The sequence below is a fragment of the Ixodes scapularis genome, unplaced genomic scaffold, assembly GCF_016920785.2.
Source record: "Ixodes scapularis isolate PalLabHiFi unplaced genomic scaffold, ASM1692078v2 PGA_scaffold2__306_contigs__length_199485367, whole genome shotgun sequence".
NCBI lineage: Eukaryota > Metazoa > Arthropoda > Arachnida > Ixodida > Ixodidae > Ixodes > Ixodes scapularis.
Window position 1 is genome coordinate 134611651 of NW_024609857.1, and position 57035 is coordinate 134668685.

The 57035-nt window shown below is 45.9% G+C and overlaps 1 protein-coding gene and 3 pseudogenes across 1 annotated transcript; 3 read left to right on the plus strand and 1 right to left on the minus strand.

Moving 5' to 3' along the window:
• The first annotated feature begins 20080 nt into the window (after window positions 1-20080).
• Window positions 20081-22529, plus strand: LOC120836984. Its single transcript, XM_040206138.1, has 3 exons — window positions 20081-20137; window positions 20295-20384; window positions 22248-22529. The coding sequence occupies exons 1-3, from the start codon at window positions 20081-20083 to the stop codon at window positions 22527-22529; spliced, it is 429 nt and encodes a 142-aa protein (XP_040062072.1).
• Window positions 22530-23550: 1021 nt separating this feature from the next.
• On the minus strand, window positions 23551-27198 carry LOC115318984 (annotated as a pseudogene).
• A 3991-nt stretch (window positions 27199-31189) lies between these two features.
• LOC120836982 lies at window positions 31190-31908 on the plus strand (annotated as a pseudogene).
• A 76-nt stretch (window positions 31909-31984) lies between these two features.
• On the plus strand, window positions 31985-35019 carry LOC120836983 (annotated as a pseudogene).
• The last annotated feature ends 22016 nt before the right edge of the window (window positions 35020-57035 follow it).

Below are 57035 nucleotides of genomic sequence, written 5' to 3' on the forward strand. Positions count from 1 at the left end.
AGAGGAAGATATTGTCACGGGCGTAGAACGGCTTGAGTCGAACTAACCTTTTTTTAAACCTTTATTTTCAGTTCAATTTTCGCCTTCTACGCCGCTAACGCACCTCACGAAAGGTGCCGCTGTAGCACACGTCGAGGAACTCCAGGCCGACGCCCAAATCGCCGTGATCTCCGATGAGCCCTCGCCATGTCAGCCGTACAGTACACCGCCGCCACAGCTCGACGTTAACACCAAGCTCAGCGCCACGGAACGACGACAGCTCGGAGACCTCCTCGCCGATTTCGGCGACTGCTTTGCGACGACGTTGAGGGTGCGCCAGGCACCAGTTGCTAAACACCGCATCATTACCAACGAGGACGCGCTCCCTGTGCATCGGCCGCCGTACCGGGTTTCCCCAAAGGGACGAGAGGCCATTCATAAACAAGTAAAAGAGCTCCTGAACGACGACATCACTCAGCCTTCGAGCAGCCCGTGGGCCTCTCCAGTCGTACTCGTGAAGAAGAAGGACGGAACACTTCGCATCTGCGTTGACTACGACGGCTCAACGCGGTCACCAAGAAAGACGTGTATCCGCTCCCCCGCATCGACGACACGCTGGACCGGCTGCGCCACTCCCGATACTTTTCGTCGATGGACCTTAGGAGTGGCTACTGGCAGATCGAAGTAGACGAAAGGGACCGAGAAAAGACTGCCCGTCACGCCCGACGGACTGTATGAGTTCAAGGTGATGCCCTTCGGACTGTGCACTGCGCCGGCAACGTTCCAACGCGTCATGGACACCGTACTGGCAGGCCTCAAGTGGCGGAGTTGTCTCGTTTACCTCGACGACGTCGTGGTATTCTCGGCCAACTTCGACGAGCATTTGCGACGCCTTCGGGCCGCTTTTGAGGCAATCAAGACCGCAGGACTCAACTCTCAAGCCGACGAAGTGCCGGTTTACCTACGGGGAACTGAAGTTCCTGGGCCACGTTGTGAGCAACGAAGGTGTAAGTCCTGACCCTGAGAAAACTCGCACCGTAGCGGTCTTTCCACCGCCCACCGTCAAAAAGGCCGTCCGAAGATTCCTTGGACTTTGCGCATACTACCGGCGATTCGTTCAGGATTTCGCCAAGCTTTCTACCCCGCACCTCCACCAATATGTGACGGGTGGTGATCAAAAACAATAGATAAACAGGAAGAAATGAACGTTTAATGTGGCGAACTTGTGCCAAAAATAAAAGAGTACAAAAGATAATAACAGAGCGTCGCGGGCGTCGAAGTCGGCGAAACCGCAGGATCGAGCGCTGGGGCGAGACTGGGACTGACTCGACAAGGTCGCGGGCAGCTGCTTATCTACCGTGCGTCACTATCTCGAAAGTTCGGCAAAGAAGGTTCGAGCGTCGCGCGCTCGGGGCGAGGATGAACTGGTACTTTCGAGAATAACAAAGCAGAGGGAAAGATACGTCTGCTGCTGGAACGACCGGGAATCTTCTAGAAGACCGCGACCAAGCGTTGCCTTCTCGGCTCTGCGGGCGGCAATATAAGGGTAGCTGGTGCTGAGAGAGTGAGAGTTCAGAAGGAAGCGGGGGGGGGGGGGGGGGGGGGGGGTGTCGACTAAGGGATTCGAGAGGAGATGCAGCGAGAGTGATGCAGGAGGATTGGAACGGAGTGGGAGTTTAGAGAGAGATGCGCACGAGTTGAGATCATAGACCAATCGAGGGCAATGCGGAGGAATTGAGTGGAGAAAGAGCAGAAATGTCATTGATAAGGTAAAACGACAGAGGTCATCGAGTTTTGAGAACGAGCGAACTTTGAACTATGTTATAGTTTTCGTGTATATTAAACGAAGTTATAAATCTTAAAAGTCCACGATCCCGGCATCACTTAAACGCGAGAGAAGGGACTCTTGGCAGAAGATCGGCGACGACAACGTCAGCACAGGCCCCGAACAAAACGAGTGGCTTCCCGTCATGAGACAACAAGTGACTTCATGTCAAGTGACAACAAGACGTAAACTTTACACGACTAAACTGAAAACAATTCTTGCAGGCTAAAAACGTCGAAAATATTTAATAGCTCCAAAAACCCGTGAATGTATTTCGGGGGAACCTAGTTCAGATGGCTTAGTTTTCATCCTCCAGTGTGGTGGTTGAATTCCCCCCGTGACAACACCACTTAATCACTATTATTTGCGTCTTGGCTACAGCTCTAGTGACTGTCCAGTCCTCACAAGAGAACAAGCAAAACCAATTAGGTTGAATATAGGTGTTCTACACAAAGAACACTGGAGAAAAATAAGGAACTTTTATATGTACATCTATGCACGAGTAAACACGTAATATATCCTCTACATGTAAAAAAGCAAGTAGTATGCCAAAGAAAAAATATGGTAACACCAAAACCAACTCTAAGAGTTTTTCTTTTTTTTTTACATTACGCTTGCGATATATCAGACTCAGATATTTGTTACTCCTTATTAATTCAAACAATTTTTAAAATTTGGTAGTCCCGCGATATATTTAATATGTGCATAAGTCCCTTCACTTTCGCGGCGTTTTCATGCATTTTATACTTTGTTCTCGAGGCCCCGTTGAGTGCGCCTCTTTTCGAATACCGATGCACTGCAGAGAGGCAACGGCTGCGAAGTTTACTTCCGTGGGTGTTGTTTTTCCGCAATGCACCGTACTTGGTGAGAAGCGCACTCAATGGTGCTGGAGGGGGCACGCATTAGGTATAAAAACGGGCACCACTTAAATATTTCCATTGCAACTTGCACAGACGCTCCGACATGGCGGCATGGCATAGTTCCACGTCACAGCGTCCGCGCAAGCTGCTATGAAAACTGCTGCGTGGTGCCTGTTCTCATCGTTCCTGTGTCCCCCGCTTAATAGTCCGCATGAGACAACCTCTTGGCCTGATGAACAAACTTCTTTTTGATTCAGTTGTCATTTGCTGTCTAAAGCGTCCATGATAAACCACATTTTTGAGAGCTTACGTCATGCATTTAAGAAATGTTTCATGTGTGGCATACCTGACTAAGATCAGGAGGCCCACGTAGAGGAAATCAATTAACTGCTTTATATGTGTAGCCATTCCTATTACAAATTATAATTTTACCTTAAATGTATTTTTTATAATTCAAACAAAATTTGTGGCTTTCTGGAGTCTACTGTACTACTTTTGAGACAGGCATCATTCAACTTGGTTATCATTACGGCCTATTATACTACAACATCCGGGATAATAGTCTCATGCCTCGACCAAACATTAGTCTTTGCTTTTATAGCTCGCATAATGACAACTGCTCCCGCAAGTGCTAATGTTCAATTTTAGTTGGACATTTCGTGGTCAATTTATGATTGCACTTTCCACTTTGAGCTGAAGTTGTAAAGGACTATGACGAAGGTATAAATGTTTCAATGAACTGTACATCAGCCGCAATAAACATTCAATTCCTTAGCTACGTCTGGGTTTCTATTATACTGTGGATTATTTTTAAATTACAAAAACACAGCACCCCTTTTAATAGGCCCATGTAAGAGGCCCTTTTAAAAGGCATTGTTACAGTTTTTGCCCTGTAGCTATTACCTATTTTTTCCATCTTGAATGTGCTTGATGTGCAAGAAGATATATTTTATACTCACTCTGCTGGTTTAACAACTCATGCGCTCCAGGCCATATTGGAAGACTGGTTGAAGCTCTCTAGCAGACAGGATCCTTTGATTTTTGAACCCCATTCATATGCTACATCCATATAAACGCTTTGTATAACCATTTAATGGTAGTCACATTCAATATGGCTGCACTACCCTGCTCAGCCATAGCAGGCACAGCACTTGTGTAGGGTGATGCATCTCCAGTGCATTTTTAAAATTACTCGCATATTATTTGAAACAGGGCTGCTTTTAATCTACTGTTAGAGAGATTCACATACGTTGATCATGCATAAGCTGCGTATTTCTCTGCTTTGATATTTATCTGGTTATTGGACACCGCAATTTGTTGTGAATCTATTCCCATTAATTGCTTTGCTGGGTAAGAAAATTAAAATGCTCAATAGTCCTGGTACTGCGATTGTTCATACATCTTTCAAATGTGTCCAACAGCACTGGTTCAAAATTTCGTTTAGTGATTTATTTACTTTCTAGATAGCGATCAAGATAATAGTTGACAAGCGGTGTAGGCCGACATTTCCAGCATTGCATTACAGGCCTAGCTTGTCATTCTGCTATATTTGCAGGGCTATTCTTAATCATGGCTTCATGTGTGGAAGTCTTTCGGGGGAAGATGCCAAAAATATTTACAGGAAATTTCCCATTCACAACACTTGTGTGGAAATCAATCAAAGAAAGCAATGAATTAACTACATGTTTTGCACGTACCGATCTCCACAAGCCAGGAAACGCTGAAGCATAAATTAGAAGTTTAATCATGTTAAAGGGTTCGTTTATAAATACACGCAGCTCTTCCTGTTCTGGTCGAAAGGTGCTCGTCCTGAAAAGTAAACAGAAATTATAATGTTTACAATAAGAGGCGAAAGAAGTGTCAAGAGAAAGGAAACCTACCTGGCTAATAATCAAGTGCGTCCCTAATCACGTCCGTGGCCACCTTTTGTGCGTTGAATAACCAGGAAGGCAGTCAGGCACAGGAGCTCCATGGCCTGCGTGCCCACACGTACCAGCTCGTTTCTGGCCTGTTTGAGGAAAACAAAAGCGTTGGCTTAACTTTAATAAATCATTCTGCAGAGTGCAATGTTTGATGGTTTTATTACCACCTTCATATACAGCTTTTCTTCACTGCATAATATTGTTGTCTTTGTAACATGTGCAGCGGGCCCAAAGACTTTTCTTCATTCAACCGTCGAACTTCATCCTTCTCAGTTCACACGCGCAATTCCACTATCCTCCCTATCAAAAATATTGCCCTCTGAATTTAATTTATCACCCGCGAGCTGTAGGGCACCGCGCAAATCAGAGTCCCGTGGTTATAATTCATAGCGTGATACTGTTTGTTGTGTGAGGCCCACAATGAAGCCGGGCGGTTCCGTTGGTATAACGTGGTTTGGGGGCAGAAGGGCGGTGACTGCAGCTTGAGTTTTGTCTGGTAGGTTGCTGTCGATTGCGGGTGTTGTATTGTTCCGGCTACCATTGCTATTTGCTTCCTCCAGGTTGTCGAGAGGAATGTCATTGTTGAAGTCTCCCACTTGTTGTAGGCTCTGGACTGCATCGATCGGGAGCGAATGTTCAGCTGCGTCAACTGGTGGCAGGGTTTTGTCTGCGTCGACATACTCATCGTCGACGTGCTCATCATCCACGTATTCAGCATTTAAATACTCGTACTTTTTCCGAAGTTGCAGGGTCGGCAGCAAGCACCTTGCAACGCAACTTGGGTCAAACACCTTGTTTTTTAGTACATGTTTACAAAGAAATGCATCATGTATCAATAAGTATCACTCACATTACTGTATATCTCAGGGTGAGACAAATGTAGAAATGTTTATTTCCAGCAAAATGCACGCAGCACCATCACATCTAATGCGAAATCTGTATAAATCTATTGCTTCCCTTTTGTTTGCCACTATTGCGAATGGCTAACTTGTCAGCTAAACAGCTGCACATGTAATTGAGAACTATGTCCTGCTTGTCACTGCCACTTTGACAGCTTATCACAACTATCTTGATTGCCGCTTTGCGGTAATAGGATCATAAACAAGAATGTGTCGGAGCTTGACATTTAATTTACCTGTGACAAAACCAGGTACTCATAGGACCAGGTTAATGAAACCAAAGAGTAAGCTTGCCTAAGTTGAAGGATATCTGTCCGATAAAATAAGTGATTAGAGTCAGCTATCTTATAGAAAGGAGATGAGTTTGATATATCCACCGCAAGGGTTTACTCAATTTTTGTACTACGTGGTTTGCAATTGATCACAAATATAACCAACCTATTGCACTGGATGCGTAATGTGGAAAATAGTCACTAAATGTTTACTCTTTATGGTTGTCCACTGCTTCCATTTCTTTCAGGCCATGAATTCACAAGTGTAATTCCTATATTATGGACTGCCTCTGCACTTTATAAAGATGTGGGTCCAATGGTGCATGCTCTTGATTCTTGAATGAACTCGCTGCGTGCATCTTACACGTTTCTGATTTACTGAATGCATTTGCTTTGTGACAATTTCGACCTGCATGGTGAACCGCTTGAACGAGCCGTGTGACCTGGTGGCCATCCTCCCATGCCCCTCCCGTCCTCACTTAGGAAAACCTGCTTTGCCCTTTGGTACTCTAGCGTTCGCACTCCAAAACTGCTGCCACTCCGCCCGAGTCTTGTTCGCCGGCTCCAGGCTGTTTAGGCGCCGCACAAACTCGGCCGACCAGGGTTCACCGATCTCTGATAAACTCTGCGGTGAGCTCGGTGCATGCCCTTGCCAATTGTGCGTGGTCCTCCATAAAGCCAAACAGAATATTCAATTGTATGGAAGACACGCGCGGTTTTAATTTTCTAGATTTTAAAAGGGCCGGCGAAGCGGGCGGAGAAGGTGGCGATGCCATTTGCTTACGCGTCCGTCTGGCCGTTCCAACGATAGCAGACGACTTTTTGTCAATATAGACAATGATGGAATTACTGCCACATTTCGCGTCAAAGGGCAAGAGAAATATTCAGTCGACTTAAATTGAACTGAAATTATGGTCTGAAAAAAGGTTTACATGCCTGTGCCACCAAGGCGACGAACTCGAAAACGAAACTGAAGCCACTGAAACTCTCATCGAACCTGTCCCGCGTGGTGGGGCTTTGGTACTTGACGCTAGAGACAACAGGCTTTTCTCGAGATTTGGCAGTGTGGTGCTATTCAAGTTGTCATCGCGAAAATTGAGTGCAAAGAAACGATCAGCACTGGCACCACTGATCTCCATGTAGGCTGAATCGCGGATAGAGGCTTGTATTGCTGGGGTCGAGCGGTACCACCGGCCGTCATCGCTTGACATGAGCTAATTCATGCTATACAAAAAACGGGAAATCTCGATTTTATTACCTTAGTAAAGTTTTATCGACCATGAAACTTCTATCGTGTTTTCCGCAGATAACAGTTGAGTAACTTCAGATAAGATCGACCAAAGGTCGACATTTTTAAATCAACTGATATTTTTATATCATTTTGTCTAACGTATGCTATACACGAATCCAAGCTTAGCTTTGACCAGAAAAAGAAATTGGGGACAGGAAACATCGTAAGGCATGAAGAGGTCGACCGTTACATTGACGCGCACTGATGGACGGGGAAATTTTGAAGGTGAACAACTAAAACAATAAAATTAGGAGAATTTTAATACTTTTTAGAAACAAACTATGGGTATAGCTTGCTTGTAAAATATTGTAAGCATATTTATTTCTATTATAGTTCGTTTATAAAAATTGCCAAACATGCCTGCTCGAACAAATGCCAAAATTTGGAGGCCTGTATCTCATGAAATAATTTAATCATCATCACATACGTTTCAGAGAGTATTCTACTCTTATAGGGCTATTATTTAAGAAAGGTATATAAGGTATTTCAGTTATACGATAGTCGGGATATATTTAGGCAAACATTGAGAAAAAAATCAAACAACGAAAAATTCCGATGCAAAAAAAACAACAAAAAACACCACCTTCGTTTTATTTATTTGTGCCTTTGGGTACCCAGTCATACTCCATTTATGCATTCAATTCTATCGAAAACATGTTACATTGTTTGATTGAGAAAGAGTACGCAACTCACCAAAGTAGGGTCTTTTTTCAAAGCCTGTATACTTTGCAGTGGCCCGTACGAGAAGTGACACTGGGTTCCATTTTCATGAAACTAACTCACATCTTTTATATTTTATTATTTATATGAGGCCATTGATAACTATAGCAATTGTTCACACTGTAAAAGTGAGGAGAAACTACTGCGTACAAAGAGCTCTCATATCACGAACTAGGGATCCGAGAAGAGATCTTGCAGCCGTCGTCCACTGAGAACTATGTTTACTTTATTTTCCTTCGACACTATATGCTCCTCTCTCTTCCCCTCTATCTCCATCTCTCTCTTTCTTATATATATACCTGACTTATATCTGGAATAAAAACATATTCAACCATTTCCTCCCGGTGATCATGACTACGGTGCAATAGTTGACGGAAGTCGCAGACTACACGTGTCGCTAGTTCTAGCAAAGCAGCCGATACGTTCTTTTTTTCGAATTTCCCCGCTCGCTGTCAAGGATGAGATGGTTCGCTTCAACCACCAAACTATGGCCGCCGATTCCTGTTTACTGAGAAGTTGTGCCTGTCAGCATCCCACTCGCTGGCGTCACGGGTGATAATATTAGGCACAAAGAGGCACACCGAAAAAACAGCAGAACCCCCAAACACTTGAACACCGCCTAAATACAATATGGTGTAAACACTGTCATTATATTAACCTAGGAAAGGTTAACATGGCGACAGTGTTTACGCTATAGGTAGGGAAAAGCATGGCGTGTGGTATGAGCCGGATTCTTACACGAAGTGCGAGGTGACCCCTGAGAACGAGCTATAATAGTCGCGCCGCGGTCCCAACCAGAAGGACGTGATCTTTCTCATGCTTGACGGGGAGGAAACGTTCGTTCCAAAGCGCTTCCTGAAACGCTCAATTCGAGGGGCCTTTCTTGTATAGAAAGATAAGCATCCTAATTCCAGTGTTCGGCTAACGAAATTGTATTCTTTGCGCCCTAGATGGGTCAAATGTATTCCACACCAGGAAGTATGCGTTTGTGTGCGCTGCGCCAATTATTACCTTTGTATTGCCACTGTAGAGAACGTTGATATAAATTCAGAATTGCTGTGGGACCCACTAACAAGTCTGTGTCTTCAAGGCGACTGCGATCACTGCCCAAAAGGCCAGTGTCTTACACTCGAGGAACTTCATATCCCAGAGGATGAAGAGATTGTGCTTACAACATGCGAGTCTGGCGACCTTGTGAAAAAACAAAACAAAAAAACATTAGATCCTCAGGCTTTTCTAAAAGTCGTTCAAGTAACGGTTGCAAGTTGGATATTTCATAACCATATTCGACAAACGCAAGATAAAGCGATATACGATGAAAAGCAGTCCATGCAACGCGGGAGCATTGTCTTTCATTTTGACGTTGCTGAAAACTGGGCCATCGTGCTCCCTGACAAAATTCAAGCATACCACTGGAAAAAAAAAGTTATTTTATTTACCTGTGTATATACATTTACATGTGTATTTACAAGAAAATCTACAAACAGCTTTGCTATCATCAGTGAGGACCTGTGTGATAACGCCGCTCACACGTGCTTGACTCTAGAAAAAGTTAAAAAGTGGGTTGAAGACAACGTTGCGGTATACTCACACGTGACGTACGTAAGTGACGGGGCCGCCAGCCATTTTAACAATGGCTACCAGCTTCACCTGTTTGCACAGAACGATTGCCCACAAGCCCAGTGGTTATTTTCTGCATCTGGACATGGTAAAATGCATGTGACAAAGTTGGCGGACTCGTGAAGCACCAGGCCACGCTGAACAACCTGAGAGAACGTTCAATAAACGCAATTCAGACGGCCAGGGCAAGGGTGAAAATTCTATCCGAGAAACTGGGTCTATCTTGTGTATCTGGACGAAAATGACGTTGTTCGTTATCGTCAAAAAAAAAAAAAAGAAAAAAAGAAGGAGAGTGGCTGATGGTGCGCGCCTTTTCTGGAATTCATTCTTGGCACGCGTTGCGGCTGTGCAAGTCATCAACAGAAGGGACTTGTGATATATATGCAGCACAGACAGTCAGATCTGGTTAGAAGAAACTTAATTAAATGGGTACATCGAGGAAAGCCTAAGCGTAAAGTGCCAAATTTGATTCCGCAAGGACTGCTCATTTTGAATGCAGGGACATCTTATTTATCAGCTTTCTTCGCTGGGTATTTAAACTGCTGTCTTACTTGGTGATAGCTGATAATCTTTACCTGATCACTATACGAGAATCACGAAATGTTATCCTCGAGCAGGATAAAATATCTCGGCTTGCCACGATCCATTCGAACCCCGAGAGTATCGAAGCTCTTAAAGTCCGGCGCGGTGGCACCCCTCACTTAAAATGATTTGTCCCCGGAAATAGATAGCTAATCCAAACAATTTTAGCATTCTATCTTTATTTTTATGTGTGGACGTAAAGTTTTTTTTTTCTAAATATAAAATATACCGGAAAATAAAACTTCACACTGCATCATCTTTTCTCGAATCACTAGTCTAGCTAGTATGATACCTCTTCATACGCTGTATGTAAATGCTGTATATAGTTTCTCCTCAATTTCTATGTGCGACCGATTTCTATAGTTGTCATGGACCTCATCTGAATAAAAATATATGAAAGATGTGTGTTAGTTTCCTGAAACTGGAACTCCAGAGTCACTTCTCGTAGAGAACACTGCTAAGTGTAGGCTTTTAAAAAGAACCCTACTTAGGGGAGTTATGTCTTCTCTCTCAATCAAATAATTCAGTAGGTTTTAATAGAAATGAATGTCAAAATAGAGCATGACAGGGTACCCAAATTTTAAAAAAAAATCGAAGGTGGTGTTTTTTTGTTGTTTTTTCGCATCAGAATTTTTCGTTGTTCGATTTTTCCCCATGTTTGCCTAAATATATCACGGCTATCGTATCACCCAGGTACCTAATATATATTTAAAATAATTTCCATATATAAACTAAAGGACACTATCTGAGAAGTATATGATGGTGAATAAAGTATTTCATAAGATACAGGCCTCCAAAATTTGTGTTTTGTCGTTCGAGCAGGCAAGTTTGGCAGTTTTTAGAAAATAAATATAATTTAAATAAATAATATTACTTTATATTACAAGCGAACTGGACCCATAGTTAGTTTCTGAAGAGTATTTGAATTCGCCTTATTCTATCGTTTTAGTTATTCACATTCAATCCTGACCCCTCCATCAGTGCGCGTTAACGCAACTGTCCACCTATTCATGCCTTACAATTTTTCCTGTCCCTAATTTTTTTTTCTGGTCAAGACTAGGTGTGAATTCGTTTATACCAGACACTACACAATGGCATATAAAAGATCAGTTGATTTAAAAATGTCGACCTGCCACCCTTTGGTCGGTCTTATCTGAAATCACCCAGTTAATATTGTGGGCAAGAATATTAAGACGTTAGAATGCCAATCTTTTAAAAATAAATGTTGTGTGGTTGAGGGTCGTGGGCGACTTCGTTGGGCGTTAACTGTGATGTGTGTAATGCGACAAGGGTTACCGAGAGTTATTGTGGAGTCATATCTCGAAGTCCTCAGAACTTAGCAAACGATAAGTTACAAGGCCTTGACTGGGGACATTCCCATCGTTTTAACCGCTTGCACAAAATACTTCTGTTGAAAGCTTTTTCGTTGAACTGCTGTGAGGGCTTCCGTGACAAACTAAAACTCGTAGCGTGCCGTTCAGTCGCTGAACGTGTCATTTATTCAGCAACCAAAGCAAGAGACGTCGGTAGACTCGGTGGTGCTCCGGTCCATTTTTTTTTTTTAAATCGACGTTCAAACGCTTTACGAATGTCTATTTGATGTCCAAGCACCCTACATAATGATTGCAGCACATCACAAAATACACTCGAGCACCGCGTACGAGCTTCCTACTTTTGCGTGTTTCTTTGACTTGAGCGTATTGCCTGTTGTCAAGCAATGGCGCCGGTGATGCCAGCGACGGGTTCCCGATCCGCGATCCAGGCTTGCACTGTGAGTGTTCTAAAGCATTGCACCCGCGGAGTGCTGCATGGAGAACCGGCTCCGAACGAACTTGCCGAATGCACCGAGTGCAGTCTGATGCTGTCGCCATGGATGTTGTAGAAAAGTACCGACCTCAAACCGCAACTGGCGCCTTTCTGTTCAACGTGATGGTTGGGAATGCGAGAGGGCAGTCGCTGCCAACGTTTATCTATAAACGTTGGTTGCTGCAGCGTGTAACTTTTATTTGCGATGACTTCCAACTAAGCAACTCCGCTGTCAGAGATATTTACAGACAGCGTAAGTTTCCGAAACCAGTTAACTACAAAACAGCATACACTAGAAAAAATTGATGACACTGTACGCGTAGAAGCTTGCTACGTTTTAAGCATGGTATTATAAGTAAGCCACTGAAAGGATACGGCTTAAATGTAGTTTGTTGGAATAACGAGCAATACGTTTCGCAAAACTTTTTATTTCCCTGGTGTGGGCGTTGAGAACGAGAGCTTTCTCAAACAAAATGCGACGGGGCAAGATAGCTGACATTCAAATATGATTTTGCTCAAGTTTCGGGTAACGTCTCCATGTTTAGCTTTCCCGGACAAGTTTCTGCTGTGGGAGCTTTGTCGACAAATGTTCCACTTTTCACCCGCACACGGATGATGTGCGACCTCGCGGCCTCTGATATGTGTTTGTCCTGAGCCTTTCATTACACACTGGTAGGCTTCAGCGTCTGTACGGCAACATAGCGACTGAAGCTTTGCAAATAAAGCACGGGTTGTCACTTGTTCCCTTCATGAAATATCAGACGCTTACAATGTCAGCTCGCGTTAGAGTCTGTGAACCGCGGGACGCGATTTCTAGCAGAAAATCTACTTTTTCTTTCGGTTAGCTGAGCGAACGCCTCATCGTAGCAGACGAACTTCCGTCATCTGCTCTCGCTCCTCGCCTCAGCGAGGCATGACGGGATCGAATTTCGGCGCAACGGCGCTGCAGAGCCGAAAGACAACGCAGAGCGAGCGGCGTGAACGCTCGCCTCCCCACGCTGTCTTGTGCTCTTGTTTTTCGTCCCTCCAAGGTCAAAAGTGGCGAAGTTGACTGCGCGCAGGGAGGAGGAAACTTCGCGCCGTTCTTCCAGTCACTCCCCCCGCTACGTCAGAAAGCAAAGAATGTTTTGTTCCACGAGTTTAGCGGCCCTGGTGAATAACATTTTTGTAATAGTAAAGCTATACGCACTCCGGAGTGCACTTCGGACGGAATGGCTATACGCACTCCGCGGAGAGCTCATGCCGCTCGGGCCACCCTTTTCGAACGGCGCGTGTATCACTGGGGAGCTCGTTAACACAGCCCCCCGCCTGCGTTCACGCCGCTTCGCGGCGACAGTATGCGGCTGCTAATTACAAAACTTAACCAGTACACGCCGCTTCGCGGCGTCCACCCGGCAACCCAAGCTCCGCTGTCCCCGATCGCACCTCCGAAAAGGGAGTCCCATACCATTTAGTTCTGCGAAGTTTCGTCGACAACATTCGGTTTTTGTTGTGTTCATCGCAAAAAAGAAATGTCATAATTATCGCCAAATGCCACGACAAAACAAAATGTTCGAGAAAAAAAAAAAAGTAGGCCCACCGGGGATCGGACCTGCGTCCACTTGCGTATAAAGCGGACACCTTAACCGCTATCCTATGCCATCGCTCCGGAAACTCGTTGTGACCGTTTGTTTTATACGAGTTTAGCGGAGTTCGTATAGCCATTCCGTCCGAAGTGCACTCCGGAGTGCGTATAGCTTTACTCTTTTTGTAATAAGCCGCCGGAGACTCTCGCCGGCCAAGCAGCGCAATCAGGGGTGAACACTCGCCCCAGGTGTTATGTCTCGACGTCGGCTGATTACCAGTCGGTATAAATTGGGAGACATAAAGGAAGGACAGCAATGTTGAATGAACTGTGTCCCAGTCCAAGTCGCAAGTAGGGGGCACTGCCAGAAAACCACATAACATGCCGTCACACATGTATTAAATAATAATAAAATTAACACGCTATAGAAGAAACCTTGAAGGAACTTCGACAGTACCTTCTGAGCGTGTTGCTCGGTGTTGTGGCTCGCTTGGCAAAGGTCTCAAGGATGTTTCTTCTGAGTGACTTGCGCCAAGTGTGATGTCAACCGGATAGTAATCTTCTGCCGTCACCTGGGGTTTCCTTGAGCTGATTCTCGCTCGAATGTGGTGCCGGTTGCGTTTGTATGTCTGTCTGTTGGACGCAGTGACTGTGTTCCTCTGTGGTTCCGAGCCCCCCTGTATCACCGCAGCCTTTTCCCATCTCTTCCTTCGCGAGTACCGAACTGGTCGTTTCTTCTGCAAAAGAGGAAGTACTTCTGCATGTTGACCTCCATGCTTGTGCTGAACTTGCTGCCTTGCCTTTGACTTTCTGTGGAGGAACGTGTGCGGATAGTGAGGTAGGAGTGTGTTAAGATGGGCTGGAATGAGTGTTCTGATCCTTCTTCCCATGAGCATCGCTACCGGAGATGTGTCTTTCATCGGTGTTGCCTTGTAGTTCAGCAAACCCACCTACAGTTCTTTTCCTTCAAAGAGTGCTTTCGTGATTTTAGCCTTGATTGTCTAAGTGAACCTCTCTACCTGTCCATTCAACCGGAAAAAATAGTGGTGATGTCGGCTTGTGGACGACGTTCCACTTCTTGTTGAAGTCTCTAAACTCGGTCGAGTCGAATAGATGGCCCTGGTCACTGACAACTTCACTTGGTATGAGGTGGCGTGCATAGATGGCCTTAAGCACTGCTATAACAGCAGATGCGGTGGTTGTTGGCACTTCCTTCACCTCCGACCTTCGAGTACTACTGGACCAGTAGCAAGTACGTACACCCGTTGCAGTAGAAAAAGTCCATTGCCACTTTTCCCAAGGACGAGTTGGAATATCTCTGTAGAGAAGTGACTTTCGCATGGTTGGCTCGCTGATGGCGTTGGCAGATTTCACATCTGGGTATCATCTCCTTGATCTCTTTGTTTAGTCCGGGCCAGTACACACTCTGGCGAGCTGTGTTCTTGCAGGCGACCCCGCCACGATGAGTCATGTGGAGCCTTGAGAGCACGTCTTGTTGGCAAACCTGTGGCACGACCAGTCGTTCGCCATAGTAGACGAATTGACGAGTTGTGTAAAGTTCATCCCTGCTCAAGTACTAGTAGGGCTTAACAGATGAAGGGACGCCGCAAATCTGGTCAGGCCAGTCTTTCTGGATGTACGAGGCCAGACGCTGAAGTGTGTCATCCGCTGCAGTGCAGGCTCGCATTTCAGCTAGCTGGGGTGTAGACGCTTGAACCGAAGTGCAGACAAGAATGCCATCTTCTTGATGCGCAGTTTCGATGGACTTTGCCCGACCTGGGGCTCGAGACAGGGCGTCTCCGACAGTAATCTGTTTCCAAGATACGTGTACTACCTTGATGGTGAAACGCTGGAGACAAAGCAACGAACGCTGTAGTCCAGGGGAGATCTTGTGAGAGTACTCGCAGTGCAGACCGATGAGGGATATGCGATCAGTCTCGACGACAATGCTTCGAGAACAGATGTAGTAATAAAACTGCTCACATGCAAGGTTCATTTTTAAGCCCCGCATAACACTGTTGGGCCGTTCTGAGTGCTGCTGATGCATAGGCCACTGGATGACAGTTTTGATGGAGGACGCTGGCGATCCCATATGAGCTTGCGTCTGTTGATATGAAATTGGGCTGTTGTGGGTCGAAGTAATATAGCACTGGAGCAGTTTTCCGGTCATGTTTGATTTCTTTGAATGCCTCTGACACCATAGAGGTCCAGTGCCAGGTCACATCAGACCTGAGAAGCTCTCGCAGAGGTTATGTTTTTGCGGAGAAGTTTGGGAAAAATCTTATTAGGAACGTTGCCATCCGCAGTAATCGTAAAAGGTCCGCCTTGGTCACTGGCACTGGTATAACGTTGATCTCCTTCACCTTGTCGGGGTTAGGAGCGATACCCTGTTTGTTGAGTTGGTGACCAAGGTAGATGACGGACGGAAGTCCCAACCTGAGCTTGTCACAATTCATCTTGAGGTTGTCACGTTCTATCGTAACCACTTTTCGCAGATAGGCTACATAGTCACTTGGCGTTTTCGACGCAATAAAAATGTCATCGAAGTATGGCATTACAATGCCTTGACCATCAAAGATTGTTTTGATTGCCTGTTGAAACTGTCCAAAAGTAGTGCTAAGTCCAAATGGTACTTGCAGGAACCTATACCTTTACCACGGCTATGCGAATGTGCACATGAAGGAGCTCTGTTCTTCAAACGCTAGCTGCCAAAAGGTGCTCTTGGCATCCTGGACAGAGAACAGTGTGATCCTACTTAGACGTGCAGAGTTCTTCTGGAACAGGAATGTGATAATGCTGCCGTTTTACTCCTGCGTTCAAGTTTCTCGGATCCAGCCAGATTCTCACATTTCCACTTTCCTTTTTGATTATAACGATGGAGTGGACCCAGACTTTTAGCTCTGTCACTCTTTTGATATTGCAGTTCACTTGCATCCCCTCGAGTTCTGCTTTCACTGCGCGTTCGAGTGGACTTGGCACTCTTCGAGGGGCCGCTACAGTAGGTTTGCGTCGGGTTGGAGGTAGGTGGTCTATTCTCCAGGCAGTCTGCCAATTCCTTTGAACACACCGGGGAAGTCCTGGAGAACTGCTGCGAACTGTTGTGAATCTGGATGGTTGGCCTTCTCTGTCGCTTGGATGTTCTTCACTCTGTGCACCAGGTTTATTTTCGTGGATTCCTCTGCCATTAAGATGGGCTTGAGGTTTCCGTTATTCAGGAGAAACCTCAGGTTACTTGGTTATCCTTCACTGAGCCAGGCAGTTTACACTTATTTTCTATATACAGATACTCACCAAGATAGGTAGTTACTCTTGCGTTCGTTTTCTTGAGAGTTGGCTAGGGCGTTCATTTTGTTACAAGTCACTCAGGTAGGAAGTTCACATCGGAGCCTGTGTTAAGTTTGAAGTTCACGTTGTGGTCATTTACATTGTTGTTTTCAAGACAGTCATACGTGTGCCTTCTTCAATGTCGTTGGTCGTGAGGCTCCCCAGAGAGAATTCTTCAAAGCAGTCATCATCCTGGTCATTGTGCAACCTCCGCTCTTCTCTTGGGCCTTAGCGCTGTTTCTGTCAACAGACGCTGGCGATATGTCAGATCTTGCGGCAGGAATAACAGGTTGATCCATATAATGGGCATTGTTAAGGTTGGTGCATATCGCCAAACTTGCTGCATGCTGTTTTCTTGAGCGCTGTATCCCTGTTCTCGCAGTTTCGTGACTGCGAGAACAGGGATACAGCACTGTTCTCGCAGTCACGCGTGAACAGCGCTGGTGAAGGCTGACTTTTTGGGGTAGTGCTGTTTTCTCGACGAGTCTGTTTGCCTTACTGCGGCTCAAGTTCTCCCCAGTCGACGCACCTTATTGTCCATCCGACGCAGCCTCCAACAATGATACATGACGCTTTGATATTGCGGCCGCTCTGCACGTCGCGATAATTTTTTCGAGAGTCAAGTTTCTCTCCTGGAACGTCCTTTCGCGTAGAGCTGCGTCGCGAATGCCGATGGTGATTCTGTCGCCGAAAAGGCGGTCATGCTTGTCGTCCAAGTCACACTTGTTGGCTTTGTCCTGAAGTTAATTACGCCATGTAGCCATCAATCGGCTGACTCTCTTTCGGGTACATGCTGTTGAACATGGCTCTTGCTTGCGTTACATCCTTGTGAGGGAGATACTGTTCGTCAACTTTTTCGCGAAAATGGCTGCGACCTTGTCTCCGATTTGTTCAGCTTCGGCTGGAGAGGGGAAGTAGAAAGCCTGCAACATCTTCCGCGCGGTCGGACCATGAAAAAAACACCCAACTTATTAAGGTAGATTCATGTAAATAATTAGCAGTTATGCTTACAAGCGACGAGAGGTGGAACCACCACATAAACTATAATACCGAGAAAGCATTTACAGGGACTGTCCGGTCGAAACCGGAAGTACTTAAGTTTTTAGGCTCGTTATGTCGAGGGAGCCTTTATGTATACAAACGTCATTTTTATTTTGATATATGATCTCCCGTTATTAATTAAACCTTTCATGAGCTTATGTACGAGACTGCGCCCCGAATGTCGCAATTGTCAATGGCTGACATCCGTAACTGCTGCGTGACGTCACAAAACGCAAAGGTTTGTCGGATGGTCGGGATAACAAGCGTTGATTGATGGATGACTTGTATTTTGTTTCGAATTATATAGTCTTCTGTGCCCTACTGAAATGCGATTCTTCTAATGCAGTTTCCAAGCATGTGCAAAAAAAGACACGCCTTTTAGCAGGATATTACTCGAAAACAGCCATAAGCTTCGAGCAAACGTATGCCGTTTTGCGCAAACACCACTGCGACGGCTGCCGATCGAACTTGCTTTGAAAGCATCCTTTGCTTTCAAAGCAAAGGATGCAGATTTCGCCTCTGAAGCGGCAACTAGGTACAAGAAGCGGCATCTGGGTACGCATTTTTCCGGATCCACTGGATCGGTGATGAGCCTGCGGGTCGTTCCAGAGGCGATGTCCGCGAGTCGAAGGCAAACGGCGAATCGTTAAAATGCATGTCGTCACTTGACTTGGACGAGCTTGGTGAATCGTAGCCGCACTCTATTTCCACATGCGGGTCAAACAAAGTTTGGCTGCACACGTGCTAAATACAACTTCTGGTATCGTTTCCAGGTGGTCTACCTGTTGTTTTCGGTTTCCCTGAATAATCAAATTGATTGATCCCATTTGGGCGAGGAGTGGATGAACGTAGTTTAATATCGTTGGCACAGCATCACACCTCAGCTTACGAGTCTTCTGTCCGCTTAGAGCTCAGCTCGTAGCTCTCTTCTGAGATTATTTCTGCATAAGCGGGATCTTGACCTTGACGGGAACCAAGTCCCTATGCACGGCGACGGCCCATTTTGCTCGTCACTGCACGTCTCGCGGAAAAGTGCGGAACGTCATGTCTTGGCTCGCATGTGCTGCCCGGTGGTTGGCGCACAACAACAAAAACGAAGCACGTTGAGCCGTTCACTCGCAGGTAAACGACGTGACACAAGTGCTCGCTTTGTGTTGTGTGACGTCAGTGCTCCAATGTTGCCATCGAAAGGAGCGTTTACGCTAGAATTCGATTGGAGCAGTATAAATTCAATTACTCATGCAGAGGGGCATATAAAATTAAGATATTGCACGTACGATGGGTCTCGAGGCAATAACAATGATATTCAATAGGCGATATCCGAAATTGTCAGCGCCATCCAAAGAACGGGAGAGGAACCATGTTCGCCCTCTTGGAAGTGGCGACGAGCGGCCGGAACGGCCGGGAGGCTTTGCGCGCGGTCTCGTATGTGCGGCGTACCCTTGGTGTTCTGCAATTGTATGCATGCGTGTAGCCCGTGTAGCAGTAAATAGGGTTTTTCGACGCTGGCAAGATGACTGTGCATTGGTGCGTTCCACAGTGCAAGCAGCGCGGCGTCAGCGACAGCGACAGGAACAAGGAGGATCTCCTTTGACGGAGTGTTTTGATCTTTCAACTTGGAGCCGATTGCGTAGTATGTGGTTGGTGACGTGACCGCGAGCTAGCGCGACTATGTCTCTGCAGTAAAAGATAAAGCCAAGAGGTTTCGTCCTTGTCGCGATATATTGGCGAGACTTACCGTAACTGTCCGTACGATAGGGCGGCAGCGCGGACTCACGCGCTATAGTCGTGATTCTGTTCGACCGGAATCGTTCGGCGCAGGTAGCAACACCCGCTTGCTTTTGCCGTCTCATTTGCTACATTGTTTTCTGCTCGTTGCCATGTCAAAAAAAAAGTTTTGATGTGTTTGTTTGGTAATCCCCGTTTTGCTAGTGAGCACCAGTGAAATTATTTAAACGCGTGTTAAAAGCTGCGCGTGCCAACGGCGCTTCTAAATTGTTTATTCAGTGTTTTTTTTTCTTTTCTAAGTATCATTTTATCACTTTCCGAGAGATCCCATCCTCTACGAGAAATGGATTATCGCAATGAAAAGAGACGAAGGTGCTAACTTCCGCGTAAACATGAAATCGACGAAAGTGTGCTCCAAGCATTTCCGTACATGTGACTTTGTACCTGGCGTGGCTAGCGGGCACAACCTCCTTAGGGACACTGCAGTACCGTCAGTGTTCGCCTTCAAACCGCAAAGCAATGTTCGAAAGCCCCCAAAGCAACGTGAACCACCACTGCTAAAGAAAATGACCAGCCACTGCAGCCAGTGGCACCGACAGCTCAAGCAAGTGAAGACGTGCACCAAAACGCGGTGATGGGCAGCAGTTATGGAGTGTATGCCGCTGTTGCAAGCCCAGTGGAACCTGTTCACGACTGCTCTTCACGTGATGCAGAAGCCGAGCACCTTGCAAGTGTAGTTGACCAGCAGAGGAAAGAAATAGCACGGCTTCGTGATGAACGTGAACAGCTGAGACAGCAACTGGAAAACGCAAGGCAACGCTACGTGTGCTTCATGCAGAAAAAATCCGCCTCTAGTCCCAGGTTTTGCAAGAGCAGGGAAGATCAGCTTCCTTTTGCATTGAACGCTTCAAAAACTGTGATGAAGACTTCATGTTTTACACTGGTCTACCGGTATATCAACACTTCGCAGCATTGCTGCGTTTTCTGGACATTGGAAAAGATGGCTGCAATGTCTTGCGGACAGAAAGCAGCAGCTGGTAGAATTCTTTGAGGGGCCGTAAGCGAAAGCTAACCACAGCCCTTAGCAAAAAGAGGCCGTACTTCAAACGAAGTTGAAATATATTTAGTACGAATATTCATTTTGTATTTATTCTGTATTATTTTGGCCGCATTGGAAATACGCGCGTAAGGTATTCAAAATACATTATAAATATGAATCAAAAAATATTTTAGATATACCAAAAATATTATCCCTTCACACTCAAGATGCCATTTATGCACTAAAAACCGGTTACACAATATTTTTTTTTTCCTATTTTCGGTTTTGACAGCAAATGGTGTCCTGTGGTATTTGAAGGCACTACTAAATACATCTCACAAAGCTACATTAGTGACGAACACAAACACAAACACCATGACACACTGAACAGCTCATTCACAGTCCCGTTGACTGCTCTAGAGCCTTATATAGCCTACATATTGAAGGTAATCATTTTTTCGGTGACCACCTCTTCGCTTATTAAGGTTCCAAGTATTCGATCTTCTCCTCGGGAGTCTGTCAAAGGGGAAACAGTGTTTTGAAGTTCGTGGACGATATCTCTTACTAAAAGGAATTGGTACAACTAATAACAATTCGGCGCAGTCCCTAATACAATATCCACACAAACGGCTCATAAAATACATGTTATTGCTTCTCTGCGTAGCACCACTCAGGACGAAGCGAATCAAGGCAGTTTCTTCACTTTAAAATACTGTAAACGGCTTTATTTTCGTGAGGACCTAATTCTCGCAAAGTTCGCGAATCGCCTACAATTCCGAAAAATAGGTCCCGTGAACAATTCCGGCAAAATGTTAAAACATTAAAATCTATATTGCGATCCCAGCGCGTCGCGAAAATTAGAATTTGCGAATTATTCCAAAACTCCAACTTTGACCTAAATCGCGAAATATTGAGCCCGCGAAAAATAAATATTTTACAGTAGTTGTTTTGCCTTTCCTTTTTAGTAGTTGACTATTTAATATGGTAGTTAATGTCACTATATTAAAGTCACTATTCACATCACGTACAATGGTGAGTATACACGTTCAGTGAACTAACATTGTGCTAACAAAACCACGCCAAACGTATCTGTTTAAGCACCTACTGAAGCTTTCCAACATCAGCATATGTTGTGGTTGTAGTTCCCGAACCCCGTTTGTGATTGGTGTGCAAGGAACTGATCAGGTGTGTTCTTGATAGAAAAAAGGAAACAATAACATAAACTGGGCTGATTTATCAGTGCGATGCTGCGCAATTCAGTAGACAAACTAATCAAATGTTGTATTTAGGCGCTTCAGTGTACTCCATATCTGCTTGAAGTGAACTTCTAGAAGGGGAGCTTTTCAATATTTTGGTAGTTTAAGTCAAACTACCAAAGTATTGCAGTCAAAAGGTACTTAGAGTATAACACAACAGTATTTACGATATTCAGGTATTTTAAGAGTATTCTGCACGTATTTTTGATTGCTCCATTTTTTTAGGGTTGGAGTATATTTTGCATGAATTAAATAAATATTTCGAGAAATATATGTGAAAGGTATTTTGTGCCTATTAATCTAGTATTTACATATTTCAAAACGCATGAAGGGAACTTCAAATGTAGTCGAAGTAAAGGTATTTTAAAATGATTTTTAGAAGTATATTTTAGTACTAAGTAAAAAAAAAAGAAGTTTATATTTTCGGTCTATTTTTCGTGTACTTACAATTATGTACTGTACTTCAAATACACTCAAATTAGAATGTGGTATATTTAAAACGTATTAGTTTTCGCCAAGGGAGAGAATGAACTATTTTTACTTCTTGTGAGACTATGTCTTGGTCTCTTCGAAGCAGACTTGGCACACAGGTTTTCCATTGCGCAGTCCACAGTGTCAAGGATTGGCATGTCCTGGTTGAATTTCCTATATGCAAAGTTGAGCTCATTTCCCCTGTGGGCACTAAGGGAAACAACAGATGCAATGATGCCAGGCGATTTTGTTAAGAAAGACGCATCAACGAGGGTAATTCTGGATGCAACGGAGGTGCAGTGTGAAGTGCCGACCTCTCTGTCGCTTTAGTCAAGCACATACTCAATGTACAAATCTGCAAACACCTTTAAAGGGCTTGTCGGTGTAGTGCCTAATATTTTTCTGGCCTTCGTGTCCGAGCTTTACACAGGATCGACATCAGACAGAGAAACTGTCATAAGGAGCGGCTTTTTAGAGATGACATTTGAAGAGAATGATTCCGTGATGGCAGATAAGGGTTTCCTCATTGAGGATTTGCTTGAGAGAAAAGGTGTAAAGCTGAATCTACCGCCTTTCTTGAAAGGCCGCACATTCACAGATGGACAAGCGCAAGAAACAAAGGAAATCGCATCTCTAAGAATTCATGCGGAACGTAGAATACAAAGAATTAAGGCATATCATATCTTTGCTCGGCTGATACCACTGACCCTTGCCCCTGTAGCTAATCAAATTTGGATAGTGGCAGCTATACTCACGAATTGTCAGTCCCGTCTCATAAATCGCACAGGCAGCGCAGATATGATGGCAGGCTGAAGCCTAACGAACATAATTATGACCAGCACACGTAAACTTTGCCTTTCCCGTAAAATATTGATTATGTGCCCACTCGAAGTACAGACACAATCGGGAGAAAGGGGAACGGGCACTCCCTAGGTTTGGGTACGAAAAAGCAGGACAGACTTGCGAGGGACCTTGCTTAGTGTGTGTGCCTTTAAATAGGGGGTGGGTGCCCGTTTTCAACATGGGCACATGCTCTGTAGTTTCCCGATATGTTCACTTCATTTTATACTTTGTGTTTGTGTGTCGAAGCTTTGTGCGACTTGTATGTGTGCTGACCTTCACGAAAGAAACCTGTCATGAGTGTAGTGCTTGTATGGTCTTTTTTTGTTTCATGCTCGTTCGTGAGAGGAAGCATTTTGTTGAAAATGCAGAGATGGCTGCCGGCGTGATGGACCGTAAATGCTACTGTGCCGAGGGGAGGGGTGACGAACTTGATTGAAACACAACAGTTCACCCACCCAGAGACATCTTTATTCTTTATTTAGCCCTAGCTACTGCAGTTTGACCTAGTTTACTTGCGAGCAACATAAGGCGACATATGCCCAAAGTAAAAATCATCAAGCTTTCGACGCATTTCCATCAAGTCCTGAAATTTAAAGCGAATACGCTCAACGACTATCCACTTCTCTGAGCAGACAAAAGTCTCCCCAGCAATATCTAGTCAGAGCCATTTGGCCAAGCATCTGGGCATAATGGTCATGGTCCCGGTCAAGATGTGGCTTATCGTTTTCATTGAATTTTATGAAGAAGTTCTGCATCCTGGCATAATCTGGATCAGTGTCTTTGAGTGAATACGAATATTTTATTTCGAAGACTCCATACGAGAGCTCCTCTGGATCATATACCAGCCTGTCAAGTGTGGCACCAAGCCGCGGGAATCCAGGGTTTACTACTAAGCCGCAGTGTTGGAGCGACACATTGTGCTTGAAGTTAGACATAACAGCTGTATAGCGGTCCGCAGCCAGACTTTCATTTCTTAGCGCATACTGAACTGCACGAACATGCGAGATGTCTTTTGGCTCGACGAGGTTCCGCAAGCCCGTTTCTGTCCACTGTTCTCGCTTGGATCCACGACAAAAACTTGACATGGTTAATCGGTTGCGCCGCGTGTCTCGCCAGTGCGCACTCCGTCCTTGCTGTCTGGAGTTCAGTTCGAGCTCCCTGGCACTTTCCGGCGACACTTCGATCCCCTGCGACAAACGGTAAAAGTCGTTACAGCATATGAACACTACATATATGTAACAGCTCTCCGCCCGATTACTGCATTTTTCCTGGCCCACCAGCCTTGCTAAGAAGTGATTGTGCAAAGTTTTTCTTGTCCGCTGGACTGAAAATGATAATGCAGGATGTTATGCTTAATGCATAAACCTGCAGGGCAGTCAAGTTTTGCCTGACATGTGGCACAACCTAACCCCAAATATCTGCAACATCGAGGTAGCCCTTTCGCCATGTTCGTTGTTGTTAGAGTGCAGTACTGTGAAGTCTCTGCTTCCACTTCGTCGGTGCTGACTTAAGCAGTCTTTGTTTGCGTATGGTTACAGCAGTCGCAACCATATTGACTGTCCCGCGCATTTCCATATGACTTCACTGAAGGGCAGCCACTCGAAAGCACCGAAGGTGTGAAGGTTCGAATGCTTAGCAGGCGAGAAGCCAGATTACCATCGAGGCTGTGGGAGAAACAACACCGTTAGGGATTGACAATTTTCATAAGACATGGAATGCCTGTTTCACATGCAGCGACTGTACGAGTAAAACTGGTACAACAGCAGGCGCAGTGAGAGTCATCGCAACGGTTGGATTCACATGTTCTGGCCACCGTCGCAATGTCTGATGTAGCGCCACTTTTTTGTTTTTGCTTACAATACAATGTATACGCCTTCATATACATGAATATATCACGTTTACATGAACTAACCGACAAGTTCACATTTCTACATTGCTAATACAAGACGAGGCATTTCAGTTTTAGCCTTGCAACGTGCATGAAACGCTGTCTCTCATGGTCACGTGGCACACAGCAGACGCTGCCGACGCTGCAACAGGATTCCAGCTGGGTGGAACCCTGTCGAAGAGCTGCTGCGACAGTGCCACTGCAATTTTAATCGGATAAAGACAGGAATTGCAGCATGTGAAACGGGCTTACTGGCGGCATCTCGTACGCATAAACATAGGCGGCAACAGCGTCGCCAATGCGAGCCGCACTGGCGATCAATCGACGGTGGCGCACTCTGACCAATAGCCAGCGGGTATGCGTCAAATTTACCTTTATAAGGTGCGTGCAAATCTCTGAAATAAACAGTTGTGAGTCAGCGCTCGTCTTGTGTACTTCTTTGCTTGGTGGCCTAGTTTGCGCTATGCATTATGTCTTACGATCATACCAACCAGCCCAACAACGTATTGTACTGTCTGCCATGGTTGCCGTAAGCAGCACTTACCGTCAATATTTGCCATTCCTCCGCACTGAGCGTGCCAGAGAATGTGCGCTATGGAGTCCCATCGAAGAGGGAGAGCTCCGGTACTGAAGTTGCAAGGCCGATTCCTGCAGAAATGTTTGCCGAGGTCCACGTCTTGTAGCCGGAGTGTAGCATTGCCTGCTGATAAGACAGCGGTGAACCAGCAGGTGCAGGCCCCAGTTTTGTGTCCGTTAGCGGCCCTCGGGCAGCCAGTAGTACTGCGCCAAGGTTTTGGTTCCCAAGGCTCTGGAGAGTTCTGCCCAGTTCATGCAGCAACTCTAGCTGCCGTTGCTCGTCCTGCTTCTTGGCGCAGGCATCAAACAGCCGCACTGACATAGGTGTGGGCACGCCGCCTTCACGGGGACTCCTCCAATCCACGTCTTGGACACTCATTGGCCTAATGCCTTGTCGTCGAGGGCGCCGCCACTGTTGTGGGAGCTCAGTGCATGACAACTCTGGCGGTGTCTCCTTGTAGCCTTTTGTCTTAAACAAGATGATCAACCAAGAGTGGCGAGAATGTAGCTGCATGCACCGCTTGCTCCAGCAGGGCACTAGCAAGTTGCACCTGTCACTGCACCAGTGTCAAGCCTAAAGGCGACTTAAATTTTATATGGCACTCCAGTCTTCTTCTGGCTCCTGAAGCATGTAGCTTGTGCATAGATGACACCAAGCCTTTTGGGATAACAAGGAAGGATATGTGAGCTGCGCTAAATGCCTTGTTTTTTTGTTTTGTTTTTTTACTGGTAAGCACCTTAAGGGCAGCAAAGAAAAGGCACAGCTATTGACCAAAGAAGTCGCTCATAAAAAATGTGAGGTGGGAGCCGCATATGGAATCTTCTCTGGGCTAGTGCTCATATAGGAAAAAAATACGTACTGAACTAAGTTATATTGCTGCTATCTCCTGGTACATTCTCACTTGCTAAAGTTCTAGTGCAGGTGTTTTTACAGTTGATATGTTGTAGCATAGGCGTGCTACGTCACGGTAAGTTGGCATTGCGAACTAGATAAGAAGAAATACGTTGACCGCTTATACATTAGCACACTTGCGGGCTATATCATCAGGAAGCTACGCGCGCACTTTGTTGTTGTTAAATTCGTCTCTTTTCATTCAGTGATGTAAATACGTGCCGAAAGCCCATTTCATACGCAGCGTAGTCGGATCCCGCCGCGAGTCCAACAAGCTCGCTCCGTCATGGCATACTAAGTAAAGCCTCCCATCGGTAACAAAAGCAAGGCTGGCTCGTGAAAACCACATCGTTTAAGCAACGTTTCAGCATAACACCAAGCATTGAAAATCGTTGACTTTTCAAGAGTTCCACGCGAACGCAAGTGCGCCGCTTTGGAAGAACTGCTTTGCCCGCTTGCGTAGCAGATACGACTTCGGCGTTGTTACGACTAGAACAACAAAGGAACAACGTGAACAAGCGTAGCAAGTAAATTATTTTTTTGTTTCACAATGTTTACAAAGGAACGCAAGTTACGCAACGGTATTAACATACCTCGAGTCGCAAACGTTTTTTCATCACTGACGAAGGCAGGGTGTACGCTTCGGTGGCAAAGGCGTACGACTTACTCCGCTGCCGTGACGATGGCGTTTCCGAAGCGCACAAGGCTTCTAACGCGCCCCCAGGTACCCGTGGTAACTCTTCCAGGTTATTATGCCACATTACGTGATCAAATGACGGAAAACTCTGCCGTTCGCTCATTGCTTCGCACGCTTCGCTGCCGCCGGCTTGCCACAACGAACATGGCGACGCTCTCAGTGTTGTCAGATCACCAAGCAATTTCGCATAAGGTCTATTGTTTTCTCAAATAAAAAATTTGACCGCACAATCCCTTTAAGAAACTGAGATAGTTAAGGCGATTTCTCGGAGACTGCTTTACTGAAAAAATACTTTATAAAAGTTCATAGGGTGGTTGACCCGTACATTACATATGGTGTTATGGGATACGGGTTTCCCGTATGCTAGTGGGAAACCGTACCTGTACAGGTTGACCCATTCAAATACAGGAACCCATACCTGTATGGGTTGACCCATTCAGATACAGGAACCCGTACCTGTATGGGTTTACCCATTCAGATACAGGAACCCGTACTTGTACAAGTTAACCCATTTGAATATAGGAACCTGTACCTTACAGGTTGACCCATTTAGATATAGGAACCAATATTTATGCATGTTCACTTGTTCAAATAGAGAAACCATAATCTTTACGGGTTTACCCGTTTTGACGCAGTAATAGGAATCAACATGGTGTTAAACGTTTGCGTGCGGACGTATGGATTTTTTGCAGGTTTAACAATTTGCATGCATTTGTCATGCATAGAGTAACCATGAGCCAGGTCATTTCAGGTTATATGTGTACTTAGTGAATGAAAATTGGCATACTGCAGAACATCAAAAAGAAGCTTAGCCTCTAAGCAAGCTTCGAAGTCAAGCTTCTTGTTAATATCCTGCAGTAGGATAGTAACAAATTGGCATACTGCAGTAGGTTGACCCGAGCTGTCCTCTTCCCTGGAGAGGCCTCTGGAGGATGCCTCCGTATGTACTCGTGGAAGGCATCTGCAGGGGAAAAGAATACAACAATAAGTCATGTATATCTACCGTTTCTTGAAAAAATAAATATTGTTTTTTGTGCAATTATAAGCAAGCAATTTCCACTACAATTTATGCTTTGTTAATATCTTCTGATACCATGTAGTCTTCAAGAGCGACTTCTTACGATGATGCAGTCTCCTTAAAACAGCAGGTATGCATGAGTCGACAAGAAAGTTTTGAACCAGTTCAGACCGAGTTCGGAGCAGTGCAGAAGCAGTGCGCAAGTCGGGCTGCGGCTGCGTGAAGTTAAGCTGCAGCGTTACAAACGACCGTGTAATTGGCCTCCGAATGACCGAAGAGTTGTACATCTGTTACTGCATGAACGCTGAACTGACTTTGGCCAGCGCAAGATTCTGTGGAACTGAGGCTGAGCTTGTGCAGCACTGGTATAAATCGAACAGGCCAGTTCACCGTCCACGCAACTTCTCGTTGAATCTAATGCGTCAGTTTTTGCACTATTTGAACTAAATCGGCCTGTTCAGGCAAATCGAAAGAACCTAGTGTGACTTTTCACAACTATGCACTTAAAGCTTGCTTGCAACAGTGTGTTCCTTGCATTTCAGTGTTTATAATAATTATATACCCTGGAGTGGGGGGACAAAACGGAACGGAAAGGCACGAAGCTCCGGAACTTCGTGTCTGTCTGTCCCTTTTTGTCCCCACACTCCCGGGTTACCACGTCTATCCTTAATTAGCTCGCCCGCCGGTTAACTAAAATAAAAGTATGTTCTATGAATCCAAATATGTATTTTAAATTATGAAAATGTGCCTCCGATTCCCTAGAACCTCAAACATACTTCATGCCGAACATTGTCACCATGGGAGCGAGTGAAAGAAACACTGAAGACACAATTGCCTTAAAAGGTTAAAACAGCGCAAAAAACGACGGACAGGGTAAAGAAGGACAGGGACAGTCCGTGTCCTTCTTTACTCTGTCCGTCGTTTTTTGTTCTGTTTTAACCTTTTAAGTATGTCATACCAACTTTCCCACGCTTCAACTTTAGCAACACAATTGTCGGCCGGCGGTTTTTGTGCAAAAGAAAGATTTCGAGCCGCAACTGTTGTTCTCAGCATGTATATAATTCGCCCACACAGATTTCACATCAAGAATCATTTAACTAAATTAATATCCGTGTCATGACCCTTCAATGGTCCATTCATACGAGATAGTTCCCTGCTAAGAAAACTGAGCATGTCATAGACTAGAAAGAAGGAACACCCACGCTGAGAAGGCGGTTCGGAAAATATGGACAGTACTCAAAGGACAAAGCCAAACATAGTTGGGTTGCAGCAGTTCTAGTGAACATACAGACTCACTTTCAAAACTTTGCTGGTGCCAGCTTTTCGTTCAAAAGAAAAAAATAAGTGCCTCGCAGCTCTGCCGGGGAGCCAGCAGAAGGTCCTGCGAGCAGGCCACTGATACCATGGGCCTCCCCCAAAACTTGCAGGGATTAGCATATATTTGCGACGCGGAGCATGTTACTGTAAAACCTCCATAATGTGAAAACATCAAAAACCGCCAAGCGACCTTGATGACCATGACAAGATCAGTCTATTTTTCTTCATATATTAAAAACAAAGAAGGAGATAGGGCCTCTTCATTTCGGTTTTGCGCTCAGAGCTTCACGTTCCTAAAGCTTGAGCTAGTCGAATCATGACCCTTCAACAGCCTATAACACTGACAGTTCTGAAAGCCTTGGAATATCTTATCCCATTAATTTTAACGTAGCAGGTTGCAATTCTGGAAGCCATCAGGCTGAATGTCTTACCAAGTATCAGACATCTGTGAGAAGTGGGCACTTACTGCTGACTGCTGCCAACTTGACTGGAGTCAGGGCCCTCTTGGCCACGGCGCCCTTGAAGCGCCGTCATGGCACCCCAGTCACACTCCGCGCAGGCAGGTACCTTCCTGCCGAAGACCAACTTCGTGGCCTCTTTAACAAACATGGAGTCTCCCAGGGCTCCCATGACGTAGGGCAGTTTGTCCTTTTGCTCCAAGACACCATGGCCAAGGTGAAGCTAGAAATAGATCCGTGAATGGGTTAATTAGCATATACCACATAAATCTGATGCTATGATGGCCCTCTGAATGAAGGGACTAGATAAATCAGTTTCCTAACAGATTGATTGCGATGAATTTTAATGCACTTTTTCCCTATAGTTTGGATGCAAACACTTTACGACATAGGCCAGAGGTCTCCAAACCGATACGGCACGTGAAAGTCTTCCGACCGGCCCGCCGCTCACCGCGGTCTTTCAACTCAAGCCCGACTTGCGGCCCACTTCCAGCAGATCCGCTGCTAGCGGCACAGAAAGGGCGCGTAAAGAAATGACGGCGCTACGCACTCTAAATGCACAAACTAAGATACCATAAAGAATGAAAGAAACTGCATTGAAACAAGGGTCCTCTCACCGTATGATAATTTAACATTGTCATCACTAGCATTACCGTTCTTAGCCCCCGTTTCATGTCTGTGTAACTATATCAATATTCCATTGCATCATCATAGGCATTGTGCTTAGTGCCCTCTTTCATAACTATAGCATATTGAATTTATAATTCTCCTTAGTCTCTTGCAATGCGTGAATGTGCCAAAGTTCCCATGCGCTTTGATTTATGCCTGGTGAGTTTTCATAGTCACAACTGTTGTGTAATGTCAAATTAGGTAAATATTAAATGGTATTTTGATGTATACATTCTCATCAACCCTAGGGTTTTTTAACACTTACTATAACATTAAATGCTGTGTTTAAATATTTATCTACCCTAAAACACCAAGCATGCGCCCCACTCGTGGAAGCGCCCCCTCCCGTTTTACAAAAACGCCACCTAACAAAAACGTTTTTTTTTTTTTTTTTTTTTTATGGTAAGTTGATTTTTTTGGTCCTATTACATATTTCAGTGAAAAGTTATCCCCGAAACTTGAATGTAAACGATAATTGATGGTGGTATAATGGAGAATCCAATTCAAGCCAAGCCAAGCTGGAAAATGCGCGTGACATTGCGCGTCACATGGACGGGCGTGAGCGCACCCTGTCGCATTCGTTTGGATTGGATCGCGTTCGGATCATGCGGCCGTCTCGTCTTTGTTTAGCCATGCAATCCCACACGGTGCAAAAGAAGATCAAGGTCATGGAGTGGCATCGGAGAAATGGAAAGAACCTCCACTTAACCGCTCAACAATTTAAGCTCGACCGCAAGAGGATCCGCGAGTAGGAAAAAAACTGTGAAGTTCTGTTGCAACAGAACTTCGGCAAGTTGAAGCTCCGGCAAAAGCTGAGAAACGGAGCCCCAGTGTTCAGCAAAGAAGTCGACGATGCCCTCTTCAAGTTTCTGGAGCGTGAAAGGAGTGCGGGACGCGCTGTCGGCAACAAACGTTTATCCGAAGAAGCCCTCAGGAACGCAATCAAGCTGCAGCTCGGGAAGTTCGTACATATAAGACAGTATCTGAAGCGATGGAAGCAGCGCTTCAATGTTTTCATGCGGCAGGCGACCAATGATGGCCAGAAGGTGCCCGAGGAGTGTGCTGACGCGGCAAAAGCATTTCGCTCTCCGCTCGGCTGTCTGCGAAGTCGTCACGAATACACCTTGCGCAACATGGCCAACAAGGTCAGACGATGGTTCGGATTACCACGCCAGCCAATAGAACGAACAATCTTGCAAGCGCCAGCACAGTTCGGATTGCCAACACCGGATGTGCCCGGCAGGGCTTCACAGTTGCTTTGGGAGCTTGCGCCTCTGGCCACAAACTACCGGCGTTCGTCATATTGAAAGAGCAAGGTGGAAAAATTCCACCAAGAGCCTTCGTATACTAGATGAGATCAACTTTTCCTTCGTTTCTTTTTTTTTTTTTTATTTATTCATTTATTTTTTTTATTTCAAGCAAATGTTCCTGTCGCGGTTTCGAGGAACGACTGGACGACCTCGGAGAAATTCCTAGAGTGGCTAGGGAGAATATGGGGCCTTAAAGGGATACTTCAACGAAATTTAAAATATTACCGTCGTGTTCAAAAATAGGTTGAATATGATCCACAATACCCGTAAATGACAATCGCACAGTGTATTTAGAGCCTAGTGGCTGTATTTTTCGCTATAAACGGCCCACACTGGCAAGCGCTCGGAGAAGGCCCAGCGGAGACCACGTGACATCCAACGCAATCGTGACGTAGGTCGTCTCAGGACGAGCAAAGCTACGGCGAGGCTGACGTCGAGAGGATGGCCTAGTCGTTCCAGCCACCGAAGCGGCTGCTTTTGTACGAAATTTGAGTGACAGGTTAATCTTCTCTAATCTTTTAGGGGGACAATAGCAACTTCTGCGACACACAAAAAGCATTCTCGGGCAGAGGGGAGTTCCTCCTGCCCCTCTTCTCTCGTCGTGGCCGGAGGCGAGTCAACCTCCGTCACTAGCTGTCAAGGTTCCTAGACGGGCATTACAAGCGAGGCGTTAGCGACATCCACCAGGTGCTCTTTGCTAATCGTTTAAATCGTTTTAAAATTCCTTTTCGTGACTTTTTTAACAAGATATTGGTATGTTCGATGTGATGCTGCTCCTTTGAACGCATATAGACCAAAAAATGAGCGCCGAAATTTCGTTGTAGTATCCCTTTAAAGGGATACTACAACGAAATTTCGGCGCTCATTTTTTGGTCTATATGTGTTCAAAAGAGCAGTATCACATGGAACATACCAATGTCTTGTTAAAAAAGTCTCGAAAAGGAATTTTAAAACGAATTAAACGATTAGCAAAGAGCACCTGGTGGATGTCGCTAACGCCTCGTTTGTAATGCTCGTCTAGGAACCTTGACAGCTAGTGACGGAGGTTGTCTCGTCTCCGGCCACGACAAGAGAAGGGGGAAAGGAGGAACTCCCCTCTTCCCGAGAATCCCTTTTGTGTGTCGCCAGAAGTCGCTATTGTCCCCCTAGAAGATTATAGAAGATTAACCCGTCACTCAAAATTCGCACAAAAGCAGCCGCTTCGGTGGCTGGAACGACTAGGCCGTCCTGTCGACGTCAGCCTCGCCGTAGCTTTGCTCGTCTTGAGACGACCTACGTCACGATTGCGTTGGATGTCACGTGCTCTAAGCTGGGCCTTCTCCGAGCGCTTGCCAGAGTGGGCCGTTTATAACGAAAAATACAGCCACCAGGATCAAAATACAAACGCGCGATTGTCATTTACGGATATTGTGGATCATATTCAACCTATTTTTGAACACGACAGGAATATTTCAAATTTCGTTGAAGTATCCCTTTAAAGGGATACTACAACGAAATTTCGGCGCTCATTTTTTGGTCTATATGTGTTCAAAAAAGCACCATCAAATTGAACATACCAATATCTTGTTAAAAAAGTCACGAAGAGGAATTTTAAAACGAATTAAACGATTAGCAAAGAGCACCTGGTGGATGTCGCTAACGCCTCGCTTGTAATGCCCGTCTAGCAACCTCGGCAGCTAGTGGCGGAGGTTGTCTCGCCTCCGGCCACGACGAGAGAAGAGGGTCAGGAGGAACTCCCCTCTTCCCGAGAATGCCTTTTGTGTGTCACAGAAGTCGCTACTGTCCCCCTACAAGATTATAGAAGATTAACCCGTCACTGAAAATTCGTACAAAAGCAGCCGCTTCGGTGGCTGGAACGACTAGGCCATCCTCTCGACGTCAGCCTCGCCGCAGCTTTGCTCGTCTTGAGACGACCTACGTCACGATTGCGTTGGATGTCACGTGGTCTCTGCTGGGCCTTCTCCGTGCGCTTGCCAGAGTGGGCCGTTTATAACGAAAAAATACAGCCACCAGGCTCAAAATACAAACGTGCGATTGTCATTTTCGGATATTGTGGATCATATTCAACCTATTTTTGAACACGACGGGAATATTTCAAATTTCGTTGAAGTATCCCTTTAAAGGGTAACTGCAAAGAAAAAGAAGCGTATTTTTAAACAACCTAATTGGGACAAGCATGTCACAAAACAATTTTTCCGCCAAAAACAAATTTTTTTACAGCAATATTTATTGCGCGAGACTGATTTTAGTTTGCGGCTATTTCGTCCGTTTTAAATCGCGCGCCACAAAGTTGGTAATATACGTCACGTAGTGGCTGCTGTACGTCACGGGATGACGTATAACAGCCACTCCGCGCGCGTCGAAAGAGCGGGAGTTTCAAATGTGGAGAAATTGTGACTCCGACTAAATTACGTCCTGTGGCGTAAATATTCCTAGAAAAAATTTGTTTTTTCGTGGAATATTTGTTTTGTGACATGCTTGTCCCAATTAGGCTGTTTAAGAAAAAACACATTTTTTTCTTTGCAGTTCAAAGTTTTATGTGACACGGTCTTTGGCCCTTCGTCGGCCGTCCCCAAACTCTACGGTTGCGAAGCGGCACGCGGCATACGAAGGGTGCTCTAGATCGGCCACGACGACCACGTGATGAGCGGGCCGACCTGCATCGTGCATCCCATAACGTTGACGACGTACGACAGCTGTTGGTGTTGGATCAAGTGCCGATCCACAAAACACAAGCGGCAAAGGACGCCATCCAGGAACGCGACACCAATCTGCCAGCCGGCTGCACCAGTCTGCTCCAGCCCGCCAGAACAAGCCATTCAGGGCTAGTCTTCGAAAGACCTGAGAGGCTTTCATGTAAAAAAGAAGAAGAGACCGCCAAAGGAAACTTGCGAAAGCCTTCCCGGCAGGACGTGCTCGAGTTCGTCTCCAAGGCGTGGGCTTCTGTCCCAGAAGAAACCGTGGCACGTTCGTTCAGAGGCTGCGGCATCGCAAACGCGCTCGGCGGGTCCGAGGAGGGCGATCTCCACGAGCGGCTCGCTGACATCGACACCGTCGTCCCTAAGAACCCCGACGAACTGAGAAACAAGTGCGTCGACCTGATTTTCAGGCCAGATTCCGAGGAGTCGTTTGACGGGTTCGACAGCGACTAAAATGAATAGGGGTATACCTGGTTCCGCGTACGCATTTCATGGTGTGGACAATAATTGAAGCGTTTGAATAAAAACCTTTCATTTTGAACACTGGGCAGTGGACATCTTTTATCTGTTGGCCGCCATTTGTTGCCGCCATCTTGAATTTCGGCCCCGAATCCGATCAAGGACTCCCCCCCCCCCCCCCTATTATTTGCTGAATTATCTCCACATTTGGGGGGGGGGGGGGGGGCGCATGCTCGGGTTTTTACGGTAGATTTAGGCACCTAGATTTTCTTCGATTGTAGTTAGCACCTTTCTTTGGCCCTCGAGACTGCGACAGATTGCTAATCTGGCCCTTTAAAGGGTCCTTGAAATCATATTTAAGCGTCTACCTTTTCTTGCGGTTTCCACGTCCCTCGGGGCTCAAACAAGCCAGCGGGCACGGACAGAGTAGCTAAATAACAGTGCGTCGTATTTTAACCGAACGGCGCAGAAACCTCCTCCATCTACGGGGGCGACCCACAGTGCCGAAAGTGCGCGAAATGTGACGTCTTTGGTCCTGGGCTTACTACTGGTCAAAGCCGCTAAAAGCTTATTTTTAGTCGAAATACAAAATATAAGTGGCGTGAACCGTTTCAATTATTTATAAGAGTAGTTTTTGTTCAGTATTCTCGATCAGGAAAAGAAACAAATGCAGTTTAGAAAGTACGGAAACAAGAAATGACCCGTCGACATACCCGCCACCAAATGGTGGAAAAGGCTGCGCATACTAGAAAGGGGTAGTGGGATCAGGCGCTGACGTGGAAAGGTCCCGGATGTGCACGGCGGTGCTGCGGTCGTATCGACTGGAGGATCCGACCGGTTCCGAGCGTTCCCAAGGCCTTCGGCGAGTACACTCTAAGAAAAAGTGAGCACCCCCCCCCTCGTCATCGTGCGTTTTGACGGCTGTAACTACCCCACAGGCTTACTTAACTACCCACTGGGCTCGAGCCATTGAGAGTTAGCACCCTGTTGGCAGGTGACAAGCATGGGGTAGTAACGTTTTATAAACTCTTGAATTGAACATTCAAGTGCATGCAGTCGTTCAATAGTAAAAGTCACTTCAAAAATCTCAAAAAGTACTTGAAACTTGTTTTCTTTGTGCGTTGGTTATCATTTATTGAAATTTAAACCGGTCGAAACAAGCGTGTGGCTCAGTTCGCCTAAACTGGCAGAAAATAGACAAGTACAGGCAACCTTGGTAGGCACCTGCTAAAACCCGAGGCAGATAAAAAATATCGCGGTTGTCCTTTTTGGTTCCGTCGCGGGTTTTACCATGTACAGCAGTAAACAGCTGGCAGCTGGCGTCGTGCTCGAGGAATTTAACCAAATCTCTAGAAAAGCACAGGAAGCTACGCACAGGCGTGAGTTGACTTGAATGCTCGCCGGACGAGATACTCTCGTCGTCTTTTATTGTGCGGTTCAGTAAAGAGCGTGCTCTCAATAAAGGTGTGATCGGTCAGTTCTGCGTGCAGATCAGTTGCAACTGGCCTCCTTGGTTCCGCCGAACTTGCGCGCCTGTCGTACCCAATTTTTTTGCTTACAAGTGCAGTGAAGTATAAAGCATTGAACACCACGACTGAGGCCGGACAGGACGAACGTACAGAGATATCTGGGATCATGTCCGTGTATTTCACTATTTCTCTGTCTCGAGGTACAGGATTCGCCTTCTCTGGTTCATTTGGCACATTTCATCGAGCATACTCGATAAAAAAAATGCTTCAAACAAGGCCGGTTCAGACACTAGCGTTTGACAGCGTTGCGTCGAGAACCGAAAGCCACTCACCGGCACGTCTGTGCTTCGTATCAAGCGTGGAATCCAATTCAAGGAATCATCTTGGCACGCGATATAAGCAGCAGGGATGTCCTGATTTCTTGCTGCCGCAACGCAGTCAGACGCACGCAGTCAAACATTACTGTCTCAACCAGGATTTAGATAATTTAGCATATGTATTTCGCGTTCGTTGCAGGTGAAGGCACGGGCCCGAAAGCAGCAATTCTGCACTGTCCTCTTGGCGCGAGCGCGAGCGCATAGAACGGATATTTAGCGAAAAGAAGAAAACTGAAATAACGCTTTGGGGAGGACCGGCGGACGGGCTTCGCTAAAATCACCTGCGCGTGCTCAGTGTACTCAACGTGTACCCAACCGCCGCTAAAGTCAGTCTAGATATGTAAAAAGAGAAAAGAAAATGCATCAGTGTGTTCAGAAAGTTGTGATTGCAGAAATTGGTTTCGATAATTAATACAAGTAATTAAACAGGCTTCTGTATACTTGAAGTGTAGGCAAGCGAGAAAACGAAACTGTTCAAAATGTGACGTGTAGCAACTATTCAGATTTATTTATAACCTGCAGTTCACTTTTGCAATGGCCCTACATTAGAGATACGAGCGCTTTCCTAAGGGCAGTAGAGGAAAAGAATATATACGGCTAAATCTTGCACAGTCTTTTCGTATTTATGCAAAATATGACAGTGGTCACCATCCTAATCGGTCACATAAAATACAGCAGTATATAAGCTGGTGGTGTCGCCTACACGTGTGTATAGGAATGTAGAGTGTCAATATGTGATGTTGTATCTTGTGATGTTTCTGAACGCGTTAGTGTATAAAATGCTGTGATGTCTGTATGTCGCGTATGAGTGAAGTCTGGCGTGGGATATGTACATACGGCATTGTCTGGCGAGGCGCTGAAAGCAAAAATTGCTGGTTTCTTTTTTTCTTTAGTTTGAGCGCTGTCCGTTAGGTGGCGCGTGTCACCGCCCAATTCAAGGAGTCGCGCGTTTATGTGTCTACTTATTTGAGTGAAAAACATGGAGGCGTTCCATGGCTCCACGTCGCAGCCGTAGCAGCCACAAAGGGTTCGGTCTGGTTCGGTTCTCGGCCTCTCGTCCAAATGGGATCAGTCCCATAGCCAGTTGAATGGGTGTTCCGTGCGGTGAATAGCGCCAAGTGCGTGCACAGACGCGGTGAGGATTACCAGGGACTTGAAAGTGGATAACGAATGCTAACAGGTGAGCAGGAGCGTTGAACGATCGGAACCGACTGTCAACCGAAAATGCCGGATCACTTGCGGCGAGCACAGCAAGCAGATGCTCTGTTCAATAAAGACATCATTCCATTTGTCGCTATTTTGTTTCCTTCTTTGAATGTTTTCTGGCCGCGAAGTAAATGCAGCCGGCCTCGCGAAAGCAATCGCGGACAAACCTCCTGAAATGCGCCCCCCCCCCCCCCCCCTTCCCTCACATCGTCGCCCATACTCATACTAGGTGCGGTGCCGGTGCTTCGAGGCGCGTTTCGGAGTGCTTTGTGCGCACGGAAGGCAGCGAACGGGCGTACGCACTTGAGAATCGTATTTTAGCAAAAAGCAGTCCAGCTCGCTAGGCCTTACTCGTATTGCTCCACTGTCGCTTGCCAGCCGCCATGTTGCTTTTGGGGGTGCTCACTGTGAGCACCTGCTGATTGCGTGCCGTGTGACTGCCCATGGGGTTGTTAGTATAACGAAGGGGGGTAGCGATATCTGTGACGGCTTCTGACTACCCCAAGTGTAGTACCCTAGGACAACCCTTCTGTTGAGAGTGTACCTTCGGCGAGCACCTTCGGCTTGCGGTTGGCGATATGGCAGCGCGAAGTGGCTCCCGTTCTGCGGACAATGAAGTGTCATGCCGAATTATTATCTACTCCCGCAGCAAATACAATGCAAGCCGCCCTGGCTGCCCGCTGCATACAGCCTATCCAGAACATGCTTTAGTGGCACCTTCTCGAGCCGTCGACACGGAGTGCGGCAGCCGTTAGCGCTCTCTGGGCTTACTACCCCTCCGCTAGTTCACGGCCACTCAAGCAACCAAGGACATCATGAAGGAGGTTATTTTTTGCTTGTTTCTGCAATTTTAATTTGCCTATAACTTTTAAAATAAAGCGAAATTCGAGAAAAGAAAATTTGAATTAAGCTACTACGTTCAGAGCGCTCAGGTTCGGTGCAAATTAAAAACCAGTATAAAAGTCCTTGCAGGGCTCCCTTAACCTAAAAGGTTGGAGACCCCTGACGTAGACGAAAGGGAGAAAATGTCAGCCCATTGAGTTTCAACCTTAGGAAGAAAAACAAAAAGGGCGGACAAACAACTTTTTTGTGAATGTGTGATTCTCAGTCTTTTTCAATTCTCCTCGTCAAGTTTGATACTCGTTACAAACACGCTCGTCCTGTCCAACTGCATATCCTCTGCATCCCATACAATTTTACTCACAATAAATGCCACAATGATATTGATGGTTTTAATAAAAATAAGCTTAGATGGATGTCTGTCCGTAAGAAAAAACCTTTTTTTTTTTTGTCGGGTGAGATATTATAATATTTTAACTCTATATCAATGGGAGCTCATAGATCCATGCGACCGCTTGCTTTTCGCTCGCATGGATCTATGAGCCACCTGCGAAGCGCTTGATTTCTGAAAGGGACACTAACACCCCCTTCCCCCATTTTTTTTTTTTTTTATCTTTTGCCAGGCGATTTATTATCGTGTCGGAAGACTACCCAATTAATATTTTGCAACAGAGTCACGTATATTTTTATTAAAGCCAGAAAACGCAACTGCTCAAAACCGAAACAGAAACCCGCGCACGGAGGTCGGAGAAGTGGAGAGGAGAGAGTGGAGTGGCGGAAGTCACGTGGCTACACCCGACCGTGACTTTTTTTTTCCTCCAAGACGACATGTGTGGCCGGAACTGTCTGCCGTCCGATTCCTTTGCAGTTATGTTTTTACCGCTCACTGTTCTGTACTTCAAGATGAGTTGTTTTGTACTGGCAATGAGTAGTGAGTGCCTGTGGTGAATTTCCGTCATCGGCTTCGAAAAGAATACCACCAAGACGTTGCGTGAAGAGCTGGCTCACATGCCCTGCGTCCGGAAAAAGTGGGATTGTGCGGCAGTCTGCACAAGTTTCCGAAAGATCAACGGAACCGGGACCAATGGCTGGCTGCAATTTCTGTAGAACATTTACGGGTATCTCGGAAAGCGGACGCTACCCGATTCACATGTTGCTTGCATTTTGTGGAAAGTGATTACATTGAGTTCGCCGGTGGCGAAAAGAAAATCCCGTACCACCTAGTTCAGCAACGTTTCGTCCACAACATCTGTTCTTTTTTTTTAGTTATAATTGTAACAAAAAATGTAAACATCGCAAAATGTTAATAAAAAAAATAGTACGCCTACACTGAGGATTGAAGCCTTTCCCGCCGCGTGCGAGGCGGACATCTTTCCACTGAGCTACTGGGGAATCTCTTTCGTTATTAGCAATGCAGCCGGTCAACAGTAGGTTGGAATGTTTGCTGCCGATTTTCGTCCAGCGGAAGTACTCCCGGTTCGAAGTCGCAAAGCACCACGCATTGGCCACATTCGCACCTAGTAAAGAAATCCTATGCGTGCACATTCTACTCCAAGTACACACTTTCTGCTTGACGTTTGCGCGAGCGATGTCTTCAGCCACTAGAAGGGAGCGAGGGCTCGGCGACGGCTTCGTCCAAATCGGCTCGGTGGTCGGGCGTGTTGTACGGGATGAATACCAATTCTTTTTATCAGTCCCAAAATTCTCTTTCAAAGGCAGACTGAATTCGCCGGTACCGCAAACGACAGTTCTGAATTAGAGGACCCACGCCCGTCGTCCTCTGCCATCGCCGTCCCCGCGAGTCCCACGATACGCGAAATGATACAATGTTGAGAATTGCGCAGTGAACGCACAGAATGTTTTCGGTTGTCTGTGCAACTTTTTTTTCAATCAACCTATTTCTTTACTAGGTGCGAATGTGGCCAATGCGTGGTGCTGCCCGACTTCGACTCGGGAGTTCTTTTGCTGGAGGAAAATCGGCAGTAAACTTTCCAGCCTACTGTTGACCGGCTGCAATATTAATAAAAAAAATTTCCCCCAGTGGCTCAGTGGAAAGACGTCCGCTTCACAAGCGGCTGAACCGGGTGCAATCCCCAGTGTGGGCGTATCGTTTTTTTTTTTTTGTTTTTTTTTTTGTTCTTGTTTTTGTCAAAACATTTTGCGATATTTACATTTCTATTTTTTTACAATTGTCACTGAAAAAAATGCGGATGAAACGTCGCGGAACTAAATGGTATGGGATTTCCTTGCTAACACCTGCGAACCCAATGTAATCACTTTCCACAAAATGCGGGGACCATATAAATTAGGTAGCGTCCGCTTTCCGGGGTGCCCGTAAATGCTCCAAACTGTTAGCAAAAATAACACCCCCAGACGTGTACACCGTTGTCCCATAGCGGACACGTCATAACGTGTTCGTTTTACACGCACCCATGTGTTATTTGCTTACACATGAGGTGCCGTGTAAACTTGACACGATACACTGTGTTTTCCTCCCGCCAAACACGGCTGAGCGTGTTGACTGAGCGTGCTCTGAGCGTGCTGCTCATAAAACATGGCGGCCAGCAGCCATGCAGCCACGCAAACGACGGGCATAACAAAATCGTTTGTATATTCCGCATATTTCGCAAAAGAATTTAACTAGTCACCTTCCGAAAAGCGCAAAACACGGATTCCGCACCGTGCTGACTTCCCCTGTCTTTTACCTGCTTTAGCGCAGTTTGTACCTGCTACTGGGAATACCTACTGAAACTGAAACTAGGGGCAGTGCCAGAAAGAAAAAGGACAAAGTTGGGAAAGCTTGCTCGCTCTCCCCATTTTCTCGACTCTCAAGTGATTGTACAGTAATAAATGCACCAACGCCTCTTTCCAAAATAAAAAAAAGCACTATGTTCACTACCTAAAAAATGGTCTCAGTTCATGCATCTGTGGGCAGGAAGGAAATCTTGCCCTAATTTATTCACACCGCATGATGAGCGTAACAAACTCGCACGAGATTTACAAGAAAATGTCGGTGGTGACTTCAGTTTCCCTGACATTCTGTGTAACCGGTCGTTTGCAGGACCGAATCATCTACTCGAGCGGTGTGCGTTGCAGTGCAAACACGTCGCTGTGCAAACGCAGTTCACCAGGCCGAAACATAAAAACGGCAGATCTAGGACAACAATCCGGAGTCCATTGTTCAATTAAAGGACGTAATTTTGTTGAAAACACCCGGAGCTTTTTACTCGCGGTGTGCGTCAGGATACTTCCGCATTTTGAAACGGAACAAAGGAAGATTTATTTTTAAAGACGCTCGCTGCGTTCACCCGGACCAGCTGGACCGGATCAGCTGACGACGACGGGACTGAACCCGTAGAATTTCAACCTACAACAACCAATTCGCGCTCCGTGTTAGTGTGGCTTTCTACCTCCAAGCACCGCACCACACACCACGAACGTTTCAGCCCTTTGTCGCCGAAGTCAACGTAGCGCTGTCGTGAACCTTCTCCTGTGGTTGCGCACTCGTGGACCCTGTGACTCCCTTCGCTTTCCAAGCACACACGACACGACGATTACGAATGACACTTTCCGTCTTCTGGGAACATCACAGGGGCACTTCTCCGGTCACGTCTTCGCTACATGTGCTCGCAAACCGAGCAGCTTCCCCCCTTCCCGTCCAACAAAAACAATACCGGCGCCATGTTAAACTTGCGTTGTTGTTAGATTTTCTCCGACCAAATAAAAACAACGAAAGCAAACCGGCTCTAGCTTCCAGCGTACATCGCCGTTGCGCCATGGCCAGATTTTCTGTGTCAGCTCTAACTTAAAGATGACCTACAGATGCAGCAACTGGTATACATTTTTAATACGGCGGCCACCACGGAGCGTCGTAAATTCTGAGGAGGGTGCATAAAAAGCGGCGGCACCTTCGCTTGCAGTTGAAGGATTGAAGCCAAAACGAAACCAATTGCAATGTCACGTGTTCAGATCAAGGGCACGCTTTTTATATCCGTTGTAACTGTTTAGAACGAGTAATTCGACCCCTAAATTTAGTTGTGGTGTGTAAGAAACAATTATAAGACCCTTAAAATAAATACAAACACGGCGACATGAGGGAAGATGCATTGCCAATTTGCCATCAACCAGAATCAATGGCAGCAATGGCAGCAAGCACGGTAAGCGCGGGGTTCGCCCCGTTCCGCAACATGGCGTAATTGCTTTTGGTGCAAATCTGTCTCCGAAACATGCTTCTTTCCGCGGAATTTGTCGTTACGGTCCTTTCTAGGTGTGTCCCCAAGCATTCCGGTGCTTCGATAGCCGGCAATGCTGCGATCGTCGCCGGCGGTGATGCGTGTTTTCGAGGTCGGCTACACGGTTATGCATGTATTACCGAACCAAAACACGTTTTTTACAACCTCGCATGATTTTTGAACAAATTATCCGTTACTCAACATGTAAATTTATGGTAATTTGTGTAATAGCGTGTTTTTCACTCCAAATATTCACCAAGAACACGGGACTTGCTAACAGTGTACAGGAAATGCAGCCAGCCATTGGTCCCGATCTCGTTGATCTTTCGGAATCTTGTGCAGATGTCTGCCGCACAATGCCACTTTTCTCGGACACAGGACATGCGAGGCAGCTCTTCATGCAACATCTTGGGGGCATTCTTTTCGAAGCCGATCACGGAAATTCCCCGCGGGCACTCACTACTCATCTCCAACTTCTCAATGTACGGAACAACTCATCTTTGAGTACAAAACAGCGAGCGGAACAAACATAACTGCCAATGAATTACACAGCAAACAGTTCCAGCCGCGCATGTCGTCTGCTGAGCACACACAAAAAAAAAAAATGGAGGGGGAAAAAAAAGCGCACGGCCCACGTGACTTCCGTCACTCCACTCTCTCCTCTCCACTTCTCCGACCTCCGTGCGCGGGGTTCAGTTTCGGTTTTGAGCAGTTGCTTTCTTTGGCTTTAATAAAAATATACGTGACTCTGTTGCAAAATATTAATTGGGCAGTCTTTCGACACCATAATAAATCGCCTGGCAAAAGATGAAGCGAATTTTTTTGGGGGGTGTCAGTGTCCCTTTAAGTGAGTTCAGAGTAAAGACCGAAAGCGAAAGAAGGGTACCAATTATGACAGAATTTTAATATGGGCTACTTGGTACATGATTTATCAAAAAGCTCAAAATAAAACGAGGACACTAGATAGAAGACGTCACAGAAAAGCGCCAATTAATTGGGAAGAAATATCTTTCGATGCCCGGCCCTACTTTTTACATTCATCAGCATTTTGAAGCAGGACGATGGTTCAATTTAAGGAAGCATACAAATAGCGTCATTCAAGGAGCTGTGGAAACCATAAAACTTAGTTACTTGCCCAGTATCTGGAATGAATATTCCATGAAATTCTGAACTTACCTCGTCATCGACATCTGCAAGCACTGGCACACACTTGGGAAGTGCCTCCGGTGGGCCTGCTACAAGATCCGCTGCTGGAACAGCACCATCAGCGGCCGGTACAGGTCGAGCCTGATCCACACCAGCTCGCACAATGTGAACTGGAGCAGGAGCACCAGCTGCAGGAACTGCTGCTGGGCAAGAAGGAGGAGCTGACCCAACACCGCCAGACGAGACATTGTCCACTGCAACATAATAAAACACTGTTTTGAAACAAGACACGGTACAGAAGTCGACCGATTTTTCGGACGCCACAAATTCAGACATGCTTGGTTATTCGGACTTCACCACTTTCCTGGTCCGTTGATGGCGTGAGGGCTTCATAGTACTTCATGCCACAGAACGCTACCGGCAGTGTGCTTATTTGTTTTTCCGTAACATACCGGGATTGGAAGAGACGTTCCTTTGGAGAAATAATTATTTTAATATGTTTGTAAGAATCTGCACGTAGCGCGAGCAGGACACAAAACAAAAGGAGGAGAAATAAAACCAAAAACGAAAAGACGAAAAAAGTAAATGCGCTAAAGTTCGCCGGCAGTGGGCGGCAGAGAGCTTGTTTACAAACAAATACCGGTGAATAGCTAATGAATATTCATACCTAGCATTTCCAACAATTTGCGAGATATAAGCTCAATCTTTCTGACGAAATCCAATGCTGTAGACGATCGTCTGGTCACCTTTTAAACAGTTGCACCGTTGCGTCACTAGGCGCAATCTGTCACCCGATTAAAGTTCAGCCTTGTTGGTGCTGTGGGCACCATGACAGAACAGCACACGACAAAACAGCACGCGACAAAACAGCACGGTCAAAACAACACGTGTCAAAACAGCACAGCGTCAAAACAGCACGACCACAAAACAGCAGGCGTCAAAATAGCACGCGTCAAAACAGCACAGCGTCAAAACGGCAAAGCGACAGAAGAGCACGTGCCAAAACAGCACGGCGTCAAAACAGCACAGCGTCAGAACAGCACAGCTTCAAAACAGGACATTTAGAATAGAGCTAGGGTTTGGCGTATTCGGTTTTTTTTTTATTTTAAAACTCGGCGTACATTTGTCGGTTTTTATTACAAGCAGAAGTTTTCGGTTGATTGCTGAAAATATTTGTAGACGCAAAGCCTTTTCAGTTCTTTTCGGTTTATTGACGAAAACCAGTATGCTGCCGAAAATGCAATATTTAAAGGCGTTTGTTTAAAATCAATAGTAAGTAAACCAGGTACTGGATTTCTTATTTGTCGCTGTCTGTGGCAGCCGACGCGACCTGTTCTGCAAGACACAATGGGGCCCTATTGTGATCTGACATCATCGTCGTGGGCTCGTGTTTGTACGCAGGACGAACATGAGTTTTACTACCACTTCGGTCGGAGAGGCAAATATCAAAATCCAAAAATTTCCAAGCTTTGTACTCAGTGCGTCTTTCCCCCATTTTCACGACTGCGAGAGGTGGTTCATTCGCGCAGACCAAGAAACGACAATAATGCAAGCGTATTTATGCCCTCCTCTAGTAGACGGAAGCTAGGGATGGTGAAAAAATGTGCGGCATTTACAGATACCCTTTAATTTCATTGTACAGTCCACGATTAAACTCTCTTTTTTGAACAAAGAATTCGGCCCACAAATCCCTATCAGGTGAAAAGCCCAGATTTGGTCCTGAAGACCATTACGTCGGTTCAACTTTTGTAGAAAGTTGAACCGATCTCGGAGACAAGCTGAAAACTGCGAAAGGAAGTGGTCACACGGTCAGTAATGAGGCACATTTCCCCACCCACCCCTCCAAACGCCCTCGAAAATACTGACCTTTTTCAGTTAAAACCGGATTTGTAAAAAATATTTCGTCGTACTTTTACCGGTTTTATCAGTTTAAGCCGAAAACGCTGAACCCTAAATAGAGTGTACGGAGTTAAAAAATGCATGTCTCAAAGTAGGCACTGTAAAGGAGCGGAGGGTCTAGGCCAATTCCTCCAAGGTCAACTCGTCGACGGCCATTATGTCGAATCCGTTCTCATGGGAGCAAGTTGGGAGTGGGGAGCATACTCGATGCGCACATGAAGGCTCCGTGGGCAGTACCGAAGGCCCCGCTGGTGCGTATTATGGCTATTTTTAGAGCAGTTCTGCTAACATTGACGCGCAAGTTTGCCGGTGATATCGTCTACAATAAATGAAACAATCGCACGGCAACGTGTTGTTGTTAGTTGTTAAAAGAAAAAAAAAGAAGTGTGTGCGGCAACGGTGTGCTTAGCGTTAGCCCATGCTGTACGGCAACAGCATTGAGGCTATGGCATGTTTCTGCTTCACCGGTTTCCATTCGATCGAGGCCCTTCGTCGGCAATAATCTGTGAATTTAACTCAAAAATACTTCTCGCCTGCAAGCTGCAGCTGCGTGTTTCCGGGAAATTTTGTTCACGACGAATGAACCCCGCAGAATCCGTGTCCATGGTACATCTTGAATTCGCTCGACATTAAGTTGCCTTATCTTCCCGGTTCTATCAATGCATCTGTAATCGGCGCATCTCCCGCTTTCTTTTTTTTTTTTTTTTTTTTGGGGGGGGGGGGGGGACATTTTACGCTTAAGTGGTAATTACGAAACAACGAGTACCCTCGCCGGACCGCCGAAAACCAGACGGTTCATAACTTGAACTTATAGATTTCTTTTTCCCAATAACTTTTCCTCTTTCGCTGGATCTAAAAAAAAAAAAAAAAAAAAGACCTGACAACGCGGCCACATCGACGCGAAGATATCACCTCTAACTAATCTCTTCAGAGATCAGCGCAGTTAAGTAGTAGTAACTACTGCTAACTTCGTTTGTTTTTAGCAATCACACAGCAGCACCAGTCGGGACACTGACTTAGCAATGAAATAGGCAGTAAATATCTTTATAACCTAGCGACAATAAATGAAAGGGTTAAAGAGGTTCGAAAATATTCGCGCAGAGGGAGGTGAAGAGTGCGCTCGAAGTTGCTACATACGTGCTGTTTTGTCGCTGTGCTGTTTTGACGCCGTGCTGTTCTGGCATGTGCTCTTCTGTCGCTTTGCCGTTTTGACGCTGTGCTGTTTTGTCGCGTGCTATTTTGACGCCTGCTGTTTTGTCGCCGTGCTGTTTTGAACATGTGCTGTTTTCACGCGTGCTGTTTTGACCGTGCTGTTTTGTCGCGTGCTGTTTTGTCGTGTGCTGTTCTGTCGCGTTCCCGGTACTGTGGTCATGCCTACGACCAGCTTCCTCACTCTCTCCTCCTCAACAAAAATAACTCCTTTCTCCCTAATGACGAAACAACGTGCGCTGGCCAGGCTCATCGGAACGTGCATATTTACAATGTTGTGACCGGCTGTGCATTTTTTTTTCACTTCAAGCCTCATCTTTGCACACGGACCATGGTGCCTTGGTATGGACATGATTGTTTGACGAACTACAGAAACATATTTCTTCGGTCAAAGCAAGAGTGCTGCCGAGCAAAACGGGGTCATCGCCATCAGCAACAAGAAACAAACTCTCAAAGCTCCATTTGCACCCTAAGAGCAGAAAAGAGAATTATAGACACCTCTTGAACTCATTGATACATTGAGGCAACCCTGTAGTATATGCTTACTTCTGTTTACGACAAAAAAATTAAAGTTACTTTTGATCCATCGGATAAAGTGTGAAAACTTAATGTGTAGTGTGTGAGGTGGGCAACTGAAAGTGCCTACACGCTTACCCAGTAGTGCCAGCAACTGCCACTGCAGTCTTTTTGATAGCGCCCTCTCTATCTGGAGCTCCTACTCCAGGTTCACCACGCTCTGCTTTGCCGACCTCAGCTTTTCAACCAATCCGGCACGCTCCACAAGCGACAATGGGCGTCCTGTCCTCTGTCTTTTTTTTTTTTCTTGTACTCGCCACCCACTAAAGGGGATGGCGACATCTCAATCTGGAAAAGAAAAAGGTCCAGGTGTGTTTCGATATTCATTTAATATAAACTTCCTACACAGGATTGGTACAGACATAGTTCACATTAAATTGCCCCCTCCCTTATTTTTTAGGTGTAGGTTGCAGCCGTATACCTATGATTGCCCCCTCCCCCTGAAGAAATGCTTCCAGATGTCCATGGCCATATATTCGGTATTCACTGTCATTTCAGGAAATAATTGCTGTATCGCCCTTTACACACTCTAGTGCGTAAAGGACGATATGTGTGTCTGTTTGCGCTACGTGTACCTGTTGGTAAAAAACACTGTATAGGTAAACGAAATAGTATGATCAAATATTGTGTTAAAAGGTGCTTCTAAGCTAGAAAGTAAATTATTATTACACTACTTTTCACCCAGTGTACTTTTTATGAGGTACATAAACTCTCAGTTACTTTGTACTTTCACTCTAGTACTTTTAAATACGATAGAATTTATAAGCAAACCCTATCCACTTTAGGCGTCCGTTGGTCGGTAGGTTTGCAACTGCTTTTGGAAACAGCATGCGGCGGCACATTATAATTCAGAAAAGGAAAACATGCCGTCGGCACTGTGCCTCAAACCCACAAGTCTTTTCTTTGATATTTGTACAAATTAAATGCACCACGTAGTCGAACTTATGTAGTAAATTTATCGTTGCTTTCAAAGCTGATTTGTTGTGATTTAGTTTAAGTGTCGTGGCTGCCATCTGGAGCGCCCTGAAGTTCAACAATGTAAAACTTTTTGCTTTCGCCGCCCAGTTCTTTACAAATCGCGCACAAGGACATATTCGTGCCCACCAAATTTCGCGAATTCAAGGCGCCGATACGGGGGGCCCACAAAATTTCCGCTTACCACGTGTCCTTAAATTTCGCTGATTTTCGGTTGCGTGAAATTCGCTAAAAATGTGGGGCTCGCGAACATTAACGGTTTGCAGTATACGTTGGGCTTCGAGCCCGTAATGCATAGAAAACAACTTACCACTCCCCGGCGCACGCTCCAGTAGCCTTCCAGTAGACGCTTTTCGGCACGTCAGGGTCGAAGTCGTCAACGCTCACCGGTTTGAACTTCTTGATACAGTTCAGGCAACGTTACTAAAACACTCAGTTGGGAAACTCCCATAGAGACACCTTTGAAAAAGTGGCCCCAATCTGTCTCCGAGCACCGCGCTAATGACGAACGCAACGCCACCATTTCTCCCGCAGCGGCCACTCGAGGAACTGCACGTGACTTCTATTTTGGTTTTAAGAACAGATACAGCGGAAGAGGTTACAGGGGTGCCACCCCGCCTCCCCGGAGGACGCGCCACGTCGACCTACCGAAGTTAAAATGCACCTAGGTCGGGACGCGCTACCTGAAAGGACCGCTGAGGCATGGTTGTATAAAAACAATATTAATTGTGCCGCAAACCCCTGCAAACTAAAGATTTTAAAAACATAACGCGCCCCTCTTTTTGTACTAAACTCCAATAAAATTCATACAAAAAGAGTCTTTTTCGTTTGTTTTTACGCAAAAACAGGCTTTCAAAAAGCTCAAGGTGACCACAGTACAGACAAGTGACAAAGAGTGGCGCTGTTGTCGCATTTAGCTCGGTCTCGGTGGACGCCAGCGGCCCAGGTTTCGACGGCGAATTTCCCAACTGAGTGTTTTAGTAACGTTGAGTTCAGGTTACTGCCTTCGCGCCACTAACATGAATCACGTACGCGTAATACATATCGACAGCAATACACACCGGTCGAGATAGTCGTACTGGCCAGCTGGCGTGGGTACGTAATGATTGAATTGGATTAAAATAACATTCTGCCTTAGTTTATATTAGTACTATTATTACTCAAAATATTTTTAAAACATTTAAAATTATATCAAAATGTACCATGTTCAGTTTGTTTCTTGTTAAAAAAAATATTGTTTGTCCGGCGTTGGTTGTTATCCTGCAGTCTGGCTTGCAGCTACAAAATCCAATCCAATCCGATGTGAAATAAACCGAAACCGAAACTACCGCGGTAGACGGCTCAAAGCTATGCTGATAAGCTAACTCCCGTTTCTCTCGGCTTCGCTTCCCATAATTTTGATTTTCGCATTTCATGACTGTATATATGCATGTCATAAAATGGTTGAGTTTGATAGCTGAAACTGTTCAATGGAAATGGCCTAATATGCGATTCTCTGACTAAATTCTTTATTAAACAATTATCACAGTTTAGTTTCGCGGTGCGCGTGTTACCGTCGAGGTCTGATAATTTCTGGTGGCGTTAAATTGCGTACACCGTTAGAGCCTGTACGAGGTTACCAACCGCCGGTTTAAGTGGCGGCGCCGGTAAGGCGTTACCGGTCGCTCGGATACGCGGTTGCTGGTGGCCGCCCATCGATTACTGGCCACCGGTACGTTAGTACGGTCCACTAGTGTGGCGTACCGGCTTTGCCAGTACGTGTCTAGCGGCCGCCAGTACATGGTATGGGCAGCCGGTACGGCGTATCGGCGTCGCCAGTACGTGGTTACAGGTCGCCGGTACCGGTTACCGTTACGAGAATACAGGACTCCGTTATGAACCGGTATAGGCCGGTATACATTTGTACAGGATTTTTCAGTAGGGTGCTCATCTTCAGAAGTAAGAATTCTCACGTTTAAAGCGTACGTACGGCCCATCCTTGATTTCGCGGCAATAGTCTGGGACCCTTACACATCAACTGCGTAAAATAAATTCAGCGAAAGACACCACGTTTTGTGTACAGTTCGTATAGCTGGTCGGTATCACCAACCGCCCAAATGGCAGCTGCCAATCTTCAAAGCCTCAGTTTGAGACGTCAACGGGAGCAATTTCAGCTTCTTTTCCTACTAGTAAATACCCAGCTAAAATAAATAAAAGTCACTACATTTCATTTTTCTGACCGCACGTTACAAGACGTTCTCACTCGCTTTCATTGAAAGAATATTCTAGCCATAACGACGTTTTCGCGCAATCATACTTTCCTAGGGCAATTTGTGAATGGAACTGCTTCGGTCCAGAAGTTGTAGGCAGTGATTCTCTGGCGACCTCCCTATCACAACCTGATAAAGCGGACTAAGAAGAAAAAATAAACATCACATTTATCTCCCTGAGCTGACAATAAAGCAAATAAGGTTTTTGAAGTGTTGTGTTTTGATGACGATCGAATTCTTACATTTTTTTTCTTTCCTCTCTTTGGCCATTATTAGGCGATCATGTCACCGAGGGCACTGATTAATATTGCTTTTATACCTATTAATTTTTCCTTTTTGTTAGTGTGATGAAAATGTATATTTTTCAACAGCTGAACGGCGTTTTGAAATGTTTTCTACAAGTGTATCACAATGACTTGTGCGAACCGGCTTGGTGATGGGGACATAGTTTGCAGCGTGTCTTTATACTGTTATGTATGTATACCCGCCGGGCGATATAAAGGTGAACGCCGGACCGTCCACCGGTCCGTGCTCTCAGCGCCATGAAGCGGCTGCCGTGGCGGCTCGCTTTCTTATCGCGCGCTTCGCCGAAATTAAACGGTTGGATCGAGCGTTGTTTTCAGATCTGCTGCTACTTCCTGCAGAAAGCGTGGAAGTGGATTTCGATTTTGGCATTTCTTTTTGTGGGCGTGGCTAATAGAAGAATCCTCGCAAGGGCGACGCGGTTGCTGACACATCACACAAATGAAACAATATTGTGTTGTTTTTAAAAAGCGAAAACTGTAAGTTCTCTTTTGATTTGTTCCGCAGCATTCCGGCTTAGCAGGTATCACAACAAAAACTACTATATCACATTGCCTACCGATAGCGTCTGAAATGCTCCTTAATTCCACAGTCCTCGTGCTTTCTGCGGGGAGTACCAGCAAAGCTGAGAACAGCGCTCGATCCAAGCGCTTAATCTCGGCGAAGCGCGCGATAAGAAAGCAAGTCGCTACTGCAGCCGCGTCATGGCGCTGATAACACGGAGCGGTCGACGGTCCGGCGTTCAACTTCATATCGCCGGCGGGTGTACTCTTTCCTGAAGATTGGTGTATTTTGTTGTACCACAGTGTCCAGCCTGCTAAAAGCTCCGCTAGGTTGCAGTATAGAATAAATAAATACGTGAAATAGCAATGCTCGCCTTGTTGCTGGCCGCCTTGCGCAGTATTCGCACGCTGCTTCGTAGAGCACGTAGTTCGAAGACTGCCTCCCATTCGAACCACGCTTCCTTTGGGTTGCTGCCTGGTTCGAACGGTTCAGGTGGCTGGATTAGTGGAAATCAGTGTTGGAGGTAACGCGTTACAAGTAACGACGTTACTGGTAACGCGTTACATTTTTCGCTAACGCAGTAACGTACTCGTTAGTATTCTGAATGACTAACGAGGAATGTATTTTCGTTACTTTTTTACAGTATCGGCTGTCAAATTTGGTTACTGGTTACTTTTGACCAAAACTGGTGAAATACATTAGGTATTTGGAAATGGTCACGACGCCTGATCTAACGTTTGGAATAGCAATCTTGTGCATAAAACTGGAGAGGTTAGGGAACTAAATTTAGGTCACTAAGCTCAATGGAGGATCTAGCTTCTCTGCTCGTGGGGCAACTACTTGCGCTCGAGCACGCAATGCCCTGGCAATGCCGTTTCTTGCTGCTAAGACTTCTGAACCTTCGATTTTCTAAAACGGTGCGTTTTCCACTTATCAGTCCATCTATTCACCCATCCATCTGAAAATCCTGCGCAACCTTATCACAGCATCCGCTACAGTAAAATTAAAAAAAAAAAAAAAACAAAAAAAACCTTTTTGATCAAAAGAGACATCCGCTAAAAGGCGACATTATCTCACTTAGTGAAAAGACGGTGAGAGTGCAGGCGAGCTGGTGGTAGCTAATCATGTCGTATTACACCTGAGACTGCGGTGGAAAGAATCGGAAGAACTTTCAGTAGAAGGAACAGACACAGAGAACTGAGTTTGAGACGTTCTCTGTGTCTGTTCCTTCTACTGAAAGTTCTTCCGATTTTTTCCACCGCAGTCTCAGGTGTAATACGACATGATTATCTCACTTCTCGGAGGCGAAACAAACTTTTGGCTACCAACTAATTCCGTTCGTCCTCTTTTTTTTTTTTTTGCCTTTTTTTTTTCATAGTGCCACCACTCACAAGGCTTGAACGAAGGACTGTTACATCCCCTTCCCCTTTCATCTCTCCTCTTCCCCCTCTGCTTTGTGCAGCAGAGGTGGACAGCGGGGGGAAGGGGGGGGGGGGGGTGGAAGAGAGAGACATCCGTTTAAAACAGTGGACAACTTGTGGCGAAGCAATTTGCTCGTTCCTCTGGTTACAAAGAAAAAGCTTTTGTGGAATTTTTTATGCTCTCTCTCCCCCTCGCTGCCTGAAAGTTCCTGACCCACTTTGGTACACAGAAGAATCTTTCGCTTGATTAGTCTTTACTTCACTAAGGTCATACTGAAACAAATAGTAAAAAAGTTTTAAACCTGGAAAGAGAACTTACAAACACAAAACCTTTTTTTTTTATTTCGCAGAAAAATTAAGAGCTACTGCCGGTAAGAGGCAGCAACTGATTATAACCAGTGCTGGTAACCGGTGTCCTGTTCCACATAGTGAAGTAAGTCAGTCTGGTAATAGTATGAACCGGAGTGTTACTAAAACCGATATAAAGATGAGGGGTGTTGGTTGACTTGTTGTGTTCCAGCAGTCCCCGTTCGCATGCTGTAGTTTATAAAAGCCGATTGACTTTCGATTAGTCTCGTGAGCTTTCTCTTTCACGAGACTGAAGCCATGTTTGTAAGCGAACAGATCTCTGCTAAAGATATGTACTCGAACACAAAAGTAACGCAAAAGTAACGTTCGTTATTTTTAAAAAGTAACCGTAACGGTATATCGTTACGTTTGTAAAAAAAGTAACGTAGCTCAATAACGCGTTAAGTCTTACAAAACTAACGAGTAACGCTATTTCGTTACTTTTTTTCGGTAACGGGCACAACACTGGTGGAAATGCCATGACATTTTGCTGCGCTGCTGCTTCGTTGAGTTGCTACGTTGATGATCCCACTTCTGACACCATGTTATGTCCCGTTGTCGGCCGATTACCAGTCAGGATAAATCGGACAACATAAAGGAAGGACAGCAATGTTGAAGAACTGTGCCCCAGTAGGGGGCTCTGCTGTACGCCAGTAGGGTGCGCTGCCAGACAGCTACATAAGACCAGTGATGATACACGCGCTACTCCGATAGCGATGCATAGTAACGATACGATGCACTGCCAAAGGCGGCGGCAGAGTATCGGATATCGTTATCGGAGTTATCCGAACGACTCACTGAGGCTCTGCAATACCAGCTAGAAGAGACATCTCGCAGCTTCGCACATCGAGCGCTCCGCTAGCATGTGGTGATGCCGAAAGCACGCGTCTGCCGCTCTGCGCGCCTACGTTCGTTGAGCTTTGGCGTGTTTTCTGCTTTGGGTGGGTCGGGGACTCACAGACGACGACGTCATGCGAATGAGGTCCCTTGTAGGCGGTATTGGGTCGATCCCCTCCCATGCCCGTCTCGATTTGGGTACGGTCGTATACCACCACTGCATGATGCGCGTTATAGACCCCAGGCCAGCAGTCACAGCGCTGGTTAGATTTATCATCTACAGTGGACACATTAGGGCTGATTAACTTTCCGCCCGTCGAGCTATACACACAACACTTCTCCACAGGGTGTCAAACCAAAATGTTTTTTTCGTTCCTGCTTTGGTTCCGATGCAGAGAGAAGTATGCAGGTTCGGTTCGGATCCGAAGTTGAAGTACTGGGTGTATCAAGGAGCGGCCAGGCTCTTTAGATCGACCGCAAAATTCGGTTTCTTAACCTATCGCGTTCCGATTTTGTACAGCGTTGGCAACAGGTGGTGCATTTTTTCTATGAAATTCGCAAAGAGCGAGCTTACCTGAGGAAAAAGTAGAGAAAGAAAAAGGCTTAATTCCTATGGAAACGCAGCGAAGCCACCGGTCTTAAAACCATAGGGCGAGCTATGGTTTGAAGACCGGTGGCTGCAGTGCGTTTCCATAGGAGGTAAGGCTTTTTCTTTTTTTACTTTTTCCTCGGGTAAGCTCGCTCTTTGCGAATTTTATAGAAGAAGATGCACCGCCTGTGGCTAACGCTGTATAAAATCGGAGCGCGATAAGTTAAGAAATCGAATTTTGCGGCCGATTTAAAGTGCCTGGCCGCTCCTTGATACACAGAGTTGATCTGTCTATACCGGTTTTAAATGCTTTGTATTTCCATTTTAAAAGGTCACTGAGTACACAAAATGCGAAGTTTGTTTATTGTAAAAAATGACAGGAAATGATGTCCAAACCCCAATTTTCAGTAAAAAAATTAAACAAAAACGCACAATGGCGCAAAAAAAAAAAAACATAATTTAAAAACCTAACCTTCAACTTCCCGCGCGACACGATGGTGTAGTCGGCGTATTGGCATTTCCTAGCAAGTTCTAGTGCTTAAGTAAAAGTTTCGTTCGAAAGGACGTCATGTTCGGTACAATAAAAGAAAACAAAAAGTAACTGAAACAAAATTTGTAAGTGGGCCGTACACAGCTTGCAAACATTGCTATAACATGCTAAAAGATATCATCAATATTATCAATATAATCCAAGATTTTCAAAACATGTATATAAGAAAGCAACTGCGCTTATCATTGACATATGTTTCTTTTGTTTTATTCATATTTTTTTTCTAAACACATTAAAACTATAAAAAACATAACCCGAAATCCCTGCTCACGCCACGCTGATTCTCGAAGAACAGAAGAACAGGGTAAGCCTTTCGCGCAGCGGTTATCTGTGACAAAGCAGGGGAATGCAACATCGCAGCACTTTTCCGCGGGGTGAACATTCTCGGAAACTCGGGTCTCCCTGGTGCAGGCAGTCTGAGGCAGATCAAGTCACTTGAAGTCACTACGCATGAAGGACGTGTGCGCGATGTGCGGAAAACGGCAGAGCCTTTTGTTGTCAATGCATGCTGTGCATTCAGGGGCGATGACACCGTGCACTTACGGCCCAGTGAATACGACTGCGCGTCAAGAACGGCGTGGCACGCTGAAGAACGAAACAGCATCCCGTGTGCGCCCACGGGTCTACAAAGCCAGGGGCGGCAGCTTCCCAGGGCGTCCAATGTGTGCACCCGCACGCCGGCCGTGTGACGTAACAGCTTGCAACCGACGTGCGGTGGTGGACAGCGCGGCAAGGGCGTTCAACTTCTTGGGCCGCCGGCGTGGCGGCGCGAGGTAGCGTGTACGGGTGCTCCAGGTGGGTGAATATATTGTAATGAGCCATCCAGAGACCGTCGCCGCGAAGCGGCGTAATCGGGGGCTTAAGGCTAGCCCACATGGTGCGCTTTTCTCCGCGTCTGCGTCGCGTCTGCGCCTGCGCTTTGACGTCACTTCCGGCGCCGGGACGAAACGCAGCGTTTTTTGGCGCATCCCGGCGTATCTGGAGGAGCCAGATATTTTGCGTCCACGCGTCGCGTCTCGCGCTGCGTCCAGAAGGCAACAACCAATGAACCGCCGTGTTCACTAGTTGCAAGGAGCGTTTGAATTTTCTCCACTGTTTTCGCCACTGTAGGACTGTAGTTTTCGCCACGGACCTCGCGACAAAGGCGATAATAATAATAATAATAATACTTTTTATTTGCACATATTGCGATACCCACTCGGCAGTGTGCGAGGCTAGGCAAAAAGGTTGAGACCCTTACGCAGGTGGGCCTGCTAGCCCGCCGCAAAGTAGGGAAAGGG

What these genes read in the sequence shown, in the direction of transcription:
- LOC120836984 (XM_040206138.1), top strand. Translation starts at nt 20,081, where the DNA reads ATGGAGTGTATGCCGCTGTTGCAAGCCCAGTGGAACCTGTTCACGACT. An exon ending in TGTTCACGACTGCTCTTCAC is followed by an intron (nt 20,138 to 20,294) that starts GTGATGCAGAAG and finishes CTCTAGTCCCAG; the next exon opens with GTTTTGCAAGAGCAGGGAAG. An exon ending in TGTTTTACACTGGTCTACCG is followed by an intron (nt 20,385 to 22,247) that starts GTATATCAACAC and finishes GTTTTCGCCAAG; the next exon opens with GGAGAGAATGAACTATTTTT.